A 71,909-nucleotide genomic window follows, 5' to 3' on the forward strand; every position below is an offset into this window, starting at 1 on the left:
TGTGCTGTTTCATTCAGACTCTGTCGCCTCGACGGACCTGGTTTTCACCTGAGGACGGTTGCTTGCGTTGTGGCCGAAACGTCGTGAGAATAATTTTAATATGTTTTATTTTTATTATTTTATTACTTCCCTTCTACGTGACTTTACCGAAAGAACCAAGAAGATGAATCCCTGCAGTCACGAAAGTTTTAAATCAAAATCTAGTGGAATCTTTAATAAAATAAACTTGAGTGGTTTGTTTTAATAGTGAGTATAGAAACAAACAAGATGTATTGTAAGAGTCACTTTATTTTTCATTAATATTAAAGTGAAGTTGCCTTTACATGCTTAAGCTGTTAATTTATCCATTGCATGGGTGGACCATTTCCTTATCAATCATCCAGACATTTGCCCCCCCTGAGAGATTTTGCAGGAGCCGCCACTGGGTCGGAAGGTCGTAATATGACTATTTTACATGTCCTTATTAACAATTACTGTTATGAGATGCGGTCTGGGTTAAGAATGTGAAACTTAATGATAATTAAACTATGGAAGCTCGTGTTGAAGTGTTGAACCTCAGGATCATTCAGGACAACAATATAGTATTTTTAGATATATGTTACAATTGTCAATTCTACGTGACCAACATTAAAGGGGTATAACAAAAGCCATGCTCGACCACCTTTGTCTACCCAGTAGCTATCATTGCATGCTGCAGCAGGTATTCGTTTAAGGCTGAGTCGACTTAAGGGGGGAGACAATCTAGGCCGTTTCACACTTCACAGATGGTCTACACACACCACATTTAGGGGCCCACTTTTAGGAGTCGATAGACATTCCAAGGGGCTATTAAGTGGGTCTGTGTCCACACACGTCTTGGGATGACGTTCAAAGGAAGAGAGGAAGGCGTATATGACATGGCAGAACCAGAAGATAAGGTGAACTAAGACTGACTGGATGAATGTTTGAGGAGCGTGAAAATGGGAGGAGCTTTGGGATTTTTATGCTGCAAAGGGAATTAAATAAATAAAGTAGAACTTTCTATGCAACAGTATATAAAAATCATATGCCTTATTCTTGGAAAGGCAGACTCCGTAAAGAGCACTCGTAATTTAGCTAAGAATGAGCTTTGCAGAGGAAAATATCTGAGTAGTTAAGAGTTGAGTACTGCATTGGCAGACTCTAAGCGTCGCTACAAGTTTTATTTTACGTTTTTATTTATACATGTAGGGAGGTTCAATTTTTTTTAACACTTCTGAGAATTTTCAACAATACTGCAAGAAATATGCCTCCGGGCTGTGGAGACCACCTGGAGAAGATTCCAGGCACGTGTTGACAACGATGGCGAACAAGTGGAGACTCTTTTTGAAGCTATTAACATACATTTGTTATCATGTCACAGTGTACTATTCGTTCTTTTTCCATTAAAAACGATAGTCCCATATAAGTGTTAACGTTTTTTTTAAAGCACCCTATATTTTGAGTCTCTTGCAGAGTCAATTACTTCTAAGCTATATATGAGGTGTGCTCCGTTATGTGGTTGAGGAAAATTGTTGATAAGTTTATGATGGCAACGGACCTTAAACAGCATTCCTCATGCTATTGTCATACCTTTCAACCCATACGGTTTACCCCATATTTTTGTACAGGGAAATTGAGTTTTCAAGTCCATACGGCATACAGCCGTTTCAATACGGGCAAAAAGATGTGTTGTCCGTTTGTTTGTGTTTCTCCTTAGTGATATGACTTTGTAGGATGAACGTTGAAATTGATAAGGATGCAGGGTGACCAATAAGGTCTGAATTTGTCTGTAATAAGGTAGGCACTGATAAAGGGTTGACAGGTATGTATTGTGCGAAGTAATTTTCTATATAATACTGTGATAAGCCAAGACGTGTGAGAAGATAAGTGGTGATATGAGTTATACACCAATATAGAGTGTGCTTAAAATATTGTCCAAGCTATCGGCTGGAAAATTTCTGTTGATGTCCGAGCCAGTGACTGATATTGAATGAGATGTGGAGATAGTAGTAGGTTTTTACCCTTTCAACTGGTACAAAAACTGATACCTTTATACAAGGCATCATGTTTGCAATAACCACAACACAAGCAGTCAAAATGCAAACAAAAATAAACAACTCTGATGATGATAATGATATGCACTGCCCTTGAAGTTGATTGGTCCACACCCGAGACAGCTTTTCTTAGAGCCTAGTCTCCATTGGTGTTGGACCAGATGACGCCAAATAGCGTACAACTCAAATATGTGGAGAGGCCAGGAGAGTGAGTGTGGTCACGTGCAGACTGCAGCCCAGCGTGAGGCCTCCAGGAGAGAGCAACAAGGGGTGCTCGCACACCAAGCCACTCTCAAGGCAGCTGACAGGCAGCGTGCTGGGCCAGCGTCTCCGCAGCATGCTCCAACTGCAGATCGAGCCTGGCGTGCAGACAGCCTGTGAGCGTGCAGCGTTGCATCTAACGGCGGTCAGCGTGCTGACTCGGAAGCCGTGAGGGGCCGTTCATAAATGATGTCACGCACCTACGGGGGAGGGGGGGTCAGACATTTGTGACGATGTGTGACGATGGGGGGGGGGGGGGGTTTGAGAATTGTGACGTCACATCAAAATGCGCAACTTTTAATAAATATAGACAACAAGTTCTACTTAATTAAATGGGCTTTTTAATCAATGTTTTCTCCTGCAACATCAGAGTGCAGCGCCACATTGAATACGCACTGCAATGACAATAGTTTAAAGCCATTTGAAGCATGTTTTTTTGGGGGAGGGGGGTCAGAGCTTTGTGACGTCATATTTGAGGGGGGGCTGACTTTTTTTGACGCCGTGTGACGAAGGGGGGGGGGGTCAAAAATCGTCCAAAATCGCGTGACGTCATTTATGGACGGCCCCTGAGCACACTACAGCTGTGTATCGAGCATGATTCACAAACAACCCTGCGAACACGCGGAAAGCAGCATGGCCGCGAGCGCGCTCCAGCTGTGGACCACTCCTGCCGTTCTGCACATCCTTGTGGGACTGGAGGTATTTTTCAGGAAGATAGAAGATGGCACGTTCACTACACTGCCTCGCCATTTTTAACTGTACCTTGTATAGATGTGTAACTTTGTACAGGATTGTGGATCAAGAAGAATCTCAGCTTGCACGCATGACACCATAACAAACTAATTGTGTATTGTCGCGTTACCATGAGACTTCAGCCGGCTGTTTTCTTTAATCACGTGATCATGAGATCCGATCCTTAAAGCTTTCTAACCATTTTATACGCATTTGAGCATCTGTACGAATGTTGCCATTTTAAGGTTTGTGCCTATTCTCTTTTAATCACGTGATCGTAAGATTTGACCATGCTTTTATGATCATTCAGTACAGATTAATGAGTACGTATATTTGCATGGATACTGTTGCTATTCTGATGACAAGTTTTTAGATATGAAAGTAAACGTTAATGAAGTTGTTTAGATGAAGAAGGATTCCGAGTGCTTCTTTCCTAACTGATGCATCCGTTTATCTCAATTGCGAAAACTGTATCCGGTGGTAAAATATGAATCCTGTGACATGACATATCTACACAATTGATAAGCGAGTATCAGTAAATCTTAAAACGAGAATCATTGATATCACGATTACTAAAACATATCCCTAGACAACGAGAGGCAATACAACGATTTGTTATAACCTTCATGCATACTCGCTTCTTAATCATATGAATACATTTTAAACATTAATTATAATTTGTTATAGCATTTACACACACGTCTTATTTGTAATCACATTCAAAACGTGTAGTAATATTCCTATTCGATTGTTATTTAATTATATTGTTTATCTTTTTTACAATATATACAACGTGGCGGTAGCGACGGTTGGTCAGAGATCGCAAACGGGTTTTGATTCCTTACCCGTACCCGGCCGCACCAGGGTCGCAAACGGGTACCCGTACCCTACCCTATACCCGGCTACCCGTACCCGGCCGGGTATTGGGTAGGGTACGGGTACCCGATTGCGACCTCTGGGATGAAGCCATGTTGCAGGCGCGGGTGGGTTGATTCTAGGAACTTGAATTGTGAGAAGAGACAAGACGTTGTCAACGGAAATGAGTGACAAACGGTGACTCACCAGTGACTCACGGCCTACCCGTACCCGTACCCGGCCGCACCAGGGTCGCAAACGGGTACCCGCACCCAGCCGGGTACGGGTAGCCGGGTATCGGGTAGGGTACGGGTATCGGGTACCCGGTTGCGACCTCTGCGGTTGGTGGATCACGCAAATGACGAACATTCCTCGTCTCCCTTCACGTGGGCATCGACGTGCAATACCCTCGGTCGCCAGCAGACGGCAGTACAGCAACGTGTGAACTGATATAATTTGTCCCTTCTCTTAGGATAAGAGTCACCCCCTTCACGGTCCAGAGCAGAGGCGATGTGACGTCATCTCCGCTGTTCACACTTGTTGAGTCGATGAACCAGAGATCACCCACCTCAACGAGGTGGATTTGTGTGTCACATGAAGTGTGGCACGTGGTCACATAGGAGGAGTATACATACATGTCAAGTCTCACGAATTATCCTTGAAACTCGCAGAAACCTCCACGCAACCCCCTGGCCCCCTTCTGCAAAAGTAGACTCACCCTTGCCTGCCTGCGTGACAGATGCATTTGTATGTGCCTCCGTTTCTCAACTTCTTGGTTTTCCTAAGGTTTTTCAGTGACTGTCGAAACGATTTGAACCATTTAGGGTTCATATGTAAATAGAGAACACTTCAAAAAGTTGAAACAAAAAAGGTGTTACGAATCTTTTGGAATATTTAGACATTCGTAACAGAAAAGGTGATTGTCGTAAGTTTAACCATCTTCGTTTCACCGCCTTCAAAATCACAGGAGACAAAGGAGAGCCCTTTTGCTGCTCCATTTTGTTCATAGAAGTCACCTTGCCACAAGAAGTAGGTGTTCTTTAGACAGTGTTCAGCTAGTCTTGGGATATCTTTGGCTAAACCTTTGTTCGTTACCAGAGTGTCGAGTAATTTAATTGACTCGTTGACCGGAACCCTTGTGAACACAGAAGTCACATCAACATATCAATAACGACCAACAGCTGGACCACCGCGTGAAACAAGTGAATGACAGCGACGGTAGTGACATCGGGCATCAGTACCAACTGCAGAAAATTATCACTGAAGGCCTTTGAAACAGAAGTGCCTAGGGCCTACAATAACCTTAATCAGGCCCTGGCTACAGCTGGGGGTCTCTCTTGGAGGAGGCCTCCAACGATGGCTGAAGTTTCTCACGAGCCTGAGCTGTTAAACCTTCTGCTGCAGTGCGGCAGGAGGATACAGACCAGATCTCGCTTAGCGCGACCCCGTAGAACGCTGATTGGTTATAGCGCTCTTTGTCCTGGAGAAATATATAACGAAGAAATAAAATAGCTTATGAGTGAGAACACGCAGCAGCACTGGCCAAGGAAACAGACCCGAACCCAACATTCGCTCAGCCAAAGAGAGCAATGCACACTCTCGGCCTACCAGACACCACCCCTCGCAATTCGATTATCACGATTTGTAGTCACGATAACGTCAACGAAAATCCGAAGCTTAAAAAAAAGAAAAATCGATGCTAAAGTGTTTGTTTGTTCAGCCAGGCAAGAACCGACAAGACTAGGATAGAGACTCAGGCTCCACTAAAAAAAAAACCTTACCACAGATTTTCACTGAGGGCATCAACAAGATCAGGCCTGCCCCAAGCGTCTATATCATCAGTGCCTACCAGGCCTGCCCTGAGTGTCTCGGCCACTGATGCCTGCCAGGCCTGCCCTGCGCACCACAACCTCCAGCACAGCCTTGCAGTGACATAAACTGCGCCTCGATGGTCTGCCCCGCTAGCCGCTTGCCATGGAAGAAGAGGAGGGGGGGGTACCGGGGGGGGGGGGGCGGCACGACACACGAGGGGGTGGGTGGTCAGAACCACGCCCGTCCGCCTTTGTCTCCCGAGTGGGGATATTTACACATCGCGCCAAGTATGCATCTGAGGCTGAGTCGACCTAGGAGAAGCCGAGAACGGGTTCAGATACTCATCACTGGTGTTGGGCGTGAGTAGGAACTCGGATCGCCAGGTTCGTAGCGCAGAACGCTAACTGCTGCACTAACCGCCCCCCCTCACACACATTCACCCAATGTTCAGAAGTACATACACATACCTACATATATACAGAGATGACTCTCCTGCTGGCAAAATTTGCAGTGAAGGAATCACTCTCTAGCACTACCACTGCCTCCACTACAAGCACCATCTCCCAGTTCCATCACACTATCACATTTCCACAATAACAACCTCAAGTTAAACCTTCGCATCCAAATATTCCCACTACACCACTGTACATCCAACCATTACAACCAAATGCACATACGACCAATCAACCGCATTCACAAGAACAAACGCAAACCTCTATGAATCGTAAAGCTAAACATTACGAAACTCACAAACAAATCACAAACTATCCATGACTACACCATAGCCAATCACATAGACATAATTAATCTTTCTGAAACTTGGCAAAGACCTAATGATAATTTCATCTTAAACCTTTAACTGTACAGGGGGGGGGGGGGTGCAGACTAACACATTTAATGTTAACACAAAAATTGTCCCCTTCCGATTGGAACCACGTTGACAACATGACTTCTGCTTCTGCTGACTCCAACTCAATGTCAGCCAAATGCAAAGCTAACCTGATTTCTAAATTCAACCTCCTATCTAAGAAGAAACCAGAGCCAGACATCACAAAGCTGGATGTCAACAAGACCGTTATTAATCAGAGTAACATCCCAATTTCTGACAATCTGAAAACGGTACTGGCCAAAGGACTACATTTCGCTGTCACCCCTAAATATATACCAGTAGAGGATGTGATTTCTCAGATTGATGTAGCCCTCAGAGGCATTGGACACATCCATGCGGATGTAGCAAGAGCTGAAATAGCCACTATTCTTAAGAATGCTAAGAAACCCACTAGTAACATTAGCAAAAACGAACGCTCTGAACTCGCGAACCTAAAAAAGAGAGATGATATAGTCATCCTCTCGGCAGACAAGGGCAATGCCACGGTCATCATGGATAAAGAATCATACAACAACAAAATCCTGGACCTACTTAATGATGGGAGTTACTCCAAAATTAAAAACGATCCTACTAACAGCATAACAACAAAAACTAACAAAATCATCACGAGTTCGACTTCCCTAATCGAACCAACCAAACGTCCCTCTCTAAAACCATCAGCGGCAAGACCTCCCAGACTCTATGGTCTTCCCAAGATCCATAAAGAAGGCACCCCGCTATGACCCATCATGTCGACGATCAACTCTCCTACCTACAAACTAGCCCGGTTTCTATCAGATACTCTGCTTCCCTTCACAGGCAAGACCTCTTCGGCAGTACTCAACTCAACCCAATTAGTCTCTATGGTCAAGGACATGGTACTATCGCCTGATGATATCCTCGTCAGTTTTGATGTAGTATCTCTGTTTACCAAAGTCCCAGTACCTGACACCCTAACAATAATTGAGGACTTGGTCCAACATGGATTAAATTCGGATGTACCTGCGCTGGTTAGGCATTGCCTCACCAACACTTATTTTACCTGGAATGGCACCTTCTACAAACAGAATGAGGGTACCCCTATGGGCTTCCCTTTGTCACCAGTGATAGCCAACATGTTCATGGAAAAGTTTGAATCAGACGCCATCCAGACATCCACCCTGCGTCCTTCCCTGTGGAAGAGGTATGTGGATGACACTTTCGTCATTTGGCCACATGGCTTCCCAGCATTGAACCACTTCTTGGACCACATCAATTCCAGACACCCATCCATCAAATTCACCATGGAAGTGGAGAAAGATGGTAAACTACCATTCTTAGATATTCTGTTTGAGAGCAGACCTGACGGATCCTTGGGACATTCTGTCTACAGCAAAGCCACCCACACAGATTCCTACTTGAAACCTGATTCCCACCACCACCCATCTCAAAAGAATTATCTCATCGAAACGCTATACCACAGAGCTCATGGCATTTCTGACCAACACCACCTGGCCAGTGAATTAAGACACGTACATCGGGCCCTCAGGATGAACGGATACTCTGACCGCACCATCCGCCAAGCTGTTTCTCCCACCATACAGAAACAGCCACTTGAAACTCCGATCAAAACTATCACGTTGCCATACATAGCAGGCGTGACCAAAAAGATCTCCAAAATTCTAAACAAACATAAGATCCAAGTCCGATTCAGTACAGTACATAAAATCCGTGATCTAATTCCGTCTGTGAAAGATGTAATTCCTGACTTACAATACCCTGGAGTCTACAAACTGAGTTGCAGCTGTGGTGATTGTTACATTGGAGAAACGAAACGTCATATCTCTGATCGTGTCCGCGAGCACAAGTCAGATCTGAAACACGGCAAAGCTGATTCTTCCGCCGTTGTCGATCATTGCTACAACGCTGTGGGCTCGCATGAAATTGTCTTTTCCGAGACAAAGGTACTCTGCAAACCTCCTGGCTACCATCAAAGGTTTGTACACGAAGCCATCCAAATATACAAACACAGACATAATTTCAACCGTGATGATGGGTACAAACTTAGTAATCATTGGAAAGATGTTATTAACCATGCAAAAAAGATTTAACTACACATATTTGGACCATCTTATTTGACAGGCACTATTCTTCAGTTACCGTATAGTTTCTTCTTCTTTTTTCACACACTGGTTTCCTGCTTTAAGTTTTACCACACATTATTGGCAAATCTAGAATTAATCCCAGCAACGTAGCAAAGGGCTGTTTCATCTACATAACAAAGGCTCAGTTCCATTTACAGCAGCCGCACCTTTACGTCAGCCGCACCTTAACAACTCTTGGAACCTCCCAGTTCAACCAGTCTATACAACAAAGGCTCATTCCTAGCAGCGGTTTCAGCCGCACCAACCTCTACATAACAAAGGCGCAGTCCCATTTACAGCAGCCGCACCTTTACAGCAGCCGCACCTTAACTCTTGGAACCTCCCAGTTCAACCAGTCTACACAACAAAGGCTCATTCCAAGCAGCGGCTTTAGCCGCACCAACCTCACAATAATAATAATATCCAGGGGCCTGCCTTGGCTCCTCCCACCCTCAACCAGTATATATATGTAATAAAAGGACTCGAACACTTCTTTCTGTCTTCGTGTCTTTATTCAGGTTCACGTCTTTACCCACACGGCACTCTGTTATAACTCCTGTATTTGTAGCCCCCGGCTATTCACTGCTATTATAGCTTCCTCTCCCCTCTGACTCTCTGCTTCATCTATTGTAACCTCCTCCCTGCAGACTCGCTTCTACCCCTATGCAGACTCCTGCTGCTACCCCTATGTGCAGACCCTCTGGCTGTCACTGTATGCAGACCCGCTGCCCACCCTCTCTGTGCAGCCCCGCTGCTGACTGCAGCCTCCTCGCTGCTTCGGGTCGGTCACCGCTGGCCAACGGTGCCGATCCTCGCTCCCCCCGTGTTCGTGGCGATCTCGCCACACCCCGCTTCGCCCTTCGTGGCCTTCCTCTGTTCCTGGTTCCCCGTCACTCCCCTTGCTCTTCCGGTTCCCCTCCTTCTATACTCAACCCCTCTGCCCCCCCACGTGACCTAACTCCTCCCCCCCTGACGGCACCTCAGAAGGGCCGTTTACAACCGCATTACATCACCCTCCCCCCTAAAGAAAATCCAGCCGACCTCGGCTGAATTGCAACCTGAAAAGCAATGCGGGTGTAAAGGGCCAACACGCAAAAAGACACGAAGCATTGAAGAACATTATAACAATAACACAACACAACACAATCTAACGAAACGTGAGGGATTTCGAGCGAGTACGGGTAGCCGGGCCGTCCCGGACGGTCGGCGGCCCACCCGCCGAGCGGGAACGTGGAAGGGTTTTAGGGGCGACGGGCGCAAGTTCTTCCGTCGCCATTGGAGGCCCGCCACTGTCCCGCTCGCGTCCAGAAACATCCCGTACTCGCGTCCGCGGAGGGATAGGAAGAGCTGCAGGTCCCGTGGGTTCTGCGGCTCCGGTCGGCGTCCCACAAGCGGAAGGTCCTCCTCCCTGCGCTGTCACGGCCGGCTTGTCTGTGAAGGGTACGACAGGCGCTCTCGCAAGGTCAGCAGACACAGGCAAGGGCGAGTCGGCAGCAACAGACCCCGGCAAGGCAACTTCGGGAGATGACGCATCCGGCCGTGGGGCAATGTATGGCTTCAACCGGGACGTGTGCACGAACCAACGCCGTGCACCAACCTGAACACGCGCCGACTGTGGGTTGGGAACCTCAATGAGGCGGACCGGACCCTGCCAAGGTCGATGTAATTTAGGAGATGTACCTGGCCGCACCTGTGGGCAATGAAGCCAGGCCAGGTCCCCCTTTCTCCAGGGACACTCCCCCTTTGAACGTCGGGCACACCGCTCATTCCTGGCCTGAGCCTTGGCAGTAGCCATGCGGGCATTTTCCCTCGCCTCAGCGACACGCCGAACGTTGTCCTTAATATACTCAGGAAGAGGCTTAACAGGCCCCCTCGCACCGGTTCCCAACTGGTCATGAATCGGCGGCACATTCTCACGGCCGTACATAAGAAAAAACGGCGAGTATCCAGTAGCCGCGTGCGGCGTCATGCGATACGCCGAAAGCACCCCAGGAATATGCAAATCCCAATCAGATTGGTTTTCCCCGACCGTATGGCACAGCATGGCGGACAGAGTCCGATTCAACCGTTCCACCATACCATCCGTTTGCGGGTGGTAGGGGGACGTCCGTATCTTTTTAGTTCCAAGAGCCGCACACACCTCCCCCAACAATTTAGACGAAAAGTTACGTCCCTGATCCGTAAGGAGCCTCTCCGGAGCCCCTTTGTCCATTACATACCCAAATAGAAAGGCGTCCGTGATAGACGCCGCTGACTGGTCAGGCAAGGGCCAGGCCATCGGCCAGCGAGAGAGGTACTCCACCCCCACCAGTAAATACTTATTCCCTTTAGCTGATGGCGGAAAGGGTCCCAAAATATCTAACGCCACCAACTCATTAACCCGAGATACTTTAATCGATTGTATCGGCGGAACATATGGATGTTTAGGCGGCTTACGGCGGGCACAATCGGGACACGCGCGAACGTGACCGACGACATCCGTCGTCATGCCGTGCCAATAATAGTCTCGCTGCAGCGTCAATAGGGTTTTCTGCACCCCCAGGTGTAAAAGTGTGTCACAGTGCAAGGATCTAATCAACTCATAGCGCAATGACGCAGGCACAACGAGACGCCAGTGTTCCTGTATCCCTTCCCTCCACATCAGTAACCCATCTCGGAGAGCAGTTTCCGAATTACCACCCGCACCGACTTCCTTACCCGCCCTCTCCGTTCGTTTCCGTAACGACACCAAAGAATCGTCCAACATTTGCTCCCGAATCCACACAGACCTTGGAAGACGCAAAATCCCGTCAGCCGGTCCCCCTTCAACCGGTCCCGGTGTAAGCGGAGGTTCGAGAACATCCACTGCCCGCGCGACAGGCTGAGGGGGGGGCTGAGCCGGTCCACACCTATGCGTCCCCGACGCACACGCACAAGGGGATTGTTGCGGCAACCTGGACAGTGCGTCCGCGTTAGCGTGACGCACACCCTTCCGATGGTGAATTTGGAAGGAGAATTCTTGCAACGTGTCCAGCCATCTCGCCAATTGTCCGGATGGCTGGTCCATCTTAAGAGCGTACTGCAAGGCCGCATGGTCCGTTCGGACAATAAACGACCGACCGTACAGATACGGTCGAAATTGGCGGAGAAAATACACAATAGCCAAAAGTTCCCTGCGAGTGACGCAGTAACGAGTTTCCGCGGGAGACAAAACCCGACTCCCGTACGCCACCACACGCTCAACACCACCTTTTGACTGGGACAACACCGCCCCAATCCCGGTGTCACTCGCATCAGTATCCAGAATGAAGGGATGGTCAAAATCCGGATAATCCAACGTCGGCGCAGTAGCCAGTAGGTCGCGCAGGCTCCGAAACGCCGCCTCCTCCGGCGGTCCCCACACAAATTTGTGCCCCTTCCCAGTAAGGAGATGCAAAGGCCTGGCGATAGTAGCGAAATTCGGAACAAACCTCCGGTAATATGAGGCGAACCCCAAAAACCGACGCACATCACCCACCGTGGCGGGGGTTGCCCAATCCCGGACACACGCAGTTTTCTCTGGATCCGTGGCCACCCCGTCCGCACTAACAATATGTCCCAAGTATCGAACGGAACGTTGCAGTAGATGACATTTCTTAGGCTTGAATTTCAAATTAGCAGAACGCATTCTGGCAAAAACGGCCTCCAACCGCAATAAATGCTCATCAAATGTGCGGCTGAAGACAATAATATCATCTAAATAAATGAGACATGTCTCCCACTGCAACCCCGTCAATACCAACTCCATCAATCTCTGAAAGGTGGCAGGGGCTGCATTCAACCCCATCGGCAGACAGTTAAATTGGAACAACCCCTGCGGCGTACGGAACGCTATCTTTTCCCGCGAGGGCTCGTCAAGGGGAAGCTGCCAGAAGCCCGAAGAGAGATCTAGCGTTGAAAAAAACTTAGCCCCTGACAAGGCGTCGAGAGAATCGTCCATACGCGGCAGGGGATACGCATCTGCCACCGATACTTTATTTAACTTCCGAAAATCCACACAAAATCGTAATTTACCATCTTTCTTTTTAACCAACACAACAGGCGCGCCCCACGGGCTATTAGACGGAGATATAATATCCGCTTTCAACATGTCTTCCACTGCCCCTCGAACGTGCTCACGCTCAGCCGGACTCATCCGACGCGAGTTCAAGCGGATAGGGGCCGCGTCCCCCGTTTCGATGTGATGAGAGAGCAGCGAGGTGCGTCCCAAGTCCAAATCGTCCGAGCTAAACACATCGGAATAGCTCGCTAATAATTTATGAATCGCACAACGCTGCTCAGCGGAAAGGGCCGAATTTTCCGCACATAATTCGGCGATCCAACGATCGTCCACCCCTCCGTCGTGTGAAACACCACCCACCAGCCCCCCGTCCGGAATGTCACTCTGAGCCGTAAACGCCGTAGTGGCGTGTGCCACAACGGTACCAGCCGGCACACACACGCTTTCAGAACTCGCATTTAACACCTGCAAAAACGGGCGCTGATCCGGACGGACAATGGTTTGCGCCCCCACCAGTGCCAATCCGCCCGTAACAGCGGCGGACGGCGACAGCAAAATTCTACAAGCACCCTGCCGACCCGGAACCGGCTTCCGGTATCGTAGGGGAATGAGCATCTGCGAGCCAGGTGGAATATCAACTGAAACTTCCGATAACGCCTGCACCTGGGCAACCGGAGCCGGTCGCCCCCAGGTGGACTGTAAAAACGCCAATTTGCGGCCCCCTGGTAGTTCAATGCAATTTTCATTAATTCTAATTAGAATGGGCATCTTAGCCAAAAAATCCGTGCCCAACAAGCAAGGAACCGCCAGGGACCTCGAAATTAACACAACGCCCGAGGCCGAGACCCCCCCGATAGAAATATTAGCGTCCACCTGTCCCACGATGCCCATACTACCCCCGTTCGCAGCGATGCAGGAAGCGTAAGCCGGCCTCACGGCCCCCGGTGGGATGTTCAAAAGATGAAATATAACATCCGAAATAATGGTCGCGGACGCCCCGGAATCCACCAAAATACGCACGTCCACCCCTTGGATCGACCCCGGTACAGTGGACGAACCTGTAGCGGCCGCGACAACCCGCCGAGCCAACTTACGCCACTGCGTTATCGAGCGACAAGGCGCAGATACTGGCCTCCCATATTTTAGAACATCCGCGTCGCACAACAACGGCGATGAGTGAGGTGTCAGGCCTTGCCGGGTGTCTGGTGCGCACCGACTTGCCTGTGCCGGAGGGTCTTTCTTTGGGACGTCCGCGATCGAGGCCTCCTGCTGGGGCGGCCCCGGAACCCGGGCCCAGCAGTCCCTGGCATAGTGGCCCCGACGGCCGCAACGGAAACAGTCGACGTTGGGTCGGCGCGCAGCAGGCACCCCGTCCCGACGTGGCCGCGCCGGCGGCGGAGCCCGCGGCCCCGGCCCGCTTCGAGCCGGCCACGGAGTGGAGGCGGCCGACAGCTCCTTTGGGCCGGTCGCATCCGGCACGTACACGGCCTTTGTAGGGTCCCACCCTACGGCCCCCCCATCGACGACAGGACCGCCCGTCCACGCCGTGACTTGTTTCCAGCGGCGGAGATTGAACTGGGCGTCCAAACACTTGGCCGCGGTCCGGGACGTGAGTTTCTCGTGACCGCACGCCGGCATAGGAATGCCCAGATCCCGGGATAACTCTAACATCTTCCCCAAGATGAGAGGTTCCAGCAGGTCAGGCTCCGTCTCCGGGTAAGCGGCCATCGCGAGTTCCAGCACGGCGCCCCTGTACGCTACAGGCGACTCCTCCGGTGCGCGTTGCCGCTGCACGAAGCGGCGATGGGCGTCATCCGGTGGCTCGTACGCGTCCGCCATTTCGTCGAACACTCCACGCAATGTTTTCTTCTTCGCAGCTTTTATAGAGCGAAAAAAACGAACAGACTCATCGTCAAGGAGAGTCGGAAGCACCTCCAGCGCCTCGGCGTCCGTCCACCTTGCCGTTCGTACCGCCGCCAAAAATCGACAAGCGAACGCACTCCAATCGCCCCCGATGGAGAACTCCTTAACAGTTGTAAGGTGACGACTGCGGCTCCTTGGCCTGCTTCCGTCCGTCACCGACTCTTCCGGCGGCAAGTTCAGCAAGGCGTCGCAACGCGGTGTCGCCAAGATGGCGGACGATCCTCGTGGCGGCCCCAAAATGGCGGCTTCCCGCCTTCCGTGGTGCGCCACGCCCAAGATGGCGTCTTCACGCCGCGTGGTCGATGGCGGCGCCATCGAGGACGACCCGGGCTCCTGCCGATCACCACCATCACCTACCAACGCCGCCCTTGGCGTGACAAGGTCACACAACTCCGTGATGACGGTTTTTAGGGTCGCCAGTTGCTCCGCCATCCGGGTCCATCTTAAATCTTCGTCCTTCAACGCAGATGGGTCGGACGCAGCGGCAACCTCCTCCACACCCGGGCCCTCACGGATCTCTCCCTCCGCCGAAGTGAAGCCGACCTCAGGAGGAAGATCGTCGTCGTCCGATGATGAAGCCGACGCCGGAGATGGGATATTCTTCTTCCTCAGTTGTTTCGCCATGCCGTTTCACTTCTGACTCCAGTGTAATAAAAGGACTCGAACACTTCTTTCTGTCTTCGTGTCTTTATTCAGGTTCACGTCTTTACCCACACGGCACTCTGTTATAACTCCTGTATTTGTAGCCCCCGGCTATTCACTGCTATTATAGCTTCCTCTCCCCTCTGACTCTTTGCTTCATCTATTGTAACCTCCTCCCTGCAGACTCGCTTCTACCCCTATGCAGACTCCTGCTGCTACCCCTATGTGCAGACCCTCTGGCTGTCACTGTATGCAGACCCGCTGCCCACCCTCTCTGTGCAGCCCCGCTGCTGACTGCAGCCTCCTCGCTGCTTCGGGTCGGTCACCGCTGGCCAACGGTGCCGATCCTCGCTCCCCCCGTGTTCGTGGCGATCTCGCCACACCCCGCTTCGCCCTTCGTGGCCTTCCTCTGTTCCTGGTTCCCCGTCACTCCCCTTGCTCTTCCGGTTCCCCTCCTTCTATACTCAACCCCTCTGCCCCCCCACGTGACCTAACTCCTCCCCCCCTGACGGCACCTCAGAAGGGCCGTTTACAACCGCATTACATATACAAGGACGGTTTTTCTTAGAATTTCTCTTACTTGATACAGCCATCGTGCTGTGACGGTTCCATCTGAAGACGGAAGCTTGTGTTGCCTCCGAAACGTCGTGATTTTTATTTTATTTTTATTTTACTTTTATTAATTTTATTTTTTTACCCACGTGACTTTACCGAAAAAACCTAAATATATGAATCCTTGCAGTCACGAAAGCTTCAAATCTAGAACTTTAACTGTACCGCCAATGAGTCACCCATAAACCAACCACGTACGTACAAGTATTGCGCCATAATAAGGCGCTGTAAGTCGCTTTACCTACCACCACGATCACGGGCCGACAGAAGGCAGCCGAGAGAATACTGACAGAGGAGGTCCCATGATGTAAAGCTCGATCCGAGCTCTCATTACTCTGAAAGTGCATTGTCTTTGAGCTGTACGCCTTTTGGCGTCCTTTGGTCTAACACCGTTTAACACCGTTTGAGACGAGGCTCAAAATAAAACTGTCTCTGGTGTGGACCAATCCGTTTCAAAGACAATGCATATATTATCAGAGTGTTTTTTTGGCATTCTGACCACAAGTATTGTGGTTAATGCAGACATGATTCCTTGTAAAATGAGTCCCATCATGTCATGATTTTAATGTGCAAACTCTGCATGTAAACCCCCCTTTCCACACAGTAGTGTTACGCCCTATTTGGGGGCGGGGGGAAGCGTGCAAATTCGGCTCGATGATCGCGGCTGGGAAATGTTCACCTCCGCGAAGTCTTGACACGTTGACAGATGCGTCATTCATACCAACGTTATAAATAGGACACGGTTTTCAAAGAACGAGAAGGTTCAAAGAATGTATCTGTTCTTCTACACTCGGTGCCCTTTAACCCACCACCCCATGGGTATACAGTACTGCGTATCAACGCGTGGAATGAAGATGGAGCAGTTTTGGTCCACGCACCCGCTTAAGGAAGTCGTGCTGTGCTACGTATTACGTCTTTGCTCACTCAAAAGGTGGTACGTTGTGCGGAAACAAACTGCGGGCGACTTTGTTATCCATCACTGCGGCTGTGATGGGACGCACTGTGACATTATTAAGATGAAACGGATCAGTCGGATTGGTTCCGAAATGGTAGAACTTGTTTTAGAATAGCACGGGCTACACGGTACCGGACCTTATCATTGTAAAGCAACGATACGAACTCGTCACTGAGCTGACCAAGATCAACACGGCACCGTGGCCAAGAGCCGCTGATGCCACGCCGCCTCCACAGCGCGTTCGACCCTCCAACAGATTCCGCAGCTGCTGCACAGTGGACACGTGGCCTCAAACGTCTTTAGAAGATGATACTTCTATAAAAGATCTGCCTTGACGGTATTGCACCATCTGGTCTCGGGTCTTTCCCATTTGATAACCCACTCGTGTTGACTGGGTATCACACATTTGGGGCCGTCCATAAATGACGTCACGCACCTAGGGGGGGTCAGACATTTGTGACGATGTGTCACGAGGGGGGGGGGGTTGGAAAAATGTGACGTCACATCAAAATGCGCAACTTTAAATAAATATAGACAACACGTTCTACTTAATTAAATAGACTTTTTTAAAAAAAATTCTCCTACAACATCAGAGTGCAGCGCCACATTAAATACGCACTACGATGACAATAGTTTAAAGCGATTTGAAGCATGTTTTCTTTTTGGGGAGGGGGCAGAGCTTTGTGACGTCATATTTGAGGGGGGGGTCTGACTTTTTGTGACGCCGTGTGACGAAGGGGGGGGGGGGTAAATAATCGTCCAAAATCGCGTGACGCCATTTATGGACGGCCCCTTTTTCCGTTGTTGTCCACGTAACTGAAACTGGAACCGCTAAAGCTGTGGCTCACCTTACATAGCACCGACAAGGGCAATATCTTGAAATGTTTCTCTTCAGACCAACAGTCCGGCATCAGTGCTGACGATAAAAGGTGTCTGCCAAGGTTAACGACCCGTCCAAGAGGACGTCCACCACATGTGTGTGTTGAACTTCTTTCGTACCGTGCATGGCCAACTGCGCTAATCGGAGGTGTGAGGAAAGTCAACACACTATGGGTCTGTGAGAATAGAGGTATCGGTATGAGTCTGTGTATGTGTGTTGAACTTCTTTCACACCATACGTAGCCAACCACGCTAATCAGAGGCACGGAGAAATGACAATAAACTATGGGTCTCTGTGTGAGTCTGTGGGTCTTTGTGTGAGTCTATGGGTCTCTGTGTGAGTCTATGGGTCTTTGTGTGAGTCTGTGGGTCTCTGTGTGAGTCTGTGGGTTTCTGTGCGAGTCTATGGGTCTCAATGTGAGTCTATGAGTCTCTGTGTGAGTCTATGGGTCTGTGTGTGTCTATGGGTCTGTTTGTGTCTATGGTTCTCTGTGTGTCTATGGGTCTCTGTGTGAGTCTATGGGTCTCTGTGTGAGTCTATGGGTCTCTGTGTGAGTCTATGGGTATCTGTGGGAGCCTATGGGTCTCTGTGTGAGTCTATGGGTCTTTATGGGAGTCTATGGGTCTCTGTGTGAGTATATGGGTCTCTGTGTGAGTCTGGGGTCTCTGTGTGAGTCTATGGGTCTCTGTGTGAATCTATGGGTCTTTGTGTGAATCTATGAGTCTCTGCGTTTGTCTATGGGTCTCTGTGTGAGTCTATGGGTCTGTGTGAGTCTATGGGTCTCTGTGTGAGTCTATGGGTCTCTGTGTGAGTCTATGGGTCTGTGTGTGCCTATGGGTCTCTGCGTGAGTCTCTGTATGTAGGTTGAACTTCTTTCACACCATACATAGCCAACCGCGCTAATAGGAGGTGCGGGGGATGGACAATAAACGAAACAAACTCATTTCTAAAGAAATGAGTTTGTCAAAATAGACGGTTTAAAAGTGCATAGCTCCCAGTGGCTTCCTCATATCGGAATGAAGAGCAGTCCAGACGGCTGCACAAAAGCAACGTCTTTGTCCGATGGTGACCAGAGTCCGCGTGATGGTATATACTTCTTGACAAGACCAGCGAGGTATTGCGCTTGATATAGCTGAATTAATGAAATTGGCTCATGTGCAGGCGCGAGATTGCTTGTTGCAACGCTTGCATTGCAGGACCCCGCGAGATGGCAACTGCATGAGGACGCCTTCATCCAGCAGTTCATTGATGATGGTTGTTTATGGTAACACTCGTTGGTTCTTTCGGTAAAGTCACGTAGGTAAAAAATATCTGACTTGTGCTCGCGGATACGGTCAGAGATATGACGTTTCGTTTCCCCAATGTAACAATCACCACAGATGCAACTTAGTTTGTAGACTCCAGGGTATTGCAAGTCAGGAATGACATTCTTCACAGATGGGATTAGATCACGGATTTTACGTATGTGTACTGAATCGGACCTGGATCTTGTGTTTGTTTAAGATTTTGGTGGTTGTTTCTCCATGGTTGGAGAAACAGCTTTGCGGATAATACAGTCCGAGTATCCATTCATCTTAAGGGCCTGGTGTACGTGTTCCAGTTCACTGGCTAGGTGGTGTTGGTCAGAAATACAGTGGGTCCTACGGTGTAGTGTTTTGATGAGGGAATTATTCTGTGCTGGATGGTTGGTGGGATTCAGGTTTCAGATAGGAATCTGTGTGGGTAGCTTTCCTGTAGACAGAGTGTCCCAAAGAGCCGTCAGGTTTCTTCTCAAACAAGACCTCCAGGAATGATAGCTTTCCATCCCTCTCCATTTCCATGGTGAATTTGATGGATTGGTGTATGGAATTTATGTGATTGTGGAATTGGTTCAGTGCTGGCAGGCCATGTGGCCAAATTACGAAAGTGTCATCCACATATCTCTTCCACAAGGAAGGACGTAGGGTGGATGTCTGGATGGCATCTGTTTCAAATTTCTCCATGAAAACATTCGCTATCACTGGTGATAAGGGGGAACCCATGGGGGTACCTTCATTTTGTTTGTAGAAAGTACCATTCCAGGTGAAGTAAGTGTTAGTAAGGCAGTGCCTAACAAAAGTAGGAACATCAGGGTTCAGTCCATGTTGGACTAAATCTTCAATTATTGCTATGGTGTCAGGCACTGGAACCTTGGTGAACAGAGAAACCACATCAAAGCTGACGAGAAGATCATCTGGGGACAGTGAAATGCCCTTGATTAGAGAGACTAGGTGAGCTGAATTAAGTACTGCTGATTTCTTGTCTCGTTGTCTGTTAAAAGCTCTCACAGAAATGTGGAAGCCCTCCCCGTAGAGGCGGTTCATTCTAGATTTGAAGTTTTCGTGACTGCAAGGATCCATACTCTTTGGTTCTTTCGGTAAAGACAAAACAGGGGTTACCAAAAAGATTGCCAAAATCTTAAACAAACACAAGATCCAGGTCCGATTCAGTACAGTACGTAAAATCCGTGATCTAATCCCATCTGTGAAGGATGTCATTCCTCACTTGCAATACCCTGGAGTCTACAAACGAAGTTGCATCTGTGGTGATTGTTACATTGGGGAAACGAAACGTCATATATCTGACCGTATCCGCGAGCACAAGTCAGATATTTTTCACCTACGTGACTTTACCGAAAGAACCAAAGAGTATGGATCCTTGCAGTCACGAAAACTTCAAATCTAGAATATTTATGGTAATGTATGTATGTATGTTGGACTTATTTCGCACCGTAGGTAGCCAACTGTGTGATGTGTAAACGTCGCCACTGGTGAGACAAAGGCGATCGGGCGTGGTTCTGGCTACCCACCCCTCGTGTGCCGTGCCGTCCTTCATAGGTGCTCGCTAACAGCACTTGCCCCAAAAGTCTCTTGAGACTCTACGGGGATCTTTTGTATTTGTGTGCACAAGTATGTGCTTCTCATGAAAGTCAGGAGCTAGTTATAATGAAATGATACAATCCTATATTTATAGGATGGTAATGAGTGTTGCTGTGATCAAAGTGCCCGACTGTGAGAACTTTTGATTTCAAATCTGGATAAGGTCTTGACTCGACCTATCATCTCTCTGAGGTCCATAAAATAAGTAACACCAATCTTGATTTGAAGCTTTCGTGACTGCAGGAATCCATACTCTTTGGTTCTTTCGGTAAAGTCACGTAAGTATAAAATAAAATAAATCACGACGTTCCGATCGCAACACAAGCGATCGTCCTCAGGCGGAAAAAATATCATCCAGCAGTGGAACTGCTGAACCAGTGAGAGAGCTGTTTCAACAAGTCGATATATGTGGCGATGGGCAAGCAGGCGGGGTGTGAGCTGGAAAGGAATTCCACCCACGGACGTAAGCACCTTCTTCTTCCTAGCGTTGTTCCCGCTGTGGCGCAGGGTCCGCTTTTCGGCATTGTCTTCTCCATTTGGCTCGGTCCAGGGCATCTTCAGGGGATGCGTTGACCGTCTTCATGTCTTCCTTTATTCGGTCCATCCATCGCTTCTTCGGACGTCCGCGTGGACGGCGGCCCTCTGGCTCAATACGCACGGCAGTCTTGGCCACTGATGACTCTTCACTTCGCATCACATGGCCGTACCACCGAAGCCTTGCCTCAAGCATCTTGTCCGCAATGGGGGCCACACCAAGTCGCTTCCGAACGTCTTCGTTCCTGACACAATCCCATCGAGTGAGCCCGAGGCTCCATCTGAGCATCCTCATCTCCATGGTGTGGAGAGCTTGTTCGTGTACAGTTGTGGCTGGCCAGCACTCGGATCCATAGAGTGCCACCGGTCGGACGATGGTCTTGTATATTTTTCCCTTCAGCCTATCCGGCATTTTCCGATCACAGAGGACTCCGGTGACTTGCCTCCATTTCATCCACGCCGCATTGACTCGTGACCTCACATCAGTCGTGATGCTACCATCTGAGCTGATGGTGGAGCCCAGGTACTTAAAGTCCGTCACTTTCTTCAGATCTTCTCCGTCAATACTGATGGTGCCGTCGGTTTGGGGGCCACACTCCATATACTCCGTCTTTTTGATGTTGAACCTCATCCCGTTTTCGTCCAAACGTTCCTTCCACAGGCGCGTTTGTCTTTCCACTTCTCCTCTCTCTTCATCTGAGAGGAGGACGTCATCCGCGTAGAGAATTGACCATGGGAGGGGCGTGTGCAGGTTGGCAGTGATCGTGTCCATGCACAGGATAAACAGGAGTGGTGACAGGGCCGATCCTTGGTGCACTCCAACGCTGATGGGAAATGGCGGTGATATGCCCACTGCACACCTGACTGCACTGGTGACGTTCTTGTATAGGAGTTGCACCCAATGCACGTAGGTTTCAGGGACTCCATGGGATCGAAGCGAGTGCCAGATGAGGTCGTGGGGGACCCTGTCAAATGCCTTTTCAAGGTCGAGGAACGACACGTGCACAGCTTTGTTCTTCTCTCTGTGCCTCTCCAGCAGGAGCCTCGCCGCGAATATGGCGTCCGTAGTGCCACATCCTTTGACGAAGCCGCATTGGTTGGGTGATAGGGTGATGATGTTTCTAATCCTCGTGTCCAAAACTCGCTCAAAGATCTTCATCGCATGACACAGGAGCCTGATTGGCCTGTAATTCGAGCATTCTGCCACGTCCCCTTTACCCTTCCAAATTGGAACCGTCGTGCTGGTCGACCAGGCTTCTGGGACCTCACTGGTGCTCGTGATGGTGCTGAAGAGCTGGGTAAGGAGGGCAGCACCCTGCCTGCCAAGGATCTTCCAGGCCTCAGCAGGGATATCGTCCGGGCCAGTCGCTTTCCCATTCTTAATTCTCTTGATAGCTTGTTCCACTTCGGTGATGGTGATAGGTGAAACCGGACCGAGGACGTGTTCAGCACTAATAATAGGTGGGTGGGGAAATTCCTGGTTGCAGATTCCAGAGAAGTAGTCGCTCCAGCGTTGAAGGATGGCGGGCGGGTCTCTGAGAGCGCTGTGATTCTCATCCTTTATGCATTTGACCTGACCAATATCCTGAGTCGAACGATGGCGCGCCTCTGCCAGTCGATAGATCTTATTGGCACCTTCTGGGGTGTCCAGTTCGACATACAGTTGGTCGTATTGAGCTAATTTCACCGCTGCAACTACTCGCTTCGCTGCCGATTTGCAGTTTCTGTAATGTTGGTAATCCAGATCTGCGAGCGTTTGGCGCCACTTCTTGAAAGCTAGCTTCTTCTCTTTCACTGCTAGCTGAACTTCTTCGTTCCACCACCATATTTGCTTGTCAATGAAGTGTTTTCCCGGCTTAGTTAGCCCCAGTGCTTCCGTTGCTGCTGTGCACAGTTGGCCGGCGAGATCTTCCCAAATCGCATTCGCCGGTCGGTTGGTGTTCACGTCAATCTGATTAAAGGCAACTCTCAGCTGATCCTTGCATTCCTTCATCCGCCACCACTTAATTCGCTGCTGTCCAGTTGTTGGTGGGCGATGTCGCTGGCCAATGTCCATTTTTATGTCCATGACCAGGATGCGATGTTGTGGGGCGATGTTGTCCGATGGTATGACTTTAGTGTTTGTCACCGTTTTCAGCTTATCCCGCTTGACAAGCCAGTAATCAATTTGAGTTGATCTCCCACCACTGGCGTACGTAATGAGATGGGACGGTCTCTTCTTGAAGAAGGTGTTGGTGAGGACAAGATCATGGGCTTCCGCAAAGTCCAGGGCTCGGTTTCCCTCATCGTTCCGGGTACCATATCCTTGGCCACCATGGTTTCGAGGGTATCCATCCCGGGCGCTTCCAACGTGTCCATTTAGGTCTCCACCAATTACTAACTGCTCTTCTCCATATATCGATTGCATGTGTCCATCAAATTGTTCCCAAAATTCCTCCTTGGTATCTGCTGGGCAGCCAGGCTGCGGCGCATAACAAGATACCACCCGGAGGCGTAGGTCGTTTGAGTCGATTTCGATGGACATGAGGCGGTCGGAAACACGGTGGACGGCTACGACGTTGTCTCGTAGATTTTGGCTGACTGCAATTCCAACACCGTTCTTGGTGTTTCTTTCACCGTTGTAGAACAGTTTGTATCCTTCTCCAATCTCCCTGGCCTTTGCTCCACTCCACTTCGTTTCTTGGATGCATACGATGTCGATACGACGGGCCTTTAGGGCAGCTGACAATTCTCGACTTCTCCCTGTCAATGTTCCGATGTTGAGTGTTCCCAGCCGTAGTCGGACTAACTTCTTTAGCCTGCCCCATCCATGAGCAGGTAGCCCTCGTCCACTTCTCGCGTCGTTTGGGCGAGGACGGCGCGCGTTTCCCCCAAGGGGTGCACCAATTTATTGAAAGCTAACATTTCTAGGCCCTTTGGGTTACTGGCCCTGTCATTATAAAGTAATGAGAAACATCAAAGCGACATTCAGACGCAGTTTGTTACGTAAACTGAGTGCCTTGCATTTGTTCAAATATATAATGGAGGTGCTTGTGAGAGTCACTTTGAAGTCGAATTTACTCCACTTCGAAATCACATCAGACTTCCCCAGTCACGTAACGTGAATACGACCGAGTAATCCTGCGTGTGCCCTACAGCTGACCCATCCCACCCGCGTCTCTCCCAAAAGAATTCACAATTCCAGGTGTCCTCAGAGTGCCTGATACAAGGGGACGACAAACAGTGATCCATACGAGGCTGTTCTTCTATATGTATATACATGTGTCGTGTGTCTTCTCGTAGCTGGCAATTAAAGATAATAACATCAATAATTTGGTGATTAGCCGAGAAGCTAACTTCAGACTGTGCGAGGGTGGGGTAAGGTGAGGATAGCCTTGGAGGCAGGGCCACAGTGCACTTTGTGGGAGTGGAGTTGAAGAGGATGCGATTTTTAACTGTCCCCACTATAAAGGCGATGATGCCCTGGTGAACATTTCGTGCAGACGTTGACAGCAGCCGCAGTGCGTGACTCAGGCATTATTTGTTTCGCCTTCATCGACCCCGTGCTGTTCAGGACACCTGTTTGTTTTTAAAGTCACTGGGACTGAGGGCCTGGGAAAGCGTGCGCAGTGCGTCGCACCTGAGGCAACGTGCACCGGATGGACGAGTGAGTTAGACGACGTGCAAAGGTGAGTGCAGGTGCCTCCAGACAGGTGTGTGTGTCTCTATACAGGTGTGTGTGTGCCTCTACACAGGTGTGTGTGTATCTCCAGGCAGGTGTGTGTGTGTGTGTGTCTCCAGACAGGTGTGTGTGTGTGTCTATACAGGTGTGTGTCTCCAGACAGGTGTGTGTGTCTCCAGACAGGTGTGTGTGTGTCTCCACACAGGTGTGTGTGTGTGTCTCTACACAGGTTTGTGTGTGTGTGTCTCTATACAGGTGTATGTGTGTCTCTATACAGGTGTGTGTCTCCAGACAGATGTGTGTGTCTCTACACAGGTGTGTGTGTTTGCATCCAGGCAGATGTGTGTGTGTGTCTCCAGGCAGGTGTGTGTGTGTGTATCTCTATACAGGTGTGTGTCTCCAGACAGGTGTGTGTGTGCCTCCAGGCAGGTGTGTGTGTCTCCACACAGATGTGTGTGTGTGTCTCCAGGCAGGTGTGTGTGTCTCTATACAGGTGTGTGTGCCTCCAGGCAGGTGTGTGTGTGTGCCTCCAGGCAGATGTGTGTGTGTGTGTCTCCACACAGGTTTGTGTGTGTGTGTGTCTCCACACAGGTCTGTGTGTGTGTCTCTGCACAGGTGTGTGTCTCCAGACAGGTGTGTGTGTGTGTGTCTCCACACAGGTGTGTGTGTGCCTCCACACAGGTGTGTGTGTGTGTCTCCACACAGGTGTGTGTGTGTGTTTTTCCAGACAGGTGTGTCTGTTTGTAGGTCTCCAGACAGGTGTGTGTGTGTGCCTCTACACAGGTGTGTGTGTGCCTCCAGGCAGGTGTGTGTGTGTCTCCAGGCAGGTGTGTGTGTGTCTCCAGGCAGGTGTGTGTGTGTCTCCAGGCAGGTGTGTGTGTGCCTCCAGGCAGGTGTGTGTGTTTGTAGGTCTCCAGACAGGTGTGTGTGTGTGCCTCTACACAGGTGTGTGTGTGCCTCCAGGCAGGTGTGTGTGTGTCTCCACACAGGTGTGTGTGTGTCTCCAGACAGGTGTGTGTGTGACGCAACGCTTAGTGCATTGTGCTACGATACCGGCCACCCCAGTTCGATTCCTGTTCACGGTCAACACCAGTGACCATTGTCTGAACTGGTCCTGAGCCTCGCTTAGGTCGACTCAGCCTCAAATTAGAAACTGGTGCGATGTGTAAACGTCGCCACTGGGGAGACAAAGACGGCCGGGCGTGGTGTGGTTCTTGACACCCACCCCCTCGTGTGCCGTGCCGGCCTTCATAGGTGCTCGCTAACAGCACTTGCCCCAACAGTCTGTAACAGGCTACACGGGGGATATTTGTGTTTGTGTGCATAGGTATGTGCGTCTCGTGACGGTCAAGAAGCTGGTTTTGATGAAACGACACAATCCTCTACTTATTTTAATCGTGGCTAGAAATGTCATTCTAATAGCAAACATGGAAAATAGCATTATTTATTGTCATTGTGACGAATATGTAACTAAAACCTATTTATCATGTTTCACTGTACTGCAACAGCACGTACATGTCTTGACATAACTGGGCTGGACTCGTTTGATCCACTCTATGACAAGAGGTGTTGTGGGTTAGATCGCGTAGATATATAAATATGTCGTTAAATATTCTTAGGTTTTTTCGGTAAAGTCACGTAGGTAAAACATTAAAATTAATAAAAGTAAAATAAAATAAAAATCACGACGTTTCGGAGGCAACACAAGCTTCCGTCTTCGTTAAACCCGCCACCACCCGGCACAGAACATGCCAATTCGTCACTAGCACAGCACACCGGTGTGTTGGAGAGCCAAGCCATTTATATATTTACATGATCTAGCCCCAAGAAAACTCTTATTGTTGACGATATTGGTCGCGAAAGCCTACGTGATCAATTGTCTGCTTGTTGGCTGCATTTGAACCTTATGGTCGGACTCCGGGGTCCCATACACCCCCGGCTCTCGCATGAACTGCGTTGCGACATCATTTGATGTCTGTTGAAGGCGAACAATACGGCAATCTATTCCTCACACGATGCGCTAATCAGAGTTTCAAAGTTTTGTTTATGACTACGGCAATTTTGGCAACGCCGCAGGTGCTCGGTGAATGACGAGAGGATTGATTTCTGGTCGGTCGCTGCGTTTATGTGCGCGGTGGGACGGAGTCGGCCAAAAATAAATAAGTTAATTACGTTTCGAGTTAAAGCTTTCGTGACTGCAGGGATTCATCTTCTTGGTTCTTTCGGTAAAGTAACGTAGAAGGGAAATAATAAAATGATAAAAATAAAACATAATAAAATTATTCTCACGACGTTACGGCCACGACGCTGTCTCCCCGACAGACCTGGTCTTCACCTGAGGACGGCTGCTTGCGTTGTGGCCGAAACGTCGTGAGAATTATTTTATTATGTTTTATTTTTATCATTTTATTATTTCCCTTCGACGTGACTTTACCGAAAGAACTTATTCGGGACCCCGGGGTCTTGCCATATTAAAGGTTCATTTGCCGCGACGTCGGCATGCAGACGTTCTTGCTTCGACTCTTGACGATCTAAGTTCGCCTTCTCTCCAAGCTCCCCCCCCCCCCCCATTTTATTTCCCTCGATCTCCCTTTCTGGAAGGTTCGCTCACCCCATTCCCCTCAGCCAATCGCCGTCCTCCATCTCCAACAGTTATACCGTTGCCCCAACAGTCGACCCTCGTTCTACCCCCCCCCCCACACCTTTTACCTTTGAATTTGTCCTCCAATCAAATTCAATTCTCTCACCCGAAGCAGTCCTCTCTGAGGCCTCCCTGCACCAATCAGAGGCCTTGACACACTTTTTTGACTACCGGTTTGCGCACGTACCACATCGGGTAAGGGGCCGTCCATAATGACGTCACGCACCTAGGGGGGGAGGGGGTCAGACATTTGTCACGATGTGTGACGAGGGGCGGGGGGTAAGAAATGTGACGTCGCAACTTTAAATAATATAGAAAACACGTTCTACTTAATTAAATTGACTTTTTGATAAATGTTTTCTCCTATAACATCAGAGTGCAGCGGCACATTACATACGCACTTACAATGACAATAGCTTAAAGCGATTTGAAGCATTTTTTATTTTTTGGGGGGGAGGGGGGGGCAGAGCTTTGTGACGTCATATTTGACGGCGGGTCTGACTTTTTGGGACGCCGTGTGACGAATGTGGGGGGGGGGGGGTCAAAAATCGTCAAAAATCGCGTGACGTCATTTATGGACGGCCCCTAAGCCGCGGAATGATCTGGTCAAATCTGTTTCGCCACACTATTGTATATATTGTGTTAAATAAATAGTACCGTTATGGAATATTATTATATAATGTGATGCATGTGTATAATGTTAAATGTGTTAATGTTAAATTTGTCGTGACATCGCGGGATGTCACCGTGTGATGCCGGCCCTAGAGGGGCTGGGTGAGCGCTGATCGAATGCGCTGGATGACACCACGCTTGGCGTGCAGTGCCGGCCCCTACAGGAAAGGGTGTGGGAGTGCCCGCCGTAGGAATGAGGTTACTAAAGACCATGGCACTCTGGTTGACCCGAGAGGACACGTGACCAGTTAAGTCTACAAAGGGGCCACAAGTGGGGGCTAGGGGTGGTCACGTGGTCGGGGTCCAGATGTTGCTCAAGGATTTTGGAAGGTGGTCGTGGCCAAGGGCGGAGCCAGCCACGCCGCAGAGGATATCAGCCGGGTCCCCCAGAGGGGCCGGCGTGGTTGTTCATCCTGAACAAACCTTCGTCTACGTTCTACCGAGTCTCCAACACGTGGACCTGGACCCGAGCTGTGGTCCGGTCCGTAGTAGCAGTTACGTTGTATTTAGTGTAGTTAGCCTGGTGGTCACCACCACAGGTTGTTATTCTGTTAAGGGGCAATGACCCCGTGTGTTGGTGTTATATAAATATGTTGCCTCCAAGAGTACGTCTGTGACTCGGTTGAACTCACTACAAATGTAATTAAATGCAACAAGGCCGTAATTATAATATATATATTGGGGGGGACACATATTGGGACATACACACACACCCCAATATTCAAATATGCTCAAAATGTCCCCCCCAATATATTGCTATAAAATAGATTCCTGTTTATATGATTGTGGTTATGGTTGTACTTTATTAATCCCTAATCTCTGCCATTAGATACAATGAAACAAGAAATGGTAAAAAAGTAAAAACAGAGCAATGTAAATACAATACACTATTAGACATATTCTTGATTATTTTGGTAAACTCACGTAGAAGGGAAATAATAAAATAATAAAATAAAACAATAAAATTCTCACGACATTTCGATTGCAACAGAAGCAATCATCATCAGGTGTGAAAACCCACAGCAAGAACATTTTACATTATTGTAAATGATGAAAAGTCCATCCCATGTGTTAGTGACTTTTAAAAATATTTTAGGCAGGAGATTAGTTTTCAAATTTAGATATTTTTCTGGGTTGGGACCCCCAGACACCCTCGAAGATTTGGTCCCCCCCAATGTTGACTCCATGGCTACGGCCTTGAAATGCAATGTATTATTGCGATTAAAATCAATGATTAATTACTATGCCTATGATCAATGACAATTATGCTTAAAGAATAGTTGTTCTGACTTCATGAATTCAAGATCATTCGGAAATTCGATTTAACAATTAATAGATTAATTATCGCTTCATCACAAGTTATTGGTTTTCACGTTGTCTAGGGGTATGTATTATCAATCGTGATAATATCAATTATTTTCGATTTAACATTTACTGTTTCTCGCTTTATCAATTAAAGGTAGTTATCTCAGATCTCAGAATTCAGATACAGTTCTGCAGTTGAGAAATATGATGCATGAGTTAGGACAGAAGCACACATACGCCTGCTTGATATAAGCAACTTTAATATCAACTTACATTGATATCCAAAACAGATAATCTGTCCGTTGAGCTTAACCGAAATGGGGAATATTTTTCAGATTTCCAAAAAATAGTTGACAATTTTAACCTTCATTTTTCTGAAGCTGGTACCCTATTTGATAATGTATTGGGAGTCACCCCTGCTCATGCAAATTCATACACCCCTATCCAAACATTAAACAATTTTTTTATTTTTCAGCCAATCCACGAAAGTAATGTTCTGAAACAACTGTCCTACCTCAAAGGGTCCTCCTCTACCGGAGCAGATAGTGTTCCCGTCTTTGCTCTACTAACTGTTGGTTACCTAATATACAAACCTATAGCCCATATTTTCAACCTGTCTATCAAAGAAGCATCAGTTCCTCTAGAATTGAAACATTTCTATGTTCATCCACTTCACAAAGGGGGCCCTAAAGATGATCCAAATAACTACCGACCTATCTCAATTTTGTCCCCGTTGATGAATTTGTTTTTTTATTTAACTACCAAATTAGCAGTTTCCTGTCCGCCAACAATCTATTACATCTAAAACAATCTGGGTTCCGAAAAAATACAGCACCACATCTGCTACATTAGACTCTCTGAATAACATTTACAGTAGCCTTGATAATAAGCAGTACTGCGCCTGTCTTTTTCTTGACTTGTCCAAAGCTTTTGATACAGTAGACCACAACATCCTGCTTAGTAAAATAAGTTGCCTCGGTTTTTCCGAAAACACAGTAAAATGGTTAAAAAATTACCTCTTTTCTCGCACCCAAACTGTATTCACAGATGGTTGGAGGTCAAACAGTGTTAAGATAACAAAAGGGGTTCCACAGGGTTCCATTCTCGGCCCCCTCTTGTTCTCTGTTTATGTAAATGACTTGGGCACTGAACTGGATCATTCCAGGGTAAATCTTTTTGCAGATGACACGGTACTGATTACTGCTGGCCGCTCTCCGGATGACGTGATTGCTAAGCTCCAGAGTGATTTCAACAAACTACAACATCAGCTAGTTGCTCTTAAACTAGTCCTAAATCCTGACAAAACCAAGGTGCTATGCTTCTCACCAGGACTAAAGCGGGAAGTTATTTTCCCCCAATTACATTCCTTAAATAATGATCAAATAGAGAAAGTCACAATCTCTAAGTATCTTGGGGTCATCCTGGATTCAAAACTGAATTTTGAAGATCAAATTGATTATATTGGGAAAAGGACAAAAAATCAAATTGGTTTTCCGTATCGACACAAGCACTGATTCCCCCCTATGTTCCGTTTGGAATTGATAAAAGCTACCATACTGCCTCTACTTGATTACTGTGACATCGTGTATAAATCAGCCCCAAGTACTGTACTGAAGAAGCTTGACTCAATGTATCACTCGGCCTTAAGATTTGCATTAAACTGCCCATATAGGACTCACCAGTGTGATCTCTACATTGGGTCAAACTTAACATCTCTGAATGTTCGACGGCTTGTGCACCAGATCTTATTTATTCAGGATGTACTTGCAAAAAAATCCGCAGATTACCTGCTGGATCTCCTCTCTTTCAAAGAACAAATTTGACCTAAGGTCTACACTCATTTACCAGCTTCATATTCCCTATTGCCGTACATATACTGGAGGAAGGGCCTTTGCTATTGATGCCCCCAGGGTCTGGAATGCTATTGCCAATAAATTGCAACTTCAGTCACTACCTATGAGATCTTCACTCAAAACTGCTCAAGAGGAGTTGTACACCCCTAGCTGCCGCCAGTGCTATTCAGTGGCCTAAAGTAAAATGTTTCGCTCCAGATGATCGCTGCAAAGTATGACCTGTGTTTTGATTTAGTGTGCTGATCTTAAAGGTGCATTGAAAAATTATAATACTCCGATTGATGCTCCTGCTGTTGTGGAGTGACTCATGCAGCCAGCTATGGCTGCAGGGTTTTGGTAGTACATGTTGTTTATGTCATTTATTGTGAAAATTTCATCACAGTTCCTATGATCACTGTTTCATTGCTTTCATGGCTTTATTTTGGTGATTTCGAAAAGTTTATTGGTTTGGCCATGTTTGTTTGTTGTAGTACGGAGTAAGACTGATGGCCTTAATCTAAGTTGTCGTGTGGTTGTTGTTGTTGTTGTTTGACTTGCATCCCACTGGGATTTTTGCACACAGCGTTGGTGTACGGTGTTTTTTCTGCAATATTTTGCTATCTTTAACTGGATTTTCTGTTTGCACTTAGTCACATATTCACTTTACGATGTTTTCTTGTTCATGTTTTTGTTTTTTGTTTGTTGCGGTTGCACCCGATTCAAGAGCCGAATGGCTCAAAGGGCTATACCTAATAAATGAACTTGAATTTGAACAGTACTTATCAGAGTGGAACTTCAGTACACGTGCAAATGTACGTACTCATAAATGCGTACTAAATGATTAGCATCAATGATCAGATCCCACGATCATGTGATTAAATAAACACACGATTACGTCTCATAGTAACGCGACAATTCACAATCCGTTTGTTATTAATTGTGATGCATGTCAGCTGAGATTATTCTTGGTCCACAACCTGGACCAAGTACAGTGTGCTTCAGAAGAATGTCAACACTTCTGAGAATTTGCAACAATAACCACAATGAATGTGTATCCCGGGCTCTCGAGACCACCTGGAGAAGATTCCAGGCACGCGTAGACAACGATAGTGGAGACTCTTTGACTTTTTGAAGCTATTAACATTTACATTTGTTATCATGTTACAGTGTGATAATTGTTTTTTTACCCTTCTATCTGGCAACAAAACTGACATCTTTTTTACAAGGAGTCATGTTTGCATAGACCACAATACCTGCAGTCATAATGCAAACAAAAGACACAACTCTGATAATGATATGCACTGTCCTTGAAGTTGATTGGTCCACACCCGAGACAGCTTTCCTTAGAGCCTAGTCTCACGTGGTGTTGGACCAGATGACGCCAAAAGGCGCCTTTTGGCGTCATCTGGTCCAGTTGCCAGATAGAAGGGTAAAAAACCAATTATCATATTTTTTTATTCTGGCAAATGAGGTTCCAATGATGTTACAGTGTATTATCTGTTCTTTTTTCCACACACAGACAGATACACAAGCATAGAGAGAAAAACAGAGACACACAACATAGACACACAGAGACGATTATTGTTAATAAGAACACCTTAATTTGTAGCTTTCGTGACTGCAGGAATTATTCTTTGGTTCTTTCGGTAAAGGCCTCGACACAGAGGCGTAGTTTCTCTTTGTGCCTATGTTTGCTCTCTCTCTATGTATCTCTGTGATATCTGTCTGCTTATATGTCTGTCTATGTTTCTGGTTCTGTGTTTAATCTCTCTCTCAAATTTAGCATTCTCAGGAAGAACGTAATCAACCAGATAGGGTGTTGACTGTTATGTTATCCGACTCTCTGTTGTATTACATTACATTTCTAAGTATACTAGATTTGTGTTTCTATTTAATTTATACCTGATGATTATTGCTTGTGTTGCAATCGAAACGTCGTATGCTAGTCTTTAATTTAATTTATTAATTTATCTTTATACGTGACTTTACCGAAAGAACCAAAGAATAATATGAACACCTTTTGACCCTAGGCTGTATTGTCATGTAACAGTACAGCATATCATCAAATTACTACGTAAGTACCATGATGTTTATCGCCAATAAACTGCAACTTGGATCACTACCTTCACTCAAAACTGCTCTTGAGGAGCTGTTCACCCCGAGCTGCCACTGCTATGCAGTGGCCTAAAATAAAATGCATCGCTCCGGATGACCGCTGCAAAGTATGATCTTGAGTTTTGATTATAGTGTGCTGATCTTTTAAGGTGCATTGAAAATGTTTGATACTTCTACTGATTCTAGATTTGAAGCTTTCGTGACTGCAAGGATTCATATTCTTGGGTTTTTTCGGTAAAGTCACGTAGGTAAAAAATTAAAACTAAAATTAATAAAAGTAAAATAAAAATCCGAAACGTCGTGATTTTTATTTTACTTTTATTAATTTTAGTTTTAATTTTTTACCTACGTGACTTTTACCGAAAAAACCCAAGAATATGACTCCTACTGATACTCCTGCTGTTATGGAGTGACTCAGGCAGCCAGCTATGGCTGCCAAGTTTGTTTGTACATGTTATGTATATCGTTTATTGTTAAATTTGAATCACAGTTCCTATGATCACTGTTACATTGTTTTTATAGCTTTATTTTGGTGATTTCGAAAACGTATGGTTTAGCCATGTTTGTTTGTTGAAGTACAGAGTTAACCTGATAGCTTTAATCTAAATTGTCTAATGGTTGTTATTGTTTGACTTGCATCCTACTGGGATTTTTGCACACAGCGTTGAAATGCGGTGCTTTTTCTGGAAGACTTTGCTGTTTTTTCCTGGATTTTTCTGTTGCGTGTAGTCACTTTAAGATGTTTCTTGTTCATGTTTTTGTTTGTTGCGGTTGCACCCGAGTCAAGAGCCGCATGGCTCAAAGGGCTATACCTAATAAATGAAACTGAAAACTGGTAATTTTGAACATTTAGACTCTCCAAACGCCAAGACTTCTTATTAATTAAAACAGCTCAGCTGCTGAGTGTGGCCGGTTCCTGTCATGCGCACAGTTAAAACGTCAGGGTGCTCATTCATGGCCTTTCTGGTGATGCCTTTGTTAGGTCAAGGGAGAAATACCACTTGTTATCATCCCAAGCCATCAAGCCTGTTTTACAACTTCTCATTCAAATTACTCATTGGGTTTTCCCCTTGTGGTTTTTCAACTCTCGCAACGCAATGAATACACGTGTGTGTCTACAAGGAACTATGACATTCAAAATAGACAATATCAAGTATTAACGCAATGGATACACGTGTGTGTCTACAAGTAACTATGACATTCAGAAAAGACAATATCAAGTATTAACGCAATGGATACACGTGTGTGTCTACAAGAAACTATGACATTCAAATTAGACAATATCAAGTATTCATTTTATACAAGACCCTCCAACTCCCGACATAGTCAAACACATTCATTTGTTCATGCGCCAATTGTTCTTGCTTCATGTTCATTGATAAGTAAAAAAAACTATTTTCATAACCGAATCTATCAATTAGATACAACGTTTCCTCTGATACTGCATCAAGCATCTTCAGGACAGGATCCAGGAAGTCAGGTTATATTCAAAATAAACCATGTTACCTATTGCCGCTTCTTAAATGACATCAGGGGAAAAATCGATATTGGGATTACAAACCAATGTATTCACATTTGATACTGATTTATCTGGGGCACTGATTCACATTCTATGCATTCTTCTTTATAAGTACTCATAAAAATACTCACGTGTGGCAGAATAGCATTAGTGTTGCTATTTGTATAATAATATAAAGTGAATTCGATCGGGAAAATGAGTGTGAGTAAATGATTAGTCGGGGAGAGTGGACGTTTATTGAGTGTACAGTACGTGCAAGCACCAGAACTGGTCACAAGCTACAGTATTTATCTCTCGATTTAAAGCTTTCGTGACTGCAGGGATTCATCTTCTTGGTTCTTTCGGTAAAGTCACGTAGAAGGGAAATAATAAAATAATAAAAATAAAACGTCGTGAGAATTATTTTATAATGTTTCATTTTTATTATTTTATTATTTCCCTTCTACGTGACTTTACCGAAAGAACCAAGAAGAGTATTTATCTCGTTTTCCCGAACTTGCTCTCCACTATTTTCGCTATGGGGCCGACGCACCACGTGCCACACAACGCCTTTCCCGCTGTGCACCGCTCTCACTCACCTGTACACCCCCCCCCCCCCCCCGTGGTTGGATAAATTAAAATAATTTTAAAATAAATTAACGCATTTTGTGTGAGAGAATGCGTGTATTATACGTGTAATAGATATTTTAGTCATCAATGGACGCCTCATTATATGACCCAGCTAGGGCGACTAAGATGCTTGCCGCGATGACAATACAAAATGGTTCATTTTGAACAGAAATGTGGTATTTTGCGAATATTTTATTCAATTAGAAATGAAGTAGCCTATTCTCTCTATGTGATTGAACAGACGCTGCTTAGGATGCCCACGAATTGGCAGGAAGTAATCCGGGCAAACAAAGTGAAACTGATCGCATGGATCAGTCAAGACCCTTCCTACCTGCTGGACGATCTGGACTCGAACGCCTTCATTGAAAGAAGCGTTTACAAACTTGCCGCGGAAATTACTGACTCTAGGAGTCAGTCTCGCTTCCTGGTCGACCACTTCATTGACAATGAGGAGGAGGATTGCAAGAATCTCCTGCAGTCGCTCAAAAATGTGGAGAGCAGCTACCCTCGGGAGCTTCGCGAATGGATTGACAGACTCGGTAAGTAACCGTTGAGATTCTAAAATTTCAATCGTGAAAGTCAGAGGTGAGGAACATTCTCCTGAGGACGGAACTGTCCTTTGTACAGCCCTGCCATCTAAATAAGTTTTTGCTTGTCCTGTATTTTTTCATGTATATGACGCACCTTGATTTAAGGCATTCTATAGATTTTGATTAGATCCTGTCGGTGGGTCGGCCACACATTCATAGGCACCTCAGTCACTTCTCTCATACTTCTTCAGTCACCCCTGGCAGTGACAGAATTGACAATGCATGCTAAAAAATTTGTTTGCGTTGTTTTTCTCTACCCAACTCATACCCAATTAGTCCGGCTTAGATAATTGCAGTGGTGGAGACATGTCATTCGTGGACGATGTACTTCAAAGTGGTGGCTTCTAGTGGCCGGCGTTGATAGATCATGCGTTAAGTTGACTCGTGCGTTATTTAGTGTGCCATTTTTTTGAAGTGTTGGAAATTCATGCCTGAATGTGCCGTTGAGGAATGCGTCACCGCAATGGGACCACGTCACAAATCGCACATTTATTCTGATTCTACCATCACATTAGTGGCATCAATGTGCATGACAATGCTGACAATTCCATGACTGCCTTAACTTAGCTTTTGTTCTACGCCCTCCTTGATCAATTCTGCTATTCGGTCTGAAGTGAAGGTAGGGGGTGGGGTGGTGATATCATGGGCGGCATGGGGGGGATCGGACGCCCCTTCCCAAACTGAACACCTTTATTAATTTAGTTTCAGTAATTTACAATTAATATTTGATTTAAGAAGTAATTATATGCACCCGCGATTCCTAATGTGAGAGATAAAACGAACCCCTGTCACCCCCCCCCCCCCACCCCCAAATATAAGAAGTCAACCTCCTCCTATGGATGAAATGCAGTCAATCATCCATGACGAGGTGAAACGGGGAGCACCTTCGCGGTAGGAATCAGTCCGGCTTAGTTTGATGCTCAAGCTCTTAGGGAGTGGAAATGTCTTTTCACTGATCTCCAGAGGTGGATTAGCAGCTCGTGAATTCTCTTGAAAATCCAGCCACTCTGTGCGAAAAATCCACCGCCATTCAGATAAAATGGCGGGGGGTGAGCGATGGCAGAAACCCTTTAAATAAGAACATTTCCACTAACTAATAGGTTATGACACTGTACTTTAATATCACGGTTCGTTTTGAATGGCCAACTAGATTTTGTTTCGGTAAAGTCACGTAGGTAAAACATTTTTATAAATTAAATCACAACGTTTCGGGCGCAACACAAGCATCCTTATTCAGGTGGGGACAACTTAGCGCTTAAGCGGTGTGCTTTCGCTTGAGCGGTGTGCTTTCGCTACGTTGTCCCCACCTGAAGGACGCTTGTGTTGCACTCGAAACGTCGTGATTCAATTTATTTACATTTTTTACTTACGTGACTTTACCGAAAAAACTAAAGAGTATGAATCCTTGCAGTCACGAAAACTTCAAATCTAAAATTCGATTACTATTTTTTTATTGCATGGATCTGACATGTACTGCTTTAAATGCTCTCAATGTGTATGATAAGCCATTTAATCGTTGCATTTCTGCAAACTTGAATGCAAGAACAATATAAATATAATGCGCATTATTTATAAAAACGTGTACTATGTGCCCAGGTAATGAGAACACGTTTCAACAAAACAAACAAATGGAAAAAAGACGTCCCAGGTAATTCATCTTGCACTTAAACAACCGTGATGATGATGATGTTTCTTATTTTGATGAAGACGACGATGATTGCGCATGTGATTTTGTTGAATAAATGCAATCCAAAGTCCATATGTATTTACTACCTTATATAAAATCCAACCTTCACAGCAGTCCCTGACGTTGCCGAGTGATTCTATTTTCAAAGCAATGTTATTGACGAATGTGAGCTCTTTTATCATTATTATTTGTGCATGTGTACCACTGACAATGCACTATCACCAAATAACCTTTTTACCTCATAAAAATTGTGGTGTTCGGATAACTGGATTTACATTTTGGCATTCTGTAACTTACTACTAATAAGGAATGCAACATTTTTGTTGATAATGTAATTCATAAAAAAACATTTAATGAAGCAAATCGTCTAAAAATTCCTACACGGCAGTGGCAACTCACAATTGACCTCGACACGTGCCAAGGTTTGTTCTTGTAGTCTCAGTGCCACCATCCCAGAAAACGGGAACAACGAACACAAATACATGCCGACTCCAATAAGGAATCGGCATGGAAGCCTGGAGGGAGGGCAATGTTATGACCCTGTCATCTGGCACATGACGGGGGCCCGCGGTTTGGCATGGGGCTGAACGGGCTACGGCAGATGACCAAAAGTGTCAGCGCTACGAGCCATTAATATCCCGTATTAAACCACCGGTACTGTCAATGATGTGTAGCTCCCGTGCGTCTACTCGCTCATTGAGCGGTCGTCACACCGTAACGCATGGCGGCTTGAGGTACGCGTGACTGAAGCATAAATGTGGCCCAACCAAGTGAGCTGTAATCCCAGTTTGGTCTGCGCAGCACGTTGCTGCCACCACAGGGCTGGTGTTGTGACAGCACCTGACACTTACACTGCGCGATGCCAATGTCTCCTTCACTCTCTGTAAGCGTTCCTCACACCGTAGTCAAGCATGGCTTCCCAAACTCCATTCCTGGCGACCCATCACACTACGAGGCTACTAATTTTAATCGAAATTAGCTCATGCCACGCTACACGCGCCCGACGTGCGACATGCTAAGCAATTAGGGGCCGTCCATAAATGACGTCACGCACCGGGGGGGGGGGGGGTCAGACATTTGTGACGATGTGTGACGCAACTTTTAATAAATATAGACAACACGTTCTACTTAATTAAATAGACTTTTTAATCAATGTTTTCTACTACAACATCAGAGTGCAGCGCCACATTTAATACGCACTACAATGACAATAGTTTACAGCGATTTGAAGCATGTTTTTTTTGGGGGGGGGGGGGCAGAGCTTTGTGACGTCATATTTGAAGGGGGGTCTGACTTTTGTGTCACCGTGTGACGAAGGGGGGGGGGGTCAAAAAATCGTCCAAAATCGCGTGACGTCATTTATGGACAGCCCTGATGTACATCACGCCATGGATAATATTCCGTATGTACATTATGTTTGCACATTCTGCCGTTTTTATGTGCAAAAATAGCAATACCTGTTATTGCGATTTTGGCTGTCGGATGGTGGTGAGTTTAACAACACATTTATACTTACGCGATCTAACCCAAAAAACCTCAGGATAATATTGGTGTATTTTAAATAATATTATTTCCCGCCAAATATCCCTTCTTCAGATCTCCTCCAATCGCCTGTCTTTTTTGGAGGCTTCCTTACCGCCATCTTTCTTCATTAATTACTTCATATTTGGTATGGCCCCATGTCCCCACTTAACTTCAGTGTGCCCTGCCGTGCGACCCTTACACTTCCACATGAGCCTGGTTAGTTTCAGTTTCATTTATTTGGTATAGCCCTGTGAGCCATTCGGCTCTTGAATAGGGTGCAACTGCAACAAACATAAACACTAACGCCGTGAAAAAATCCCAGTGGGATGCAAGTCAAACAACAACAACAACCACAAGATTACTTATATTAAAGCCATCATTCTAACTCCGTACTACAACAAACAAACATGGCCAAACCAAAAAACTTTTCTAAATCACCAAAATAAAACCATAATAGCAATGTAACAGTGATCATAGGAACTGTGACCAAAATTTCACAATAAACGACATAAATAACATGTACCACCAAACCCTGTAGCCATAGCTGGCTGCATGAGTCACTCCACAACAGCAGGAGCATCAGTAGAAGTATCAAAACATTTTTTGTACCATTTGGAGGCCACAATCCAGCTGGCTGGGCAAAAGAGGTGGGTCCATATTAATTAACTACATCACAAACACAAAAGTATTATGGGACTGATCCTGAGCCTTCATTCGGAGGATTTGAGAGCTGCTTAGAATTGGAAGGATAACAATCTGTCTCAATTGGCCTATATTCCCAAAATATACCCATTTAGCCTTGTCACTGTTGTAAGGGATCTGCGAGCCACCCTCACACACACGCACCACGCAAACACGACATCTCCGCTCTCACGACAACACGCACCAATCACACGCGCGGGAATGCTCGGGGCGGGGGTCAGGGGTCAAAGGGCAGTGACGTCACCAGGACCAGGCGTGCTAGACGCGGATGTGTATTGGGAGCGGAGATTGAGGGGTTAAAATGGGCTGTGGGACGTGTGTTCGGGGTTGGTCTTGGAACGAGTATTGCTGTGCGTTGGTGAAACAAAGAAGTGCTTAAACCATTCTACGACTCCTCTTCACTGTTACAATGTAATGTAATGCAACATTGTATATGAATAAATAATGTATAACTTTATGTTACTTGTTATATTTCAATGTTCATGGACACAGCAGTCAAGACAAGGTTGACAAGATGGCGTCTTCAAAAATAATCTTTCATACTACTATGAAGAAACTTACATTGGACAAGTTTTACCCCCATAAAATATCAAGAAATTACGTTTTGAAATTAATTGGCTGTGAGGAATATCCCAAATCTCTTGAGGAAATTTCCCAACATTTCCTCAGGAATGTAATGAGAGCAAATCCCAGGGCAAGAAACACAGAATATGGCCAGTGTAGAATGGAAGAGGAAGATACGAGTGACGATGAAAATACAAGAAGCTCAGGTAGTGATGCGACAGCCGATTTGATAAATCCACTGGACATGATAACCGCGGCGTTTCTCTGCGCTGACAGCTTCTTACAGCAGGAGCTTATGCAGAAGATGTCCCAGTGTCAGTTTGCCTTGCCTCTCTTACTGCCTGATTCGGGCAAAGGAAACATCACGTTTATGTTGTGGGCCATGAGGCAAATTGTGAAAAACTGGAAACTACAGCAAAATGCATCCAGCATGGAGGAGTCATTAGTCAGCATCAAAATGCCTTTCATTTCATTCATTCGGATTGGAGAGTGCAGTGTCTCGAAATCAAAAGTGCTCAATTCGATTCTGAGCAATGAAAAACACGATTTCTTTGTCCATCGAGAAATGGCATGTGGTGACATCGCTCGAAAGTGCTCCGATGGACTGGTTGAAACGTGTACGTTCTGTCCTGGTGGGAAATCAAATGTGGACGTTTTCCAAACGGTGTTTAGCATTTTAAATCTCCGCGGCGATGCCCGAGATCACTTAGTTCAGCTTGAGTTCCTAACAGAAATCTCGCAGGCTATATTCGTCGTTGTTGACAATGAAGTAACAGACGTGGACAAAATATTGCCTCTGCTTGCCGATGCAGAAGCTCAGTTGTTTCTGATAACAAATCAGGACGTGCGTAGTAGAATCAGGAATTCAAATGCAATCACTGATGTCTGGTCTCAGCTGAAATTAGAGAAAACTAACATTATTGAACGAGGCAAGCACAATGAAGAGTATTTTACTCGGAAAATGCGCTGTAAGATCGCAGATGTAATCAAAAGTAGTATAAATTCCAGTACAATGGAAGATATGGCCCACTTTGCTAAATCATTAGAAATTACAGTCGATGAATGTGAAAATAAATGTCAGCGAACTAAACGAAAAGTCAAAGTAATTATTGACAAAATAAAAGAGGATGGTGTGAAAGAGAGTAAGAGAGATCTCCCATTGCAAGGAGATCTTTGGCGCAGGTGGTCAGAAAGCAAAAAAGAGCAAAATCGGCTGAAAAAAGTCGGTGATTCTGTCGAAGAATACATATGTAGATTAGTTGAAACACAAAGAGAAATTCGCATTGAACAGGCAGGTAAAGGTTTTTCAGATATTATGCAAATGTGCGTTGATTTACTGTTAGACAAGTCGACCATTATGAAAATGTACGCCCTTCAATGGATGAAATTGGAACTGAACAGTTTATCCAGGACCAGCTTTTCCTCGTTACGCGCTGATTACAAGCAGCTACTTGTTGATTCTACGACTAAAAGTGCAGATCTGCATACGATTAAAGAATTAATGTCATCAAACTCATTAGGAATGGAACACTTCATGAGGGAAATTGGACAGTGTTATGAAGCAACTAAAGCAATTTCCAAGCATAAAACATCCAGTACCATAAAACCACCTAAACCTGCCTGCCCCGAGGCACTGACACTCCCATCTGTTGCTGCGGAGTTGTTCTTGGAGGGGTTGCCCTTGGAGCTGATGGATGGTGACGTTGGCTGTATTCCCATTGACTGGGTGACCGACGTGCTTAAGGCAGTGAGGACTAGGCTTGGCCGAGACCCCCGCGTGTTCGTCCTGACCGTGCTGGGGGTGCAGAGCACAGGCAAGTCCACGCTTCTCAACACCATGTTTGGGCTGCAGTTCCCAGTGAGCAGTGGCCGCTGCACACGCGGCGCTTTCATGCAGCTCGTCAGCGTTGACGATGAGCTGAGACGAGACCTGGCGTGTGACTTCATCCTGGTGATTGACACAGAAGGGCTGAAAGCTCCTCAGCTGGCAACACTTCACGACAACCACGAGCACGACAATGAGCTGGCCACCGTGTTCGTTGGTTTGAGCGATGTCACGCTCATTAACCTGGCAACGGAAAATGCCGAAGACATGAAGGACGTTCTGCAAATCGTCGTCCACGCTTTTTTGAGAATGAAAGCAGTGGGCAAGAAACCGAGTTGCCAGTTTGTGCATCAGAATTCGGGCGATGTCGCTGCCTCCGACAAGAACATGATGGAGAACGAACACCTCATCGATCAACTGAATGCCATGACGGTGGCAGCTGCAAGAATGGAGCACAAGGAGTCCACTTACAGTAAATTCACCGACGTGATGGAGCACGACGTGAGTCGGGACAACTGGTACATTCCTGGCCTCTGGCATGGAACCCCTCCAATGGCTGCAGTCAGTGCTGCGTACAGCGATCAGGTTTTTCAACTCAAGCAGCACCTGATGGACCATTTTAAAAAGAGAGCAGAAACACAGGGAGCTTCGACGCTCTCAGAGTTCAGTGCTTGGATCGGAAGCATCTGGGAAGCAGTGACAAAGGAGCACTTCATATTCAGTTTCAGGAACAGCTTGGTTGCCGATGCGTATTACAAACTGTGTGTTCAATATACAGACTGGGAGTGGGAATATCGTAAGGAAATTCTTTCTTGGACGCAGGAGAAGGAGAATAGAATAATGAACGTGAAACACGAGAAGCTTCAGGAAATTCTTCAACAGTTGGAGCTTGAATTAGGGAATGAGATTTCAAAAGGAAAAGTCGCTATACAGAACAAATTAAAAAGCTACTTTGAAAACAAAAGCAATGATGTGCATTTAGTTGAGAAATACAAAGAGGACTTCAACATCAGCGCCAATCACCTATGCAGCAAATCACACGATGAAACCCTGAACATATTCAAACAATTAGTCTGCAGGAGACAGTCTCGACACTCCATCGATGAGCTTGAAACAAAAAGGAAAAAGATCATTGGATTGGAAGTTCATTCCCTTCTTCAGCGTTGCAAGAACGAGGACATACAATTAAACGAACAACAGCTCAAGAAAGAGTTTGACAACATGTGGACAGAGGTGGTTAAATTCCTCCCAGAAATTAAGTTGACCCGCCACAACGTTTACAGAGATGTGCAGAAAGCGCTGATTGACAGTAAAATAGAATATCAGCTGCTTGTAAGTGAAGCATTGCGGGAAACTTCACAGGACGACAAATATCGCGACAAAATTGTAAACGAATGTCGACAAGGGCCAGAAACACCTGTCAAATTGGCTGGACGTAGAAATAAACCAACCCAAGAGGATGACTCAGGTGTGAACCAGTCGAAGGAACGTTCTCGCTCGATAATCACAAAGATGAGCCGGTATATTGAGGACAAAATAAAACATTACGATTATTGCTCCGCCTATTGTGACGAACTTCTGCAACAAGTAAGGGTCGCATTTAAAGAGGCTGAAAATCTGAACATTATGATCAGCAAAGACTTAGTAATAGATACCACTGTGATTGTATGTCACATCGCCATAAAAACATGGCAAGATAAACATGACATTAACAATGAAGTCAATGATCCTAAAAATAAATTGAAGCAAGTTGAGGAGTCATATTTTGTTATTTTCAAGGAACTCTATCGTCAAGGGGATGAAAATATGGAACATGCAAAGACCTTTTGTAACGAGTGCTTGAAGCCGTCTCTACTTGAGGCTGTCGACAACAAATTGGGGATGGATATTGCGAAGAACGTGAAGAGCGATAGCGGTAGCCCTACGTTTTTGAGCCGGAAAAACCTTCAACTGGCAATGCTACTGCATTTGTTGGATGAAGACGACTTTGAAAATTACGACAGATACATCACGAATTATGCAGGTTTTACAAAAGAATGGATAAAGGCCCAGGTCATAAAGCACTGCCAGAGTAAGCATGGATCACAATCTAAGATGTACCATCTCTCAAGCGCCATTTTGAGCAATCTGATTAAAGAAGTGAAGAAATCTGTGGACACTGTCACAAAACAAATAGCCACTCCGACCACACTTTGGAAATTCTCAGACAGCTTGGGGGAGTGTCTGCTCAATCACATCATCATTAATAAGGATTTCATTGACATAGTTGGGTCTTTGTTGTTCAAAGACACAAACAGTGTCAAGCAATTTTCGGAAGAACTCAAGAGTTCGTTGGACTCTGCTGAAGGGGAAATGTTACGAGGATTCAGTGTCGCCAGTGACGCCGAGTGTGCGGCGTGGTTGAGTCGTCTCACTGTGCAGCCACACATCGAGCTCTACAAGAGCCTGGCTGGCTGTGAGAAGCAGTGTCCTTTCTGTGGGGTGCCTTGTGACCAGGGAGGCGGTGGACATAGGGAGCACTGTTCGGTGCTGCATTATCCTTTGGGCCTTAATGGAGTTCGGTTCATAACAACTCAGAAGTTGTCTGTTGAAGTTTGCACAACAGCTGTTGCCAGCAATAGGACATACCGCTGTGCACGTTCAAATGCAAGATGTATCCCCTACAAGGAATACCGCACTATCAATGATTACTTTGCCTCGTGGCTCATTCAGTCGGACACCAGCCTAGAGGCCACGACTTTCTGGAAGATCGTGTTCTGCAAATACAATGGGAAATTTGCTGAAAGACACAAGGCTTTGTCGGCAGATATTCCCGATGCTTGGAAAGAGATCAAAACAAATAAAAAGAAGATTATGAAAGACTTGAAAAAAACATTCTCACTAGCATTGTGAAAGCAGTCGTTTTTGTAAATACCGTAGACTCTGATTATCCACGCTCATGACAAAGAGGACGGTTACAGATCATTAAAAATTGCGGATAATCTAAAAATATTAACATTTTCCATGGATATGTTTGCCAAAAACCACGAATATACGATTAATCGATGCGTGTTCTCAGTGATAACACTTTCCTACTCCTGTGCAGAAGACTCGGCCCACGAAGCGAATATCAGAAACACGCCAATCAAAATCAAACTCTGCTCACTGTTGTCAAGATACGGCAACTACTGTACTGTAGAGGGGTGATCACGTGAATATGGGATAAACCGGAACACATAATTGTTCAGTTTAAGCATGTTACTTGTAATAAATATTTCCAAGAATAACAATGTTGAACTGTTTTTAGATGATTAATTTGGGCTTAAGGGAAAATCCATGAGTAATTAATTTATGTCAATCTCAGGTCCGAGGTTAATCCACAAATCAGATCCCTGCAGTGACGACAACTTCAAATCTAGATTAAGACTGACAGAGATAAGATGTTTGCACTCGAAATGTATTGCTACAGAGAGTGACCAGCGTAGGAGTAAGACAAAGGTTGCATACAGAAGAAGACCTGACGATGCAGGCAGTGATGAGAAGGAAACTGGAATTATTTGGACAGATATGTAGGATGGATAACAACAGGAAAATGCAAAGTGTGTTGTTCGGAAAAATGGAAGGAACCGGAAAGATAGGGAGACCTAACAGAGAATGGTTTCACAACACAAGAGGTGATTGGTGCCAGAAAGATGTGGCCACTACTTGAGAATATTTGCACAAGACGGAGGAAAGTGGAGACAAATTACGAAATGTGCAGTGGACATCTCCGGGCTATCTGCCCATGGACTCTGATGATGATGATAATGGTGAAGTCCAAAGACAGCTGGATGGCATTTTCTTCGACAGCTTCTACATCACATAGTAATAGGTTTTTACCCTTTCAACTGGTACAAAAACTGACACCTTTATACAAGGCATCATGTTTGCAATAACCACAACACAAGCAGTCAAAATGCAAACATAAAGAAACAACTCTGATGATGATAATGATATGCACTGTCCTTGAAGTTGATTGGTCCACACCCGAGACAGCTTTTCTTAGAGCCTAGTCTCCATTGGTGTTGGACCAGATGACGCCAAAAGGCGTACAACTCAAAGACAGCGCACTATCAGAGTATTGAGAGCTCGGGGTAAGCATTTACACTATGAGATCTCTTTTACCAGTGGCAAAATATAGTAGTAGGTTTTTGTACCAGTTGAAAGGGTAAAAACCTATTACTATATTTTGCCACTGGTAAAGGAGGTCTCATAGAGCTTCTACATCAGTGAATGCCAGTTAATATTCGTGGTGGTGGTGATGATGGTGGTGTTGATCAGCATCAGAATATTTAATTTATATATATATTAATACTGGAGGAATCCGATGAGCTATAAAGTACTTTTTCACAGTCATCACTTATCTCAAGGTGAAGATATTTAGCCTCTGGCAGTGTTCGAAAATAGTGGCACGATATTAAATAATTAGAATATCTAATTTTCTTAGGCAGTGGTACTTGGTCTTTACTGCAGCCTTGCACCCCCTTGGTTCTCAATCGTAAACAAATGTACGACGTTAATTAGCACAGAGGGTTTAATGAAACAAAGTTGTTATACTTGTGTGCCCGTGCTTTATTTGTATTTCGATAATTTACCGTCTAAAAATAATCAGGTTAAGAACCACTGATCTAAGGTATGGGATGGCTATTTATATTGTACTCGCTTTACTACCCGGCTTCGCCCGGGACTTGGATTCTTGTCTTTAATGCACGGCCTACGCGGAGGGTGGGGGGGGGTATGCGTGACGTCAGCAGGCACACTGCGTGACGCTGCCGCATGCGGGTGACATCACAGATGTGACGTCACAGATGTGACGTCACAGATGTGACGTCACAGAGGTGACGTCACAGATGTGACGTCACCGCTCACTTTCCGTGCAAAATATATCCATTATTGCGCCCCGCCCCCTCCCCCCCTAAAATAAAAAAATCGATTTTTATACTTTTTGCATTGTGTACAGTCTGGAAACTACCCACATGCAAAATTTCTAGTTTTTTGCATGTCGGTAAATATGCTAAATATTTCGATCAGACACACATATTCACAAATTTCCCTTTTATATATATAGAGAAACAAAGAAGAAGGAACTACTGTTTCTCAAACACTTACACAACAACTGTACAGTAATTAGATTTGATTATGTCTGGACTCTGAGCAAATGAATCGATGTAAATAAATACTCGTTCATTGTTTTCTCACAGTATATGTTCTAGAGTGTATTGCTATTAAACTCCGTGAGAAGTAAACTTGATTTATAGAATCCATATTTTCGGTTAAACTATGCTACATTCCAGGATACTGTCTGGAACCTTAAGTATTGTGTACGCTGTAATGCTTTGTTAAGGGTCAGGTAATTTTGATCTGTATATTATGATTGCGATCAAGCGGTGTTGCTTGTATTCCGTGTGTGCCTAATAAAGCCAGAATTGTACCACGTATTCCTCAAACCGCTGCTGAATGCCTGCTGCTTTCAGGATTTCAAACAATCTCCCAAGTGTCACAGTGGGCTTACATTTAGAAGAACACGTTCCTGAGAAAGTCATGCATCTAACGTCAATCTCAAATTTAAAGTTTCTATTTATTTAACATGCAGAATACATTTGTAATCATATGAACAAAGAAAATTCTTAAAACAAAATCACTGCTTGCCATGTGTTAGTGTAACAAAAAAGATCATACAAGGGTGTGGCCATATCTTTTTAAGAGTACAATAGGCTGTCGATTATCCACGTGCAGTTTATACGATTTGAGGATTAACAGCGCACCTGAGATTTTGACATAAATTACTAACTCATGGAGTTTTCGCTAAGCCCAAATTAATAATCTAAAAACAGTGATGCATTGTTATTCTTGGAAATGTTTATTACAAGTCACGATATTAAATTGAACAAATATGTGCTCCTATTAATCCGAAATCCCCGTGATCGCCGCTACAATACAGTAGTTGCCATATCTTTACAACAATGGGTGGAGTTTGATTGATTTTGATTGGCATGGCTCTGATATCTACTACGTGGGCAGAGTCTTCTGCGCGGGAGCAGAAAAGTGTGATCACTGAGCACACGCATCGATCCGTCAATCGTTAATATTTGGCATAGAAATCCACGGAAATGTTTCTATTTTTGGATTATCCACAATGTTGAATTATCCGTAGCCGTCCTCTTCGCCATTAGCGCGGGTAATCGAGAGTCTACTGTATTAGAGAAGCTGTATTCGAGAATGCACATTTGTTTTCATTGCATTGGAAGTTTTGAAGCAGCACAAATGAGAAAAATCCATATTCGTCTAGAGCATGCTCCATAGAGGATACATGTGACATTTCGGGAATTGCTCTTCTCTTTGTACAATTGGCTAACTCTGTCACTGAACATCAAGTTAAACCATCACACACCGAACTGAATGATTTTTTTACGAGAAGCATTGCTGCACGCAGGTTACTACTCCTCATACACACAAGCACACACACACAGGCCCTGCCAACATCATCAATGTGGCCACACTGCAAACATTATAAGAGGCATCCGCAGGGAGCACGGAATGGGCTGAGCATCGCGTCATTTATGGACTCCAGCAAGAGTACAACAACGCACTGACTAATGGACAGGATCCGGTGAAGATCAAGGCCCTGGGGATTGCTCAGCTGAAACACACAAACATCACTGGGAATTGGGATGGCTCACACCATTGCGGGAGTTTGAGCCCTGATTAGATATGGCATTTCAGCCGTGGTGTTCACTCCACGAGGCACAATGTGGTATAGCATGAGGGAAATGCAAGCAAACAACGACACCAATGGTTCAATATTGATTTGAAGCTTTCGTGACTGCAGGAATCCATACTCTCCACCTGACAAAGGTCGATTGTGTTGCGATCGAAACGTCGTGATTTGTTTTATTTTTATTTCTAACTACGTGACTTTACCGAAAGAACCAACGAGTTTGAATACAAATGGTTATTGTGATGCAACGCTGTTGCCTCTAAAAATGTCTAAATTGGAGAAACTCCGAAAGGCCCAAATCCAAACCTCCTCTCGAGAGGTCCACGAGCCCAGACAACCAAAACAGTCAGCAATAAAATGAGATCGAGTCCAGCCACAGGTTGGTTTTCTAGAGATTAATTCTCAACCTCGCAATAGAAACCACAGTACAATTTACACAGAAGTCGTTTTTGCAGGCCCGCAGTTTGAGACAATCAAACTGCGGGCCTGCCAAAATAAACTGATTCCAGGACTAGGTTTAAATTATTCGTCAGTCTCAGATGTAACGATTCGATAAACTACAGATAGATAAAATACAAATTGACAGATCTCAACCAAAGACACTTCCCAAGTTTAGAGCTATGAATACAGTATTACTCTTTGTTTTTTTCGGTAAAGTCACGTAGGTGAAAACAAAATAAAACTAAATTAAATCACGACGTTTCGGAAGCAACACAAGCATCCGTCATCATTTATGACTGCTCCAGAACCATTACTGTAGCGTATGAGTATTCTCCATATTATATTACTAATAGCTATGCATTGTAATGTATATGAATACCTTAATCCTCCCTCTGGTCTTCGCATCTGATGGGCTTACAATGACGACATCATACTGACTCATCTATTTAAGACCGAAATAGGAGGAGGGTTTCTCCACAATTGTGGCTGTCGCCTGATGAGGCTGGTTGTTGTAATTACCGGTGAGACGTCACCAGAGGCGTAGCTAGGATATTTTGCGCCCGGGGACGAACTATAAAATTGGCGCCCCCCCCCCCCCCCCCCCGTTTAATCACATTTTCCTATTACATCGAATAAGGAATAACAATTACAATTTTAATGAAACATTATATTTAAAGAAGCAAATTTATAGAAATTATATTACATGGCTCACTCAGTCACTGTCGTAGACTGGTTGACATAGTCTACAAAAGATTAATTTTTCTTGATTTCACTGTCGCAAACTGGTCAATCACGTAATCAAAATCTGTTTTTTCCAATGTTTCTCTGTCAACGCTAAGAAGAGCAAGATCGCTGAGACGATCTTGTCCCATTGAAGCACGCAAATACGACAAAATAAGTTTTAATTTGCTGAACGACCGCTCACAGCTTGCAATTGAAACTGCAATTGTTAATACAATTTGCAGTGAAATTCGCAAATTCGGAAACATGTCGTCTCCATGAAACACAATAAAACCAAGAAGATCCAAAGGAGTTTCTGGTAGAACTTCATTCCGGTTACTGAGCAGCATTTTTCAATCTCCAATTTCTGTGAAAAGTTCGTGGCCATTGATGTCGGTGTCATAGAAATTTCCAAAATCTGCAATTTCGACGAATTGCATCGACATCTGTGTCGGATAGAAGAGTTTTGACGTCCAGCAGAAATCCATATTTTGTGTTCAGGTCTTTTAGTCGTAAAAACCGTGTTGACATCTCCGGTTGAAGTCGATAAAATACGCTCTTCATAACGCGCATAATTTCTTCTTCTGCAGAAAGTCCTGCATCTCTTGCCAGTTCTCCTGGCATCTTCTTCTGTCCACATCGATCCCCCAGGCTGTGCATCTTGTTTTGGCGTTTTCTACAGCAACTTGGCTCAAATCATCACGAAGCTTGACAAATTCATGCTCCAAAGATTCAAGATCAGTTGCTGCTTCCTTGAAGTTCATAGTAGGATCCTGTTGTATCTATGCCCCGTTTTCCAAAAATCCCTGTATACGCTTCTGAACACGATACATTTTTCCAAGAATGACATTCTAAAAATGTAATAAAACTATGAAGTTTAAATTTTATACGCATGCCCGTAACTGTTCTGCATCGCTTCTGGTTTCAGGCGTCATAGTTACGTCCTCCGATAATTTGTCTAGCAGCCCTACTAGTTCATCCAGTCCTTCATAGATAGCTTTAACAGCTTCTGATCGTGCACTCCAGCATGTTTCAGACTCCCGCTTTACTGTGATGGGCACAGCTTTTTTAACTCTTCCCAACGAATTGTTGAACGAGAGAAAAACAAATATATACTTTCAACTGTTCCAAAAAATGTGACGAAATGTGGATCCTGTTTAGCTGAGTGTACTCTTGCTAAGTTTAAGCTGTGGTTGTCACAGTTGACAATGCTCTGTGATTTTTGTCACATATTCGTTGTTGAAGGCCGGATATATGCCCAGTCATCACAGCAGCATTGTCATAACATTGTGCCCGACAGTCGGCTAGAGGTATGTTGTCAGATTTCAGTCTCTCGACGATGACTCTTTCTAGGCTTGCTGCATCTTTTGCATGTTTCTCGATATAACCTAAAAATGATTCTTTGAAAGTTACTTTTCTAGTTTGAAAATCCACATCCACAAATCTTATGACGTGAGAAAGCTGTTCCCGATGTCCTAGATCAGGAGTTGAGTGAAGTAAGATACCATAGTACTTGTTTTTCCTGATATCACTCAACAATTGGTTATTTACAGTCGACGCAAGTATGTGGATAAATTCATTCTGGATTTCCGGTGACAAATAAGAAACTGATCCCGGATTTTCTCCTGCGTGCTGAACGTGTTTTGCTAACAATGGGTCATACTGAGCAACGAGTTTGATCAGCGCGAGAAAGTTTCCAACATTTTTATCCTCATCCACATTCAAATTTTCCTCATGTCCACGTAGTGCCACATTTTGTGAAACCAGAAACTTAATACAGGTGAGTATTCTTTGCAATATATCTCGCCAACGTTGTTTTTCCAAATGAATCTGAGCTTGAACCACTGCGTCAATTCCAGTACCATCAATTATCCTTCGTTCGGCTTCCTTCCATGTAGTAAAAGCTGTGGTGCGGTGGCTAGGATTGTTTTCATGAGAATTTAGTTTTTCTGGCTTCCTCCACTTGTTGAAACCGTTTGTTAACTCAAACGAAGCTCGTGAGTTTGAACTCGATTATGTAAATAATAGACAACATAAACAGTAAACAGCTTTATTGATTGGTGAATATAATAGCCACGAACGAGTCACTTCCTCTCCGTTCGCTAGTCGGCGTTTAAACCATGATGATGTAATTAAACGTGCGTGGGCTGCTGCGGCTGCTGCAGCCGCCTGGAGTGTGGTGTCACTAATAAGAACTAAAAATAGGCCGTTGTAGTTTCCGCCACCAAAAAACAGGCCAGTGACTAAGGCTGAAAGACTGCGCCTCTCTGTTGTTTGGGACGTTCTTCCATGTAAGTTCTTAATAGGCGCGCGTACCAAAATGTAATTACATGACATGTAGGCTGTGTGTGGCGGGATATATAAACTTTTAGGTTGAGGTGTAGATTTGTGCAGTAGTTCCAGGCTGCCGCGCCCGCCGCAATAAGTTATAATGTAACGTTGTAAGCCTAATTTTGGCGCCCCTTTACCTTGGCGCCCGGGGACACGTGTACCCCCCTGCCCCCCCTAGCTACGCCTCTGGACGTCACGGCACTCGAATTGTAAATGTTGTGGGTTTACTCTCCAACACACAACCGGTGTGCTGAAAGAATAACGAATTGTAAATGTTGTGGGTTTACTCTCCAACACACAACCGGTGTGCTGAAAGAATAACGAATTGTCACGTGTTGTTTACGTGACAAACCTTACTACTAATTTACTGTGTCGTGTGGTGGTGAGTTTAACGACATTTATATTTGTAACCCAAAAAAACCTCTATTATGGAACATATTGGTCGCAAAAGCCTACTGCGTGTTAAATCTTCACGTAAATTACGTGGTTAATGAGGATGTATTCCAAATTTGCACAGGTGTACCTTGGTAAAGTGGTTAATGTGGAAGTTCATTTTAAAGGCTAGAGTACTGGGTCATGCGTGCGCTAATATTTATATTTTACATTTTCAGGGTGAGTCCAAGATAATCGATATGGACAGGTTCAGTGTTACAGGCAGACTGTTTGATACAGGGACTCTATGGGCCTCTGTGTGGTGAGGCTAGACCGCTGTGTTAATCTATGGCACTCTGTGAGTCTATGGAGTTTTGTGTGATGAGTCTGTGGGTCTCTGTGTGATGAGTCTATGGGTCTTAGTGTGGCGAGTCTGTGAGTCGTCGTGAGTCTGTGGTCCTCTGTGTGATGAGTCCATGGGTCTCTGCGTGGTGAGTCTGGATCTCTGTGTGGTAAGTCTATGGGTCTCTGTGTGGTAAGTCTATGGATCTCTGTGTGGTGAGTCTTTGGGTATCTGTGTGGTGAGTCTTTGGGTCTCTGTGTGATGAGTCTTTGGGAATCTGTGTGGTGAGTCTGTGTGTCTCTGCGTGGTGAGTCTGTGGGTCTCTGTGTGATGAGTCTTTGGGAATCTGTGTGGTGAGTCTGTGTGTCTCTGCGTGGTGAGTCTGTGGGTCTCTGAGTGATGAGTCTTTGGGAATCTGTGTGGTGAGTCTGTGTGTCTCTGCGTGGTGAGTCTGTGGGTCTCTGAGTGATGAGTCTTTGGGAATCTGTGTGGTGAGTCTATGTGTCTCTGTGTGGTGAGTCTATGGGTCTCTGTGTGGTGAGTCTATGGGTCTCTGTGTGGTGAGTCTATGTGTCTCTGTGTGGTGAGTCTGTGGGTCTCTGAGTGATGAGCTTAGAGCAATTGGCTGACACTCGACATTTCCACTTGATGATGATGATAATAAGCCACTTTGTTGAGCTATCATTTGTGATAGCCGCGTCGTTTATGAAAAAGAGTTACGTCGCTCCGTAGACTTGACATGGTCAAGTAAAAGAAAATAATTGATTTATTACAGCTTCCATTTAACTCACACTGTTGTTGTATCTTCAAATCTAGCAACTAAAATTTAACCCACTTCGCAATGTGGTGTCGACTGCAAACTTGGTATACTTATGTCATACTGATGACAATACTATATTCTATCATTACAAATAAAAAGTTTATATTTTTAAACATTATTTTTTACATGTTATGTTTCGGCTTGGGTCTAATTGTCCACGCTCAACTGGCATTGGCTGTAATTGGCCACGGCCCCTTACGTTGTGGCAAGCTTCGGGGCCACTTCCTGGAGTAGTGGAGTTCTTCCATTACTTGTACATTTCATTAAAGCGCGTTTAAAAAATAGTTTTATTATTATTTATTTAAATGAAGTTACTTCATTTAGGCTCGACGCGTGCATGCGTGGAGTCTACAACAACAACCCCCCCCTCTCTCTCGAAGGTGGGACTCAGAGTTCATGGAGCTGCCTTACTGAAACTACAGTAATCAGAGTGTGTGTGTTGTGTGTGTGTCTGGGTTTGTGTCTGGGTGTGTCTGTGTGTGTGTGTCTGGGTGTGTGTCTGGGTGTCTGTGTGTGTCTGTGTGTGTGTGTCTGTGTGTGTCTGGGTGTGTGTCTGGGTGTGTGTGTGTCTGGGTGTGTGTGTGTCTGTGTGTGTGTGCTAATGCAGGTTGTGCGTCTATCAGTATCTAGGTCGACTCAGCCTCAAGTGAGAACCTGGTGTCGCGTAATAAACATCGCCACTGGGGAGACAAAGGCGGCCGGGCGGGGTGTTGGCCACCCACCCCCTCGTGTGCCGTGCCGACCTTCATAGGCGCTGCTACTCGCTAACAGCACTTGCCCCAACAGCCTGTCACAGGCTACACGGGGGATCTTTGTCTTTATACACGTGTAGAGTCCGTACAGTATCATCAACAGTATTATCATAAGCCATCAATCAATCGTCATCAGCAATAGTACAATCATCATCATCAGCAATAGTACAATCAGCAGCAATAGTACAATCATCATCAGCAATAGTACAATGAGCAGCAGCAGCAATATATCATCATCAGCAATAGTACAATCATCAGCAATAGTACAATCATCATCATCAGCAATAGTACAATCATCATCAGCAATAGTACAATCATCAACAATAGTACAATTAGCAGCAGCAATATATCATCATCAGCAATAGTGCAATCATCATCATCATCAGCAATAGTACAATCATCTTCAGCAGCAATAGTACAATCATCATCAGCAATAGTACAATTATCAGCAGCAGCAATAGTGCAATCATCAGCAATAGTGCAATCATCATCAGCAATAGTGCAATCATCATCAGCAATAGTACAATCATCATCAGCAATAGTACAATCATCTTCAGCAGCAAAAGTACAATGATCATCAGCAATAGTGCAATCATCATCAGCAATAGTGCAATCATCATCAGCAATAGTGCAATCATCATCAGCAATAGTACAATCATCATCACCAGCAATAGTACAATCAGCAGCAGCAATAGTACAATCAGCAGCAGCAGCACTTGCCTCGACAGCCACGGAGAGGCTACACGGGGGAGCTTTGTCTGTGTGGCGCGTGCCCGGGTCGCGAGCCGGGTCCGTTTGGCCGTTTGGGTCTCCAACTCCACCAGCTCCATCATCAGCCTCATCAGCAGGGACATCATCATCATCAGCATCGTCATCATCAGCATCATCATCATTACCACCACCATCAGCAACAGCATCATCACCAGCATCATCATCAGCAGCATCATCATCAGCAGCATCATCACCACCACCATCAGCAACAGCATCATCAGCAGCATCATCATCATCACCACCATCAGCAGCAGCATCATCATCAGCTTCATCATCAGCAACAGCATCATCATCAGCAGCATCATCATCAGCTTCATCATCAGCAGCAGCATCATCATCACCACCACCATCAGCAACAGCATCATCATCAGCATCATCATCAGCTTCATCATCAGCAGCAGCATCATCATCACCACCATCAGCAGCATCATCATCAGCTTCATCATCAGCAACACCATCAGCTTCATCACCATCATCACCACCACCATCAGCATCATTATCATCAGCAGCATCATCATCAGCGGGGACATAATCATCAGCAACATCAGCATCATCAGCAGGGACAGCATCATCATCAGCAGGGACATCATCATCAGCGACATCATCATCGCCTGCAGCAGCATTATCATTAGCAGTATCATCAGCAGCAGCTATATTATAATCAGCAGCAGCAACAGCGTCATCTGCAAGTATCAGCATCATCAGCAGTATCATCAGCAGTATCGACATTAGCTGCGGCAGTACAATCAGCAGCAGCAGCATCAACCATCGTCATCAGCAACAGCACTTGCCTTATCTCCGTAGCGACCTTCTTCATGATGATGCTGCTGATGATGATGTTTTGGACTCACGCCGTTAAAGCGTTTTTAGTGGAGGCATCATCATCAGCATCATCATCAGCAGCAGCAGCTTCATCATCATCAGCAGCATCATCATCAGCAGCATCATTGCTGCACCACCACTCGCTCTGCGGCTGTCTTCTCGACCGCGTCCGCCTCGCCACGAAGCGGTGAGTGTCTGTGCGGGACTCCCCTAGGTCCACTCGGCCTCAAGTGAGTCACGTGGTACGGTGCGTAGTAAACATCGCCGCTGGGGAGACAAAGGCGGCCGGGGCGTGGTGGTTGCCACCCACTGCCTGGTGTGCCACAGTGCTGAACTACACTAACAGCACTTGCCCCAACAGCACGTGCAGGCTATAGGGGGGTCTTTGTCTGTATGAGTGTCTGAGTGTGTGTATGTGATTGTGAATGAGTGTGATTGTGTGAGTGAGTGTGATTGTGTGTGAGTGTGAGTGTTATGTGATTGTGTGTGTGATTGTGTCTGTGAGTGTGATTGTGTGTGAGTGTGTGTGATTGTGAATGTGATTGTGTGTGTGTGTGAGTGTGTATGTGATTGTGTGTGAGTGTGATTGTATGTGATTGTGTATGAATGTGATTGTGTGTGAGTGTGTATGTGATTGTGTGTATGTGATTGTGTGTGTGATTGTGTTTGAGTGAGTGTGTGTGATTGTGTGTGTATGTGATTGTGTGTGAGTGTGTGTGTGATTGTGTGTGAGTGTGTGTGAGTGTGATTGTGTGTATGTGAGTGTGTGTATGAGTGTGAGTGTGTTTGCGAGTGTGTATGTGATTGTGTGTGTGAGTGTGTGTGAGTGTGATTGAGTGTGATTGTGTGTGAGTGTGTGTGTGATTGTGTGTGTATGTGATTGTGTCTGTATGTGATTGTGTGTGTGAGTGTGTATGTCGTTGTGTGTGAGTGTGATCGTGTGTGTGTATGTGTGTGATTGTGTGTGTATGTGATTGTGTGTGAGTGTGTGTGTGATTTTATGTGTGTGTGATTGTATGTGATTGTGTGTGAGTGTGTATGTGATTGTGTGTGAGTGTGTATGTGAGTGTGTGTGTATGTATGTGCATGTGTCTGAAAGACAACCCTTGTACGAGTCCTACATATGTATGAGTACGTCATATCTATTTATATAGTACAGTAGACGGATAATTTTATTACTTATTAACTTCAGCGTATTTATTTATCATTCCACTTCACATATACTTTCGTTCATGCCATTAAAACAACGGTAAATGCATCCAAAGTTCAGTTATTGCACAGCAACTTCATACCGCGCGTATCGAATTGTCCACACATGTGACAGTCGTGCTAAGCGGATCTCTCTCCCACTGCTGCCCTCAGGGTCCTGACGTCCCCGCATGCCTCTGGCCTGCCGTGGCTGCTGCTGCTGCTCCTCCTGCTCCTCGCTCTGCGATTCCTCGGCTCCAGACTGTGGCGTCAGAGGGAGAGAATCGGGGTCTGTGCGTCACGCCGTGTCAGAGACGCGGGTAGAACTCATAATAAAGGTTTTTGGGTCAGATCGCGTTATTTATAAATGTGTCGTAACCCTCCACCACCCGACACGGCCAATCAGTAAAAAATGTGTTACTTTTATTAAATAAATACAATGACAATTCCTTATAAGGGAAACAAACACCAATGAATAACATTTGAATGATTACTAATCTATATAATTACAATACCCTCCCCCTCTTTGCCTCGAATCACTGCACCAGATTGAATTGAATTAAATGATGACGTCACCCTGATGCTGCTCTATTTAAGACCGGAAGCAACAGGAGAGCTTCACCATTCTTGCCCGATGAAGCTGATTGTAACTATCAGCGAAACGTTGAACTACTCAAATTTAAAAATGCTGTTGAATCTCTCTTCAGCACACCGGTGGGCTAAATAAGTAAATTATTTTGTCTTTTGAAAACGTGACACTTTTATTACTATTTGGCCGTGTCGGGTGGTGGAGGGTTACGACACATTTATAAATAACGCGATCTGACCCAAAAACGTTTATTATGAATAATATTGGTCGCGAAAGCCTGCTACGTGTTAAATCGAGCAAAACTGTTGGTATAGCGCCCGTCGCTTCGTATACAGCACCCCATGCCTGGCCGCTGCTTGTGCGTGGTTCCTCTTCCTCCTCACCCCTCTCTCTGTCTGTCTGTCTGTACGCGTTACAAGTTGAGATGATAGATAGGGGACCGCAGAGCTTGGGAACTGCACTCTGATGTTGTAGGAGAAAACATTTATTAAAAAGTCTATTTAATTAAGTAGAACGTGTTGACTACGTTTATTTAAAGTTGCGCATGTTGATGTGACGTCACATTTATCACCCCCCCCCCCCCCCCCCATCGTCACAAATGTCTGACTCCCCCCCCCCCAGGTGCGTGACGTCATTTATGGACGGCCCCTTAGTTTCCAGTCCGCGATAACGCGTAAGATGCGTACGCAGGCTGGCCATCTGGGAGCATCATCTCAATGTCTTGTGTGATGACAGTGCTACGCCGCGTGACGTAGCTCCGTTCACTCGATCGCGCTATATCCAATCTGCATCTGCGCTATAAAAAAAATGTGTTCCCTAATATGTGTGCATGTTGAACTTCTTTCGCACCGTACGTAGCCAACCGTGCTAATCGGAGGTGCCGGGGAGGATCAACAAACTACGGATCTCTGTGTGAGTCTATGGGTTTTCATGCGATTCTACGGGTCTATTTTGGGAGTCTATGGGTCTCTGTGTGAGTCTATGGGTTTTTATGCGATTCTACAGGTCTATTTTGGGAGTCTATGGGTCTCTGTACGAGTCTATGGGTTTTTATGCGATTCTACAGGTCTATTTTGGGAGTCTATGGGTCTCTGTATGAGTCTATGGGTTTTCATGCGATTCTACGGGTCTATTTTGGGAGTCTATGGGTCTCTGTGTGAGTCTATGGGTTTTTATGCGATTCTACAGGTCTATTTTGGGAGTCTATGGGTCTCTGTACGAGTCTATGGGTTTTTATGCGATTCTACAGGTCTATTTTGGGAGTCTATGGGTCTCTGTATGAGTCTATGGGTTTTTATGCGATTCTACGGGTCTATTTTGGGAGTCTATGGGTCTTTGTGTGAGTCTATGGGTTTTTATGCGATTCTACGAGTCTATTTTGGGAGTCTGTGGGTCTCTGTACGAGTCTATGGATTTATATGCGATTCTACGTGTCTATTATGGGAGTCTGTGGGTCTCTGTACGAGTCTGTGGGTTTTTATGCGATTCTATGGGTCTATTTTGGGAGTCTATGGGTCTTTGTGTGAGTCTATGGGTTTTTATGCGATTCTACGAGTCTATTTTGGGAGTCTGTGGGTCTCTGTACGAGTCTATGGATTTATATGCGATTCTACGTGTCTATTATGGGAGTCTGTGGGTCTCTGTACGAGTCTGTGGGTTTTTATGCGATTCTATGGGTCTATTTTGGGAGTCTATGGGTCTCTGTGTGGTGAGTCTGTGGGTCTCTGTGCATGAGTCTGTGGCTCTCTGTTTATGAATCTCTCTGCCTCTCAGTATAATCACCATCATGGTCTATACACTGTTCGATGAAGTTCAATGTAGTGATGATGATGATGTCTCCACCATGTGTGTGTAGGCGCGCTCCCTAATCCACGTGCCCCTCTCTGTCGTGAGCGCCGCCGTTTCCCCTCCTTCACCGCGCAGGCACCAACGCGTCGCTCGGACGCGGCCCCTCGGCCCGTCGCTGGGAAGCCGTCGGCCCCGAGCGCGGACCGGGAGGAGGCCGGGCGGCCCGGATCCGGGGCCCCCGGGCCTGGGACGGCCAAGCCAGAGGCCGCCAAGCGACGGGCCGATGGGCCCCGGCAGCAGCGGCCGCTCCTGGCGGCGCTGACGTGGTGGACGCTGGGCGCCCGCCGGGAGGTCGCGGGCCTGCGGGCGCGGCTGGTGGAGCTGGAGTCCAACTGGGGCCGTCCCCTCGAGGAGGGGAGAGAGCGGAGCGAGTGAGCGGACGGCTCTTCACTCACCCCGACGACTTTCACCCCAAACGGCAGCCCGACTCTGACCACAACGCTGAATCTGAACCTGACAGCCTGGGTAGGGCTAGTGTCTGGGTGGTGAGTGGGAGGGGCAGGGGGGGGTGTCTGGGTGGCTGAGTGGGGGGAGCAGGGGGGGTGTGTGGGTGGTGAGTGGTGGGGGCAGGGGGGGGTGTCTGGGTGGCTGAGTGGGAGGGGCAGGGGGGGGTGTGTGGGTGGCTGAGTGGTGGGGGCAGGGGGGTGTGTGGGTAGCTGAGTGGTGGGGGCAGGGGGGGTGTGTGGGTGGCTGAGTGGTGGGGGCAGGGGGGGTGTGTGGGTGGTGAGTGGGAGGGGCAGGGGGGTGTGTGGGTGGTGGGGGCAGTGGGGGGTGTGTGGGTGGTGAGTGGTGGGGGCAGTGGGGGGTGTGTGGGTGGTGAGTGGTGGGGGCAGGGGGGGGGGTGTGGGTGGCTGAGTGGGAGGGGCAGGGGGGGTGTGTGGGTGGCTGAGTGGTGGGGGCAGGGGGGGTGTGTGGGTGGCTGAGTGGTGGGGGCAGGGGGGGTGTGTGGGTGGTGAGTGGGAGGGGCAGGGGGGTGTGTGGGTGGTGGGGGCAGTGGGGGGTGTGTGGGTGGTGAGTGGAGGGGCAGGGGGGTGTGTGTGGGTGGTGAGTGGTGGGGGCAGGGGGGGTGTGTGGGTGGTGAGTGGGAGGGGCAGGGGGGGGTGTGTGGGTGGCTGAGTGGGAGGGGCAGGGGGGGTGTGTGGGTGGCTGAGTGGTGGGGGCAGGGGGGGTGTGTGGGTGGTGAGTGGGAGTGGCAGGGGGGGGTGTGGGTGTCTGGGTGGTGGGGGCAGGGGGGGTGTGTGGGTGGTGAGTGGGAGGGGCAGGGGGGTGTGTGGGTGGTGGGGGCAGTGGGGGGTGTGTGGGTGGTGAGTGGTGGGGGCAGGGGGGTGTCTGGGTGGCTGAGTGGTGGGGGCAGGGGGGGGGTGGTGAGTGGGAGGGGCAGGGGGGTGTGGGTGACTGAGTGGTGGGGGCAGGAGGGGGTGTCTGGGTGGTGAGTGGGAGGGGCAGGGGGGTGTGTGGGTGGCTGAGTAGTTCGGTGGTTGTGAGATTCTTGCATAATTTAGGGAATTTCTTAATGATCTGGTGGCCATCCAGTTACCAAAACCTCCACGAAATACCCGGGACCATTAAATAATTGTATGTTTAATTTAACCTGACCAACTTCCATGACTACTAGCTTCAACTCATATTGTTTTTAATATTGTCATGCGATGAACGTCTCCAGACATGGGGAAATGTGCGCATATAAAGTTACTCGTAGGGAGCTCAGAAGATCATCCGTGATATCACCTTCTGCTAAACTAAGACTAAACTAAACTCTGTATCCACGATACAGGTTATTTTGGGGGTGCTGTAGATTCGCTCTCCAACACACCGGTGTGCTGTACCCATAACGAATTGGCACGTTCTGTTTACGTGACAAACCTCACCAATTGGCGGTGTCGAGTGGTGGAGAGTTTAACGGCACATTTATATTTAGGCGATCTCACCCAAAATTAAATCTGTATTATGCGTGATATTGGTCGCAAAAACCAACACGTGTTCAACTAAAACGATTTAAATACCCAGGTAAGGCCCACTGAGCTATGTAGCTCTTTTTCAGAGGCAATTTGGCCACAAACGACAGCTCAGCGAAGTGGCTTCTCATCATCACGTGTGGAAATGTATAGTAGGAGCCGAATACTCTAAACTCACCACACAGAGACCCACAGGCTCACCACACAGAGACCCACAGACTCATCACACAGAGACCCACAGACTCACTACACAGAGGCCCATAGACTCACCACACAGAGACCCACAGACTCATCACACAGAGACCCACAGACTCACCACACAGAGACCCACAGACTCACCACACAGAAACCCACAGACTCACCACACAGAGACCCACAGACTCACCACACAGAGACCCACAGAGTCATCACACAGAGACCCATAGACTCACCACACAGAGACCTATAGACTCGCCACACAGAGACCCACAGACTCACCGCACAGAGACCCACAGACTCATCACACAGAGACCCACAGACTCACCACACACACACCCATAGACTCACCACACAGAGACCCACAGACTCACCACACAGAGACCCACAGACTCACCACACAAAGACCCACAGACTCACCGCACAGAGACCCACAGACTCATCACACAGAGATCCACAGACTCACCACACAGAGACCCATAGACATAGAAAATACGCCAACTCCAAATATACAGCAGCAGGCAACGTCAGTGTCCAGGATCGAATCCATGAGCTCATGCACACCAGGCGAGGGAGACGACATCTCCTAGCCACCTCATACATCACATACAAACAAAGACAAAGATCCCCCCGATAGCCTGAACAAACCGTTGTGGCAAGTGCTGTTAGCGAACACGAACCAAACCAACCGTAGCCCCCCCCCCCCCCCCCCCCCCCCCCCGAAGCAGTTCCACGATGCCCCCTTCTGCCCGGTGCGCCAGGCCTCGGCCGCTGCTCCACGAGGCGACGGAGCCGCGCTGGCCCCGCTCGCTGGAGCTGCGCGTCGAGCGACTCGAGGCCGAGAGGGGGGAGCCACGTGGCCACGGCTGGGGGCCACCGTCGGGCGGTCGCGGAGGAGGAGGAGGAGGGGGGGCGGCCGACGGCGGTCCCGGAGGGGGCGGCCAGGTGCGGCTGCAGAGACGTCACGGGGAGGTAAGGGGGGGGGGTGGTTATGAGATGTTAAATCCCTCACCGGCAGAGCCGGCCCTAGACCTTTGGGGGCCCTAAGCAAAATTTGGTTGGAGGCCCCTTTGATGTATGATTGTTTTCACCCACGAGCTAGCAGTGACTCTAGGGGGCCCTCTGCTGGCCACGGGGCCCTTTGCAATTGCAAGGGTCGCTTAGTGGCTGGGCCGGCTCTGCTCACTGGATATGCGGGAGGTCGTGGGTCCGATCCCCGTGGTGCCCTGACGACTGCTGCTGCGTGTTGTTTGTGCGTGAGAGGGGGGTCGACTCCGCCTCGAATAAGTAGCTGGTGTGGTGATGTGTTGTAAACGTGGACGCTGGGGGAGACAAAGGCGGTCGGGCGTGGTGCTGGCCACCCACCCCCATGCGTACCGTGCCGGCCTTCATACCGGCTATACAACAGCACTTACCCCAACAGTCTGGTAAGGCTACATGGGGGATCTTTGTTTCTAATGAGGGGCGCTGCGGTGGCTATGAGATGTTAACTCCCTCACTGGGTATGCGGGAGTTCGTGGGTTCGATCCCAGCGACCCAGACGATGCCTGTTGGCATGACGATTGGGAGAATACCCCATGCGACCACGGGGAGAACATGAACACTCCAAATATACCTCCGGCATACCAGGTGAGGTCGTTAACATCTCCCCACAATGTAAAATATATTTGGGAACGATGCAGGAGGTCGTGGGTTCGATCCCGACCCTGATGACGATGTATATTTGGAGTTTGCGTGTCCCTCTGCCCGTGGTTGTGTGGATTTTTCTCTCGATCCTCCAGTTTTTCCCTCCAGATTTAGAATTGACATCACGCGTTTAGAATATTTGGCCTCCGCTATAGATTTCCACGTAAAAAGTCACTTCGTTAAGCCATCATTTGGTAACGAAAATAGTATTTTTTGTATTAGTTTAGTCTGTCTCTGTGTGGTGAGTCTGTGGGTCTCTGTGTGGTGAGTCTGTGGGTCTCTGTGTAGTGAGTCTGTGGGTCTCTGTGTAGTGAGTCTGTGGGTCTGTGTGCGAGTCTGTGGCTCTGTGTGATGGGTCTATAGGTCTCTGTGTGAGTCTGTGGGCCTCTGTGTGGTGAGTCTATGGGTTTCTGTGTGGTGAGTCTATGGGTCTCTGTGTGGTGAGTCTGTGGGCCTCTGAGTGGCGACTCCATGATAAGCCACTCGGTTGAGCTATCATTTGTGATCGCCAGGTCGCTTCTCAAAAAGAGCTACATAGCTCAGTGGGCCTGACCTGGTCAAATAAAATAATATTTGTATTTTTATTAGGTCACGGAGGAGCCGAGGTTGAGAAGGAGCGACACGGAGGACGAGGACGAGTGCCGAGAGTCGGACTCAGAAGTAGAGAGCGGTCACGGGGAGGGGGTCATGGGCCATTGTGGAGTTCTTAGTCCGCGCGTGCCAAGCAGTGACGGGAGGGAGGTCAAGGACGAGCACGTCAGGGGAGAGTCGGACTCCAGGAGCAATCTTACAAAGGTCACGGAAGCGTTCGGAGATCCGAGTCCAAGCGTGGGAAGCATTCACGGCAAGGAGTTGAGGGAAGAGTCTGTACAGACTGGGTCGATGGTGAGCACAAGTCACGAGGAAGTCACGGATCGCTGCTGCCTGAGGATTAGCCTCGGAGTGGTCACGGGGGAATGTCACGGGGCGGACTCCGTCGTGGTAAGCAGTTGTGGGCAAGTGGCGGAAGAGCTTACGGTTACGATGGGCAGTCACGGGAAGGATATGCGAGAGGGTACAGAGGCCGGATCAAGAGGCGGTCACGTGGGGGTCACGGAGGTGTGTGCGGAGACTGGGTCAAGGTCAAGAAGCGATCTCAACGACGTCACGGACCAAACGCACTTGAGGAGCAGTCTCGTGGAGGTCACGAAAGTGTGTACGGAGCCTGGGTTCAGAAGCGGTCACATCGAGGTCAACCAAGTGTGTACGCAGACTGAGTTAAGGTCAAGAAGCTGTCTCAACGAGGTCACGGACCAGTGCCACCTGAGAAGCAGTCACGTGGAGGTCACGAAGGTGTGTACGGAGCCTGGGTCGAGGTCCAAAAGTGGTCACGTGGAGGTGACAGAGGTGTATACGGAGCCTGGGTCAAGGTCCAAAAGTGGTCACGTGGAGGTCACGGAGGTGTGTACTGAGCCTGGGTCGAGGTTCAGAAGCGGCCGTGAAGAAGCCACGAATCAGTACCAGGGGAGAAGTGGGGATAGGAGGGAGGCAGCGGAGACCCGTGGGACGAGGCCGCAGGTCGGCCACACGCCCTGCCCCGTGTCGAGAAGCAGCCACGGGGAGACGAGAACGGAGCACGGAGCGCCGGACTCGACGTTCAGAAGCGGTCACGCGGGGAACGTGGAGGAGGAGCGGGAGGAGGGGCGTCAGGCTCTGAGTTTGAGGCAGGACAGCAGCAAAAAGATTCCGGAGCAGCGCCTCCACGTGCCCTCGCCGCTTTCGCGAGAGGGTCACGGGAGGGGCAGAGGAGAGCACGGAGAGCCGGACTCGATGCTGAGATGCGGTCACACGGAGGGGAGAGAAGTGCGCGGGTGCTCGGAGTCAGATGGGAGGGGAGGTCACGAGGAGGTAACAAACCAGTGTCGCTGGCCGAACGCGGACTTTAGGAGTGGTCCCGGGGAGATCCGGGAAGAGTTCGGAGCATCGGAGTCAAGGTTGAGATGCGGTCCCGGGGAGATCCGGGAAGAGTTCGTAGCGTCGGAGTCAAGGTTGAGATGTGGTCCTGGGGAGATCCGGGAAGAGTTCGGAGCATCGGAGTCAAGGTTGAGATGCAGTCCCGCGGAGATCCGGGAAGAGTTCGGAGCATCGGAGTCAAGGTTGAGATGCGGTCCCAGGGAGATCCGGGAAGAGTTCGGAGCATCGGAGTCAAGGTTGAGATGTGGTCCTGGGGAGATCCGGGAAGAGTTTGGAGCATCGGAGTCAAGGTTGAGATGCGGTCCCGGGGAGGTCCGGGAAGAGTTCGGAGCATCGGAGTCAAGGTTGAGATACGGTCCCGGGGAGATCCGGGAAGAGTTCGTAGCGTCGGAGTCAAGGGTAAGAAGCCGTCATGGGGAGGATGCCACAAGCAATGACCGTTACCTCGGGGAAGCGAGAGAAGTGCGCGGGTGCCCGGAGTCAGAGTGGAGGAGAGGCGATGATGGGGAGGCATCCGACGACTGTCACTGGCCCGACGCAGACCCACGGCCTCAGGGCCCAGGCCGGAGGAGTGCAGCTGCAGCGGAGGAGCGGTGTCGGGGCGAGGGGAGGAGGATGGCCACTGACATCCGCTGCACGAACGCCAGCGGCGGCGGCGGCAGGCGCAGTGCCCCCTGCGATGTCGTCGAATGCGACAGTGTCTGTAGCTACAGCAGCGGCAGCAAGTGTGGCAGTAGAGGTGGTCGTGGTGTGGATGATGACGAGGATGAGGGTGATGATGGTGATGAGGAGGATTTAGAAGGCATGGGATGGAGCGAGGAGGCTTGGAAGAGCTACCGCACCGCTCAGAAGCTTCTGGAATCCAACTACAGCAGCAACCGAGTCCGCTGGGCCGATGAGGAGGAGGATGAGGAGGAGGGCAGAGATGACTACTTTTACGACCATAAGCGCTCCGCAGCATTCTCCACCACGCGATGAAAGGGGTGGTGAGCGCGATGGCCCAGTCGCAGAACGATCGCGGTTCCTAACACCGGTGGGCCGTACCCCCCGACGAGTTAATACTATTGTGGAGCATTGTTAAAGATTTTATCGGAGCGGACGTTAAAGGTCTCCCGGAGACGTCGTTCGCAAAAAAGTAGTCGGCCATCATCGGCATGCCTTGGAGTTGCAGTCAAAATTTTCAATGGCAAAGAAGACAAAAATGGAAAATAAGTTGACGCCGCAAGTCACTCGATTGCAATTTCTCACAAAGTCAAAGTGCCGCGGTGGCTTTGAGATGTTGACTACCTCGCCCGGTATACAGGAGGTCGTGGGTTTGATCTCGACCTTAACGCTACAATGGCTCGGAGATGTTGACTACCTCGCCTGGTATTACAGGAGGTTGTGGGTTCGATCCCGACCCTGACGATGCCAGTTGCGAACTGTATTTGGCACAATGTAAACTGTATTGGGCACAGTATAAACTGTAATGGGTACAGTGTAAACTGTTTTGGGCACAGTGTAAACTGTATTGGGTACAGTGTAAACTGTATTGGGTACAGTGTACACTGTTTTGGGTACAGTGTAAACTGTATTGGGTACAGTTTAAACTGTATTGGGTACAGTGTATACTGTTTTTGTACACTGTAATGGGTACAGTGTAAACTGTAATGGGTACAGTGTAAACTGTATTGAGTACAGTGTGAACTGTATTGGGGACAGTGTAAACTGTATTGGGTACAGTGTAAACTGTATTGGGTACAGTGTACACTGTATTGGGCACATTGTAAACTGTATTCGGGACAGTGTATTGTGCACATGATTACATCTCCATTGTTGATTACAATAAAACTCGGGGTCAGTGTTTGGCTATGATCCACATTTAGGTGACGCATTATCAACAATAATTCCATCTCGTCAAGGATCGGGAACTCCAGTCATCCTCGCAGCAGCAGCAGCAGCTCTTGGGGCTCGCCATCGAACAAAGACGGTGGGCGCCACATCGCGAGGCGCTTTCAGATGCGCTTCTGCGGCTGTCTGGAACGTGCTTCCTTCCGATATTAGGAAGCCACCATGAGCTATGGGCTTTTAAATAATCTGGATTGAAAACTAATTTCGTTAGAACTGATTTTTGTGTAAGTTTGTTGTCCTTACCCCACACCTCCGATTAGCACAGTTGGCTACGTACGGTGCCAACGAACGACCCATAGACTCACACAACGATCCCCATAGACTCACACAACGACCCATAGACACACAGAGATGCATAGTTTGTTGTCCTTCACCCGCACCTCCGATTAGCATAGATACCCATAGACTCACACAGAGACCTATATACTTACACAGAGACCCATTGACTCACACAAAGACCTATAGACTGAATAGAGACCCATAGACTCACACAGAGACCTATATACTTACACAGAGACCCATAGACTCACACAGAGACCCATAGACTCACACAGAGACCCATAATTTTTTGTCCTTCCCCCGCATCTCCGATTAGCACGGTTGGCTACATACGGTGCGAAAGAAGTTCAAATTCCATCTGTGGGTGGGCGTCGAGGAGGAGCCATAACACAGGCTGTGCCAGAAGGCGCTATAGCAAGGTGGACTCCACCTCTTCACCCCTGTATGGGATAGAGTGTTTCCCCCTCGCATGTGTGGGTTTCTCTCCGGTGTCCTCCTCCCACATGTAAACACTCATTAATTGGGAGATACAACCAGAGCTTGGGCAGTTATCTGTAACACTGGCTCCTCACCTCATCTGTGGTTCCTTCTTCTGGGCGCCTCTGAGTCGTCCCCTCTCTCCCTAGGAGAGCGATGATCCCTCCAATAATTTCTCACTTTTTTGTCGAGAAAGTCAATTAATAAAGCGCCATTGTTTTTTTCCTACGGAGTCTGCCAATAAATGATCGTGGCAAGGTGCTGCTGTTATAGAATTATATAATTGAAACGAAATGAATAGAACATTGTCAAACACGGATGCATCGCAGAAAATAACGAGCAGCAGGTCTAAAAGAATACATTAGAAATGGAATTACTTAAGAAATAAAGATTACTTTAAAGCGGTAGAAACAAGTACTATGTTAAACTTCCTTTGCACCATACGTAGCCAACCGTGCTGATCGGAGGTACGGGTGAAAAGACAATAAACTAAACACGAGAAGCAGTTGTAAAGAAATTAGTTTATAAAAGTACAGGCATAGTCCGGGTTACACCCCGGATGCGTTCCTGAAAACCAGAAAGTAAATGGAAAATACTTCAATCAAAGCCAAGATGGGATGGTGGGTCGTAGAGTACCTACTACTTCTAGAGATGGGATAGTGGATCGTAACTACTAGTAGGTACTGTACCACGTATTATACATACTATACGGATAATCATACATATAGTTTACGCTACAATCCACCACCTAGTAGTTGTAGGCACGACTACTAGAGATGGGATGGTGAATCATAATGTGGTATTGAACCTACTACTACTAGTGATGGTATGGTGGATCGTGACATCGTACAGAACCTAAACAGAGGATGCTCAATAGTAAGTGTACAGCAATCCCTCGCCAACCGCGGACTTGCCAAACAGTTTCATGTCTACACGGTGTATTACTTGAACACCCATTAACCATTTATCTGGCAACAAAACGGACACCTTTTTTACGAGGAGTCATGTTTGCATAGACCACAATACCTGCAGTCATAATGCAAACAAAAAACACAACTCTGATAATGTATGCACTGTCCTTGAAGTTGATTGGTCCACACCCGAGAGAGCTTTCCTTAGAGCCTAGTCTCACATGGTGTTGGACCAGATGACGCCAAAAGGCGCACAACTCAAAGACAATGCACCATCAGAGTATGAGAGCTCGGGGTAAGCATTTACACCATTGGAACCTCATTTGCCAGTAAAAAAATATGATCGTTTTTTTACCCTTTTATCTGGCAACAAAACTGACACCTTTTTTTCACATGGTCCAACACCATTTGCGACTAGGCTCTAAGGAAAGCTGTCTCGAGTGTGGACCAATCAACTTCAAGGACAGTGCATATCATTATCAGAGTTATGTTTTTTGGTTTGCATTATGACTGCAGGTATTGTGGTCTATGTAAACATGACTCCTTGTAAAAAAGGTGTCCGTTTTGTTGCCAGACAAAAGGGTAAAAAAAACAATTATCATATTTTTTACTGGCAAATGAGGTTCCAATGGGGACCCATTAACCAATCGCGGTTGGGAAATTTGAGTATCCATGGGTAAGCAAGCACGCGGTGTCAAGGAAGCCACATGACGCGTTTACCATGTCATTGCGTTGCGACATGACGTCATTGTTTTGCGTGACGTCATTGCCACTAATTTCGCGGAGCCGTGGGTCTCCTTCCGCGCCACAGCGCCACCCCGTGGCCGCTGCGAAGCTGATCAGCTGCCACCATCAGTTCTCGTTGTACCGTGAACTGCTACTCGAATTCTCGCAGCGCGTTAGACCACGTCGCGTCGTAAGCCAGAGGTCGCAACCGGGTACCCGATACCCTACCCGATACCCGGCTATCCGTTTGCGACCCTGGTGCGGCCGGGTACGGGTAGGCCGTGAGTCACTGGTGAGTCACCGTTTGTCACTCATTTCGGGTAGGGTATGGGTAGCGTACGGGTACCCATACCCGGCCGGGTATGGGTACGGGTACCCGTTTGCGACCCTGGTGCAGCCGGGTACAGGTAAGGAATCAAAACCCGTTTGCGACCTCTGTCGCAAGCGCATTCACGTTCATTTTGTCCTCTCAATTGTAGAGCCGAGAGCGTGGTAAGTGAGTGGTGAAGGTGAGTGCGGTGTGTCTCTGGCTCCTTATAGCCAGCCGTTCCCCCATCATCTCATTGTCATCACCATCATTAACATTAAAGGTACATGAAGTTAATGCAACAGTTTATATGTATTATTACCTTATTGTGTAATGTACTGGAGTTTATTCGGCGTTTAGTTAATAAACAGGCAACTTGGTTAAGCTATGGCGAGTCTGACCGCGGCCGTGGCTCCCCTAACCCCGTATTTCCCTTAGGGCCCTGTACTAGTGTACTTCAACAACCGCGGATTTGCCTCCCGTGACATTTTACAGGAACCTAACCTCCACGTTTGGCGAGGGATTGTTGTATATCTTACCTATAAACGTCATTTTTGTCTGTCTATCTGCGCGTGCCTATCCTTACAACGCTTTTAACTGACAAACTGTTGGGTTTACGTTTCAACAAAGTACACAGATACAACACACGAAACTTTCGGACGAAAACGCGCCATTTGTTTTTGCCCTTGGTCAAGTGAACCTTATGGCGGGACCCCGGGGACCCTAAACACAACAGACTGAGTTCAAACACGTTCCTTCGGAGTGGGCAGGTAGGAACTTGGTTGGACGGCGCATTCGTGCGATCCGTGTCACGCGGCGCAAGCTGCGTGGGGCGGCGCGTCACGTGGCGCTGAGCCTGCCCGAAGCGCTCTTCTATGAAATACAAATCGAGGGCGTGGCTTTGCACGACAGACAGACACATAATCCCTGGTGGGCAGTGTGGACCTGTTGTTCCTACCTGTATAAACAGAAGTAAAAATCGTAATTGATATATTTTTGGTGACCCCATCCCACCGTGCACAGACACGCCGCGACCCACCTGGCGCGGATCATTCTGTTATGTCATGCAAGCGCAGCGAGGTCGAATGCGTAGAAGAAACAAAACTTTGAAACTTTGATTAGGACATCGTGTAGACTGTAGAGCGAGTCGAGAGGAATAGATTGCCGTATTGTTCGCCTTCAACAGACATAGAATGACGTAGCAACGCAGTTTAGGCGAGAGCCGGGGGCTTATGGGACCCCGGGTTCCCGCCATAAAGTTCAAGTGTAAACTAATAAAATCACAAACTCTTTGGTTATTTCGGTAAAGTCACGTAGGTATACAAAAAAAAATGTAATCACGACGTTTCGGGCGCAACACAAGCCTCCGTCACAGCTCGATAGTG

General features: G+C 47.0%; 3 protein-coding genes across 12 annotated transcripts in view; 2 read left to right on the top strand and 1 right to left on the bottom strand.

Moving 5' to 3' along the window:
• The first annotated feature begins 16,870 nt into the window (after positions 1-16,870).
• On the top strand, positions 16,871-47,866 carry LOC133360723 (interferon-induced very large GTPase 1-like). 4 transcript variants are annotated; one of them, XR_009757292.1, is made up of 5 exons: positions 16,871-17,192; positions 35,762-36,059; positions 37,707-37,758; positions 40,516-47,226; positions 47,269-47,866. XR_009757292.1 is itself a non-coding variant. In XM_061579511.1 (4 exons), the coding sequence occupies exons 2-4, from the start codon at positions 35,774-35,776 to the stop codon at positions 45,302-45,304; spliced, it is 5,127 nt and encodes a 1,708-aa protein (XP_061435495.1). In that variant the 5' UTR covers positions 24,656-24,834; positions 35,762-35,773; the 3' UTR covers positions 45,305-47,866. The 4 variants fall into 4 exon arrangements, 1 of the variants encoding a protein (XP_061435495.1); XR_009757291.1 differs by lacking the exon at positions 16,871-17,192 and adding an exon at positions 24,656-24,834; XR_009757293.1 differs by lacking the exon at positions 16,871-17,192 and adding an exon at positions 24,656-24,834 and having other exon boundaries at positions 40,519-47,226.
• Positions 47,867-56,513: 8,647 nt separating this feature from the next.
• Positions 56,514-67,777, top strand: LOC133360733 (filaggrin-2-like). Of its 5 annotated transcripts, none has more exons than XM_061579533.1 (6): positions 56,514-56,707; positions 57,883-57,997; positions 59,156-59,209; positions 60,221-60,516; positions 63,021-63,267; positions 64,570-67,777. In XM_061579533.1, the coding sequence occupies exons 1-6, from the start codon at positions 56,514-56,516 to the stop codon at positions 66,910-66,912; spliced, it is 3,249 nt and encodes a 1,082-aa protein (XP_061435517.1). In that variant the 3' UTR covers positions 66,913-67,777. The 5 variants fall into 5 exon arrangements, with proteins under 5 accessions (XP_061435517.1, XP_061435518.1, XP_061435519.1 ...); XM_061579534.1 differs by having other exon boundaries at positions 63,024-63,267; XM_061579535.1 differs by having other exon boundaries at positions 63,057-63,267.
• Positions 67,778-68,842: 1,065 nt separating this feature from the next.
• LOC133360744 (serine-aspartate repeat-containing protein F-like) overlaps positions 68,843-71,909 on the bottom strand; it is a 79,967-nt gene continuing 76,900 nt past the window's right edge. For all 3 annotated transcript variants that reach the window (XM_061579577.1, XM_061579579.1, XM_061579578.1), the window contains one exon: positions 68,843-71,909. This exon is cut by the window's right edge and continues 1,999 nt beyond it. The gene's annotated coding sequence lies outside the window, so the exon portion shown is untranslated.

Source organism: Lethenteron reissneri, chromosome 69 (genome assembly GCF_015708825.2).
Source record: "Lethenteron reissneri isolate LAM-NWPU_2019-01 chromosome 69, ASM1570882v1, whole genome shotgun sequence".
NCBI lineage: Eukaryota > Metazoa > Chordata > Hyperoartia > Petromyzontiformes > Petromyzontidae > Lethenteron > Lethenteron reissneri.

What these genes read in the sequence shown, in the direction of transcription:
- LOC133360723 (XM_061579511.1), top strand. Translation starts at nt 35,774, where the DNA reads ATGCCCACGAATTGGCAGGAAGTAATCCGGGCAAACAAAGTGAAACTG. An exon ending in CGAATGGATTGACAGACTCG is followed by an intron (nt 36,060 to 37,706) that starts GTAAGTAACCGT and finishes CTATGTGCCCAG; the next exon opens with GTAATGAGAACACGTTTCAA. An exon ending in ATGGAAAAAAGACGTCCCAG is followed by an intron (nt 37,759 to 40,515) that starts GTAATTCATCTT and finishes TCATGGACACAG; the next exon opens with CAGTCAAGACAAGGTTGACA.
- LOC133360733 (XM_061579533.1), top strand. Translation starts at nt 56,514, where the DNA reads ATGATGATGCTGCTGATGATGATGTTTTGGACTCACGCCGTTAAAGCG. An exon ending in GTCCGCCTCGCCACGAAGCG is followed by an intron (nt 56,708 to 57,882) that starts GTGAGTGTCTGT and finishes TGCTGCCCTCAG; the next exon opens with GGTCCTGACGTCCCCGCATG. An exon ending in TGCAGAGACGTCACGGGGAG is followed by an intron (nt 63,268 to 64,569) that starts GTAAGGGGGGGG and finishes TATTTTTATTAG; the next exon opens with GTCACGGAGGAGCCGAGGTT.